We start from the raw sequence: 70757 nt of genomic DNA, 5'->3' as shown, positions 1-70757 counted from the left end.
TTTGTTAAAGGAAAAGAAGAAGATATGTTTTGATAACCACAAATTAAAGAAAAGGGGAAAAAACTAGCAAGGAAATGAAAGAAAGCAAAATACCTAGTTATTTTCCCAATAAACAAGCATGGAAAAAGATACTCTTAATGTGTGTCTTACTATCTACTTCCTGTACTTGCCTGTTCTCTCCTCCATGACGACCCAAATCTCTTGCTATATTCTCGCTGTCTCATCCTCCTGACTTTTCAATGCTTGCTTGTGAAAGCGGATAGGCAAAATCCCAGAGCACCAGAAGACAGGAGACCGTTGGTATGAGTTGAAACCTTTTGCTTCTATAACCTCACCTTTGAACTCTTCATCAGTCAGCCTCTTTTGGTGACTCTGCAAATACTCCAATAGGCCTTCGAGGGCCCCCGGGTCTGCCCGCGACACACAATCAAAAAGGAGAGAGCGGTTGAATATTTTCAGCACCTTTGGTGGATCCGTGCCTGAACCCTCATCACAGGATGTCTCAGTCTTACTATGAAGATACAGAAACATAAAATCTTATGTCTCACTTCTGTTGTGTATGCCAAACCGTGTATGCCATCTTTGGGTTCCCATTTCATGTGACAGATAGCTGCAGCATAAATTGAAAATTGTATTCCACAACACATTACAGAACGAGTTGGCTTGAGACAGACAAACCACCTAAAAGTGAAGTGACGACCAACACCCAGGACCAAAGCGCTCGCATAAATACCCTTACTGTGCAAGGGACAGGTAAAGCAGCCAGGAACAGGCAGCAGCCTAAATATTACCTCAACACTGATGGAAGGAACAACAACACCCTCTCTGTTGCATCAATGAATGGACTTAAGAGGGACTGCCTGGTATGTACATATGTGTGTGTGTGTGTGTGTGTGTGTGTGTGTGTGTGTGTGTGTGTGTGTGTGTGTGTGTGTGTGTGTGTGTGTGTGTGTGTGTGTGTGTGTGTGTGTGTGTGTGTGTGTGTGCGTGCATACTTCCACATGGGACACACCTCGGTCTACACAGTAGCAGTTATTTGAGGTTTTCGTTTTCATGAGTAGCATTTTCCAAGCTAAGATTGTTTTCAGAAGAAATTTCAAATATATTCACAGTTAAAACAGGAAATAAGGGTCCGATCCAAGAAGCCTAAAGAAACCCTGCTCTTGCTACAACCTGGATGCTCACATTGGCTGAAACCAAAATGATATTTAGTCCCACATCTCACCCTCTCAGGAGCTTCTTCCTGCGTCGTTTCTGATTGGTGTTGTTTCTGTAGGTACCATAGTCAAAGAGGGAGTCCATCGGTGCTTTCTTGGGGCCGGGCACAACAGGGGACTCATATATGGTAGACTCCAGTAGGTCCATAGGGCTGGAGATGCCCTTCTTAAATGCATCCTGGAATTTCATACGCAGGTTTTGCCTGCTGTCCCCAGGCTGGCCGGGCTGAGCCAGCTCTGCAGCCGCATCCTGAGGTGCATCCTGCGCCGACAGGGAGCCATCCTCGCTCTCAAACAGGTCAGAGAGCTGAGACAGAGGGAAGGCGGCATCGTTCTCTGGCTGTCCACCTGCTCCCTCCCCTGAATCTATGGAGATGGTAGGAATCATGGAAGGAACTGAAGAAAGGGTGTTCGCCTTGCTCAGAGCTACATGGCACCTTCTCAAAAGAGTGGCTGCAGAACGGCCCTGGGACAACAACAAAAAACACCAAGTGAGCCCAATTTTTATAGTAATTTAGTTTGAGTTTTGGCAAAATTTGAAAAAAGAAAAGGTAGCAATTCCAGTCTTATTAAACATGATAGAACATCAGCGATAATGTGAATGCCTAGGAAATGACCATAAACTCAACAACAGTCGGCCTACAGCGTTGCTCACAGTGGATCTATTTTCATCATCAAGCATTTCCAATTTTCTCTTAGCCCGTAGGAGACATTGCAAAGAGACAAAATAATATTTTATTAGGACCCTTGAGATATCTTGAGTTATTTTGAAGTGCTTATTTAGGCGTTAGAAATACTCATTTTCAGCTACAACTGGGTGAATAATAAGTGGGTGGTAGTGTTCATGGTTTTCTCTATGGCCAAACGGTGATGGAGAGCCATTTGTGAACTCCATTAAAACACTATAAAAGGAAACAATTTCACCAAAGTGAAATAGCACCTCAACAATAAAGAGTCAGAGAAGGTCCTGGGTATTTCCACTCGGAGTTTAAAGTAGAATTTAAAGCACATTTTTGACATTTAATGCAGATATACCTCATTCATCCCTTATATAACACTGAAGTGCTAAATTCCTCTTCAGGGGATTCTGGAAATGACTGAGGAGCATGTGGGTGTCCTACGGAAACAAGAAAGATTTACCATGACTTGAGAACTTCTCAGAGCAAACATTAAGATTAAAATCTCACATTACATAATAACTGATAGTGGTACACAGACAAAACCTTTGTTGGTCTGGAAAGACACATAAAGTTCTCTATCCTTCGTGATCTGAGCTCTCTGGAAACCCCAATAAAGGAAAGATGCCAAAACTAACCCTGCGTCTGTTAGTCTGTTAAGATGCCAGGTCATCGGGATATACCACATCAACTGTACACCTTTACACACACACACACACACACACGCACACGCGTGCACACACACTGTATATCATCATTGTGAAAATAACGGGATTCAATTAAATGATGCACGGTGACTGTACAACATTGTTTGATATGTGTGCTTCATGAGCTGTGGACTCTCTCTTACGATTAGCTAATGATGCTCACACATACATTCAGCTATGCTTGCCTGGTCTACAGAGTAAGGTAGCAACAAGTAGGCCTGGTGGACACAGGGTCCAGCTAAGATGACAGAGACATGACTCATAACCCTCTCTAACAAACGGGATTATCATGCCTTTACACTCCAATAGACATTTGATAGTTTAAAAAAAAAGACACAGGAACAATGAGTCTTCCCCGAGTAAACTACCTCTCTGTGCTGAAACAGACCAGCAATGACTGAATGAGTCATTCAGTTTTGTAAAAAGTGTGAACTTGTAAATTTGTGATTCTTACCGGATGAGGGAAAAATAAAAGGAGATGTCTGAAAGATTCGTATGTGCTGAAGTCACACAATGTCTATGAGAATGGTGAGGTACTTAAAATGGCTTGACAGTGTTTCCTCAGAGACGTGCCTGGTGACTTCCTCTTCTAATCTGAGATGTGACATTAACCAGACCACCAGAGGATGGAGGGTGTCCTTGGAAACAAACGGCTGTGGGAAATTGGATTTGGCCCAGAAATGTGATCGAATGTTAAATTTGAGGAATCTGAGATGGTCTTTGTCAATGAGAACAGTATAAACTGTAATACCAGTCAAAATTGTTTTCAGCCTCTTGTGGTGGTTGACGTGTGAAACAGTTATTCAGCTCCATCCCGTCGTTGTAGCCACTTTTCCCGAAACATTACACACATAAATTCCCAAAACTGTACATCCCTAAACACCTGAACAGGTTTTTCAGCAGACTGGTGAAGATATGTGATAAGAAAGGATAGGCTGTAAACAGTTACAAATACAAACCATCAAAAATAATGCAGTTGTACAACATGGGTTTTCCGTGTCAGGATTAGTACAGCGCGTCTTTCATAACTCCCAATTCACCTCCACTGATTCATTCACGGCAGTGATGAGAGCGAACAAAACGTTTCCTTCATCACACAAATGACATTAAAAGGCTTGTTTTGTACAGATTAGATTTGCCACTTACCTCGACCTGATCAACGACTATTCATCTCTGGAGGTGGACGGCTCTAAGGATTATTGTGGATGCCATAGGAAAAAAAAGTTTCTCGAAAATAAACTTTGTTCTACTTTGCTGAGTCTCCAGTTTAGCTGGCTCTCCCTGTGTGATGTCACTTTGGACGGACGCCTGCGGTGCCTTCGAACGACGGCCCCGTTTACCGCCCACCTCAACCGAGCCGAGGGTGGGACAAACCGGCCGCCTTATATCGCGGAACCGCGGGAAAATCCACATGAGTTTTGTGCAACTGGCTGGTGTGCAGTTGGTCAGATGACAAGTTTGTGGACGTGAAAGTAAAGTCTGACAAGCTTCAGTGAAAATTGTCCCTTTTCGGAGGCAGCGAAATGAAGGAGAACGGCGCCCCCAGGTGGACGCAGCAGGCCACTGGAGGCGCCGACTCAGCGCGAGCAAGAAAGAAAGATGCCTATAAGGACCATGTGGGACTTTGTGGACAATGAATTAGGGACTAATAAACACGTAATATATGTTGAAGCACAGTTTCAAAACAATAGTCATATTTTAGTGATGGATGGACACAGTTAAATGAGTTAAATGTACATATTTTTATTGGAAAGAAAGCTTCACATCAGTTCAAAATACAGGATATTTAAATATGTTGCACTCTACACACTTCCACATAATGTATGTGCTGCACAGTAACTTCCACAAGGAACAGTAGTACACCCACTTAGAAAGGTCAGGGTTTTGTCTGCATGTCAGCATCATCAAGCATGCACAATGTCCAATCTGCCCAATAAACCCAAAACAGCATCCTTCACACAATAGTGATAAAGAGTTAAAGAAAATACAGTCAATGTTATGTATGCACCTGAGAAGACGGTGGACAGAAGATAAAACCTCAAATTTCGTGATAAATTGTTTTTGAAATAAAAAAAATTAATTAAAACATATGAAACAGCTGCTTCTCCTTTCACACACACAAAGAGAAAGGATGTCTTCTCCTTCCTCTTTTTCTGTGTGTGAATGGTGTCATGCGAGCCTCCCTTGTGTGCACGTGCAGTCGGTTGTCCACCCAGGTCTCTGTGGTGACGGTGGTCGCCACTTGGACGCTGCCTGCCATTCCCCTCATCACATTTTATTTTTGTAAATCCTTTTTTTTTTTTACACGATGACGCTGGTCGCGTGGCTTGGGTCCTGGACTGTTCCAATGGCGTCTGGACACTGGTTGGCATCCTGCGCATCATATTCTTCATAAATTTTATAAGTCCATTATAATTCTGTTATCCTCTTTCAATGTTGTACTGTGTAAATTGCGTAAACACAACATCTATTGCACGCTGTCCGTCTTGGGAGAGAGATCCCTCCTCTGTTGCTCTCCCTGAGGTTTCTCCCTATTTTTTCTCCCTGTTAAGGTGTTTTTTTTTAGGGAGTTGTTCCTTATCCGATGAGAGGGTCTAAGGACAGGATGTTGTGTTGCTGTTAAGCCCACTGAGGCAAATTTGTAATTTGTGATATTGGGCTATACAAATAAAATTGATTTGATTTTGATTTGATTTGCTTAACATGGGCGAAGAAAGTTAAGTCTGAAGTTTGGTTAGATCTTATGAAGTCAAAAGGCAGAACAGGCTTTCAATGTCAGTAGAAATTTGGTTTAGATGGGTCTGCCTGGTTGAATCGAGGTAACATACAGTATAAAAATGTGTCAAGGCAGAAAAGTCAAGCTGTCTCGACTGTGCTCTGCACCACTAAATTAAGGCACAAGTAGGTGACCAACATTATAAGACACTTGTTGTACTTCCTCTGAAACAACACTTCTAACTTCAAGTGAAATGCTTTGCGTGCTTTTCGATACTCAGAAGACGTCACATGCTAAAGTTCGAATAAATAAGTCAAGAAGTCCTCAGTGTGGATGACTCCCGGCTATGGCTTGTACCCCATGCTATTCTCATTTACACACGCACAGCTAGCATCACCTCACCTAACTGGCTTACTTCTTTAAAAAAGCCACATTGGCTTTCCAGTGAAAACATATTTCAGAAAACAAAAAGATTTTGAAAGTGAACACTCAGTAATTACCCATGTTACTTACCTATTCTTTCTTATATCATAAATAAATATGAATGCAATCTCGCATATAAATTATTTTTTTTTGCTTCCAGAATATGATCACATCAGAGAAGAAGGCCATAACCCTTAAAAAGTGAATCTATGATACAACAGATTTTCAAGTATTTCAAGAGATAGATTTCAGATTTGTGTAATTACCAGTTAGCTTTATCAAATTCCCAGTAACTAACACCTAAATAGCTCCCACTAACAGGGAGTTTTAGGCCTGATGCTGGCTTCCCCAAAACATTAGTTGCCTAAGTGGTGTTTTGATTCTGTATACAACTCTGTTAGAAGGCATTTGTTATTAGAAAAAACAAAAAAGAAGTCTTATACTGTAATGTCCCTGTTGTAAAGAAACAAGAATCCATAAAGCGCGGAGCTACCAACTTTGAAGCTACATCTGCTATCAAGTGCTCGGCTGTGGGAATGGCGTATATGGAAATCAAGCAAAGGCACACAGGTGAATAAAAACGCACAATTTCACATGTAACAACAATGAATCAGGGATACTCCCGCAATAAGTTACTGACGGAGCTGAGGGTAACTGTGTTGAGATTGATACTGGGTGTAAATTACCGTTTAAACAAGGCGCATCACGGGAGGAATGGGAAGCAAGCCGAGGTCACACTGTGTAGTCAAGCTCAGCATTCATCTTAGTATACATGTCATAGATAGCGTCAACTGTAGCAGAGAAATTGACAAGGAATTTTCTGACTTTCTCTAAGCATTCCTCCTCCTTGACCTCCCGTCCTTTGGACAGGGCCTTCAGGAAGTCTGACTTGTAGGGAGCAGCAAAAACAGCCGCCTATAGAGACAAATACAAGCATTATGTTCAATATTTGTGAGTTTGCACCCAGTACCACGATTAAATATTCTGCTCTTGTTGTTGCATTTCTAAATTGAGAACAAAGACTGCACCACCAAACTTTTAACATACCTATTGGTCATCTAACTTGTCAACAAAGACGTGATGCCTAACAACTCCTCACCTGAAAGAGCTTCTGAACCAGCCAGCCATGGTACCTCCGCAGAGCCATCTCATAAGCTTTGGTGGCATTGACTCGGATAAGGTTGGGATTTTGCTCGTCCTTCTCTCCATCCACCAGACTCTGGAGTAAGATTTGGATAAACCGTAGACCCCTGGTTGATGAAAATTAAGAAAAAAGTTTGAAAGACACCATACCTTGTTCAGAAGAACACACATATCACTACAAGGAACCAAATCCCAACCGGACATCTCCCACCTCTTCAGCCACATAAGTGCCAGGGTGGCTCCAACCTTGGGCCACTGTGCTCCATACATTTCCTTCTCCCCTTCCAGAATCTGCTGCAGTGTCTTGAACCTACTCGGGTTGCTGTCATAAACTGCCTTGATTTTCTAAAGGTGACAACAACAACAACACAATATAACTTAATATTATAATGTGAAAGACTTTTGCAGTGCGGTGCCGATTTGCACTTAGTCACACGAAAGTGTTGCTTTACTTACTGTGATGTTTCCTGATATATCAGCCTTGATAGGAGCAAATACCGTAGACCCGAGGCAGTCTGAGGACAGATGTTTAAACACAATGTTAATCTGAAAGCTGCAAGGAAAATCCTACTTACAGTACTGTGTACCATTTGCCAAAACTATTTATGAGAGAATTTCAGCAATCTTTACAATGCCATAAAGCTCTTTAGCATGGTGACCAATTTTCACAAGCAGTGAAATTTAATATACGGAAAATTACCATGACAGGTCTTTTTTTTTATTTGTGGGAAGCATAAGCAAATACTGTCATTTTCATGTCAAACACATTAGAGAATAAAGAAGATACACATGCAAATTAGGCGAGACCAACTGAAACTCACAATCAGTCTGTGAATCTCACAGTAACAAAAATACTTTAATTATTAAACTAGCTAGACAGTCTGGGAGGTTGTTTTTTTTAAAGATCCACTAGAACTCATTAAAATTTCAGTAACTCTAACTTTCCCAACAAGTGCATTGCAGCTCACAGAGCTACTACTTCATTGGGAGAGTGTCCCTTTAAATACCAGTCTTCGCTTTTTCCCAATTTGGCATACAAGGATTGGCAATGGCATACTTATTAATGGCCGTTCAGTTTTAGTATTTAGTGATGCGGTCATGGGTGACAACGGACATGTTGTGTCTCGAGTACTCATGGTGGAGTGGACACACTGAGCACATCTGACAGATTTCAGACCCTGTGTAAAGTAGCAGAAACCGGTCACGACAAAGTGTTGGCTTTTGTGCTGATTTGGCGGCAACATATCAAGTTTCAGTCAACCTCATCTGGTGGTGCAATGGCTGCCCCTTTATAATGTTTACAGTGCATGCCCCTACTATTTACAGGTAAACGACCTGCACAATGGCCCTTTTTCTGTCTTATTCTCTGCTGTTTTTACACATGTGCCAAGCACACACACGTTGAACCATTGATAAAAACAAGCAGTGCATCTAGAAACTCCAGGCAACATAGTGTTAAACAAATACAGATTCCTGTCAAACACCAAATGTGTGCCTTTTTTTTTACACTAAAATTAGTAGCTAACCCCTGAGCAAGAATAATTGGTGTGTTCCTACATCCACACTATACTTGAGTACTTAAAGGCAACACTGGGAACAAAGGGAAATATAGGTTTATATCGCGATCAAACTTGTTTGCTCCCCAGGGTTTCACGTGGCAGATTCAATAGCGGACCTTTGCCATATTAATACAGAATGAAGCCACACAAAGATGCCCTGGTGCACAATGCCACCCGTGAATGGGCAAGGGGAACTCAACACCGTACTAATCAATTTTCACAACTTAAAATCCAGGGCAGTGAATTAAATTATGCATGCAATAGGATTGTGGACTGCTTGATGAAGAGAAATACGATCCAAAAAAAGATTATCATTTGTAGAGACAATATACTTTAATGAGGCTTGACAAAGGTTTTAGACAAATCATCTCACGTAGGTCATCACAGCCGAACAGATCACGTGTAAAGCAACAAAAAACAAAACAAAACAAAAAACAGCTATAATGTAAAAGTCGACGAAGTGACAGCACACCATTCTCATGTTAAAGCCTGCGTCCATTTCCTTTGGTTATCGCAGCGTAGGAATTAGATGAATTAGTCGAATTCATTGTATCAGTCGGAGCTAAACCCAGCCTGTAGCACAGTCCATCATATTACCTTACAGAGCAGATCTTGAGCTGTACAATAGCAAGTTTATAACTCAATCGCCGGTGATCACGCTCAGTTCATGACCACTAAAGTAATAATTTTAGTATTTAGAAGATTTCCCCTTCCTCCATACACGTAAACATCTGGGGAGGGAGGTCGCTTTCGCTATCATTTGATCATTTCTGAAAACGCGAAGAACTTCCGCTCACTAAATGTCACGGGTTAATCTCCTATTTACAACATATTGGTGGTGGTGGTGGGAGAAGAAAATGTTATGCCGGACAAACAATCCACTCACCGAAGAAGGGCGGTAGGTACGACACAGCCTCCAGAAATGGTCGCGTTTCCACTTGCCTGTCAGCAGGAAGCTGTCTGAACTGGTGCTCGATGAGGAGAGCCATCTTGTGCCTAGTACGCTGCTTTCTGCCTCTGAAATATTGGCGACGACCGCCACCGCCAAAGCAAGATTATACTGACTCCCGGAAAAAAAGACAGCGCTTCTGCCCGAATGTGTGTGCGCCATAACCACCCACATACGCATGTACGCGTAAATACACACGCACGCCACACGCGTGCGCGCACGCACTGGCTACGTTGCATGTCACCTACATTGAGACCGCGCAGTCAAGGGTTTATTGCGAGGTTTATGAAAGCGCAGATGAACGGGTCGGCACCTCATGGCATTCTCATGCTGTTTCTACATTTACTTTTACTTTTACATGATGCTATTGTTTTTTATAAGCCTGCTACCTGCATATATTTTGAAACTTTTTTTAACGCAGCCGCCAACGGCAACACACCAAAAAAGCATAAAAAAGTAGGAAATAGTAACAAAATAAAACAAGTTTCGAAAGAAATATATTTGTTCTTAGGAATCTGGATGTACGGAGGTATTGTGGAGTTAGAAAACAACGAGACAGGAGACGTGAGAGTAGACGTAGTCGAGGTAGTTTACTAGCTCCAACTTTTCATGTCATACATTCGACAACGACACTGAACTCTGAACCGGAAGTGCATTATCTCTCAGGTGAATGTCTCTAGTTATATAGATGTGGGTCACCACACAGGCCCCCCCCAGAATTCACCTACACAAAACAATGCAAAACAGCAAAAGCGCAAGTCATGAACATAAAAATAGACTCTACAACAGAACAGTCAATGACATAGTGCAAAGTCACGGGGAAAACAGGTGACGAGTCGGGGGGCGGACCCTGCGGCCATAACGGCTGCGCTTCACAGGAGGGGAAACGGATGGGGCCAAAACCCGGGCCATAGGCGGGGCCGAAGCAGGAACAGAGGCAGGTGCCGGGGCCGACCTAGGAGGGCGTCCCCGCCGCGGGGGTAGGGCCAATTGCATTGGCTCCCCAATGTCCAAGTGAGCGGGCTTGAGACGGTCTATAGCGACCCGCTCCGGCCTGCCCCCCATGTCCACCACAAAGTTCTTATCCCCCGCCTCCAGGACGCGGAAGGGCCCGTCGTATGGGGGCTGCAGCGGGGACCGATGGCTGTCGTGCCTAATGAAGACGTACCTCGCCGATGGCAGATCCTTGGGGACGTAGGACCGGGGGAGGCAGTGTTGAGACATCGGAACGGGAGCGAAGGCACCGGCAGCGCTCCGGGACGCACTGAGGTGAGAGGCGGCCGACCAGGGAGCCGTAGCATCCGGAAGAAACTCCCCCGGAACTCGCAGGGGCTGGCCATACACCAGCTCAGCGGAGGAGGTCTGGAGGTCTTCCTTCGGGGCCGAACGCAGGCCGAGCATGACCCATGGGAGCCGGTCCATCCAGTCGCAGCCAGTGAGGCTTGCCCGCAGAGCGGCTTTCATGTCCCGATGGAACCGCTCACAAAGTCCGTTGCTCTGCGGGTTGTACGCCGTAGTGCGGTGGATCTTCATCCCCAGGAGCTCAGCGACCGCCGTCCAGAGCTCCGAGGTAAACTGGGAGCCCCGGTCGCTCGTGATGTCACCCGGTGTGCCGAAACGGGCCACCCAGCAGCCGATGAACGCCCGTTCTACCTCTGCTGCCGTCGTGGAGGACAAGGGAATAGCCTCTGGCCACCTGGTGGCCCTGTCCACAATAGTGAGGAGGAACGTATAACCACGGGGGGGGGGGGGGCAGGGGACCCACCAGGTCAACATTGACGTGGTCAAACCGCCTCTCTGGAACCACAAACGGCACCAAAGGGGCCTTGGTATGGCGGTGCACCTTGGCGCGTTGGCACGCCACACACGAGCCGGCCCAGGCTCTAACATCCTTACGGAGCCCAGGCCAAACAAACTTGACGCTCACCAGCTTGGTCGAGGCCTTCACTCCCGGGTGGGAAAGGCCGTGGACGGTGTCGAAAACTCGGCGCCGCCAGGAAGTAGGCACCAGGGGGCGCGGTTGACCGGTTGAGATGTCACAGAGGAGGGTGGTGTTGGCCGCGTCGAACGTCACGTCCTCCAGCCGTAGCGCCGTAGGGGTCGACCGGTAGTCTTGAATGGTCGCGTCCTTGGCTTGGTCCGCTGCCATAGCGGCGTAGTCGAGTCCCAAGTGAACGGCGTTAACAACCGCCCGTGAAAGGCAGTCGGCGACGGAGTTATCCTTGCCCGACACGTGTTGTATGTCCGTGGTAAACTCGGAAACCGCCGCGAGATGGCGCTGCTGACGCCCAGACCACGGTTCTGAGGTTTTGGCCATACAGAACGTCAGCGGTTTGTGGTCCACGAAAGCGGTGAACTGTCGGCCCTCCAATAGGAACCTAAAGTGTCTGGTTGCGAGGAAGAGACCCAGTAGTTCCCTATCAAAGGTGCTGTATTTGCGCTCGCTCTCACGGAGTTGTTTACTGAAGAACGCCAACGGCTGCCAGCCCCCCCCCCCAACCCACTGCTCACACACGGCCCCCACGGCGTAGTCGGAGGCATCCGTTGTAAGGGCTATGGGGGCGAAAGGCGACGGGTGAGCTAGCAGCGCAGCGTTGGCCAGCGCGGTCTTGGCGGCCACAAAAGCCTCGTCCATCCCCGAGGACCAGTCCAGCTCGTCCTTAGACTTCTTACCCCGCAGGGCCTCAAACAGGGAACGCATGATGTGGGCGGCACGGGGCAGGAAACGGTTATAAAAGTTCACCATGCCCAGGAATTCCTGCAGCGACTGTACAGTGCGGGGGCGGGGGAACATGGTGACAGCCTCAACCCTGGCAGGGAGGGGAACGGCCCCCTGTGGAGTGATGTGGTGCCCGAGGAAGGTGATGGACGACTCCCCGAACTGACACTTGGCTGGGTTGATGATGAGGCCGTGTTCGCTGAGCCTGTCAAACAGCTGTCTGAGGTGCGTCATGTGTTCCTCCGCCGACGCGCTGGCCACGAGGATGTCGTCTAAGTACACAAACAAAAATGGCATGTCGCGGAGCACAGAATCCATAAGGCGCTGAAACGTCTGCGCCGCCCCTTTAAGGCCGAAAGGCATACGTAAAAACTCAAAGAGCCCAAAGGGTGTGATGACAGCCGTTTTTGGGACATCCAGTGGGTGGACCGGCACTTGGTGATACCCCTGCACTAAGTCGATTTTGGAATAGATGGCAGCGCCCGCCAGGTGGGTAGAGAAATCGTGTATGTGCGGTATGGGGTACCGGTCGGGGGTCGTGGCATTGTTTAGGCGACGGTAGTCCCCGCACGGGCGCCAACCCCCGTTGGCCTTAGTAACCATGTGAAGAGGGGAAGCCCACGGGCTGTCAGAACGGCGGACAATGCCGAGGCGCTCCATAGTCGAAAACTCCTCCCTGGCTATTGCGAGTTTGGCCGAGTCGAGGCGTCGGGCCCGGGCGTAAACTGGGGGGCCCACTGTGGTGATATGATGTTCCACGCCGTGCTTGGCCACCGCCGAGGAGAAGGTGGGTGTGGTGAGCTCGGGGAAATTTGCGAGCAGGCGTTGGTATGGATCCCCGGTGGAGAGTGTGTTAGCGAGGCACAGCGCTCCAGCGCCCCCAATCGTGCAGGGGTATGACGCAAAAGAGACGGCATCAATCACGCGACAGTTTTTAACATCCACCAGCAGGTTGAAAGCACAGAGGAAATCCGCACCTAGGAGCGGGGTGGATACAGCAGCCATCACAAAGTCCCAGCCGAAACGTCGGCCGCCAAAACACACGTCCACATGTCTGATACCGTACGTCCGAATGGACGTGCCGTTGGCGGCGTCCATCTGGGGGCCGTGACTGTCGGTCATCGTGTCCACAGCTTGTGCTGGTAGTATGCTGCGTTGAGCGCCAGTCAACCAGCAGCCGCCGGCCCGACAAGGAGTCTCTGATGAACAACAGCTTGCAGTCACGGCCGGCGCCCATAGCCGTTAACGAGCGCCGGCCTTGGCTTTTCCCTGAACCCTGTAACTGCAGGGTTTGCGACACCGTTTTGCTTTTGCCCCAAACCTGGCATGGTAATAACAGAGCCTGTCGTCAGGTTGGCGGCGGGCTGTCACCGCAGCCGCGGTGTCCATATAGTCGTACACAGGTGGTGGTGGGGCGGTCTGGTGGGGTAGCAGGGCGTGCACAAACTGTTGCCGGTTGGCCAGGAAAACCCTGTCTGCTTCAGCAGCCAGAGAACGGTAGTCCTTGGAGGCGGCGAGAGGAGAACTGGCCAGTGCTGTGCGTACAGGTGCGGGGAGCTGCCTCAGAAAAATGTGTGTGAAAAGAAAGGCCGGATCAGCCGATCCCAGCACAGACAGCATTTTTTCCATTAACTCAGACGGTTTGCCGTCGCCGAGGCCATTCGGGGACAGTAAACGGTCTGCCTTCTCCAGCTCCGACAGTTCAAATAGTTTCAGGAGGAATGTCTTTATAGCATCGTACTTGCCAGCAGCTGGCGGAGCTTCCAACAGTGTCATTGCTCGCGCCGTTGTCGATGCGTCTAACGCCGCCACTACGTGGAAGTACTGCGTTGCATCCTGCGTTATCCCTCTCAGCTGGAACTGGGCTTCCACATGTTGAAACCACGGCCGTGGATTATGCTGCCAAAAGTCGGGTAGCTTCACAGTAGCGGTGTAAATGCTAGCGTTAGCAATAGCCATGTTGTTAGCACCGGCGTCGTCGTTGTCAGACATACTCGTATTAGTAGTTCGATCACGTCGGGGTTACCAATGTGGAGTTAGAAAACAACGAGACAGGAGACGTGAGAGTAGACGTAGTCGAGGTAGTTTACTAGCTCCAACTTTTCATGTCATACATTCGACAACGACACTGAACTCTGAACCGGAAGCGGAAGTGCATTATCTCTCAGGTGAATGTCTCTAGTTATATAGATGTGGGTCACCACAGTATGAACATTTACAGAAGTACATATGCGATGGGTGTATGGGACAAAGCTTACTAGTACACTTCTATATATAGGAGCAAAACTAGGAACGCCGGGCAAATTGGTGTCCCTCTTTGACAAATTGTATTCATCAAATAAGATAATATTTAAAAGTTACGTAATTGTTTACTGTAATCAAGGGGTATTTATGTCCATGCATAAAGATAATAAAAGTGATCATATAAAGTTAGTTAAATCAAGTATTCAAAGTAATGATTCTTATGGTTCCAGTTGGGAGGCCATTTGTCATCACCAACAACCCCTAAATTTATGCACACTAAATTGGTAAGTCTGAATTCTTTTTCTTTTTTGCCCTGGTAATTGTCATACATTTGCACAAATAAAGTGCAAGTGTGTGTAATACCAAATTATGGTAGGCTATTTGTTTATATAAAACAGAATTTCGGCCCTGTGATGGCCTGGCGGCCTATCCAGGGTGTGTCTGCCCGCCTGCCGCCCAGTGACCGCTGGCCTGGGATAATCTCCAGCATCCCCGCGACCCTGAGGGCAGGATAAGCGGTTTGGATAACGGATGGAATGGATGGATGAAATAATACATAATCTATTTTTTCAATTTTCAAATCTTGTCTGATTGGACTAAACATACTGTAACGTGCATGAATAAGTAGACACGTTGGTTCTTGGCTAACGGATCGGACCCTTTAGTCGACTGGTTAACGTTGTCGCTTGCGGAGTAGGAGATACGGATTCGCGTCCCGGCTGTGGCGGTTCCCGCGGCTGTGTACCGAAGTCGTTACAATATGTTCTTTACTACACTGCTCAAAAAAATAAAGGGAACACATAAGCAATGCAATGTAGCTCCAAGTCAATCACACTTTTGAGATATCAACCTGTCCAGTTAGGAAGCAACACTGATTTGTGAATCAATTTCACCTGTTGGTAAATTGTCTAATTTCCACCAGGTGGAAATTAGACAATTTGCAAGACAACCCCTATAAAAGGAATGGATTTGCCGATGGTGGCCACAGACCATTTGCCTGTCCTCATCTTTTCTGGCCGATCTTTGGTTAGTTTTTCATTTTGCTAGTGCCCTCACCACTAGAGGTGGCATGAGGCGGTATCTGCAACCTACAGAAGTTGCTCAGGTAGTGCAGCTCATCCAGGATGGCACATCAATGCGTGCTGTGGCAAGAAGATTTGATGTGTCTCCCAGCACAGTGTCCAGAGCATGGAGAAGGTACCAGGAGACAGGCCAGTACACCAGGAGACGTGGAGGGGGCCGCAGGAGGACAACAACCCCACAGCAGGACCGCTATCTGGTCCTTTGTGCAAGGAGGAACAGGAGGAGCACTGCCGGAGCCCTACAAAACGACCTTCAACAGGCCACTAATGTGCAGGTTTCTGCTCAAACAGTGAGAAACAGAATGCATGAGGATGGTATGAGGGCCCGACGTCCACAATTGGGGCCTGTGCTCACAGCCCAACACCGTGCAGCCCGATTGACCTTTGCCAGAGAACGTCTTGGTTGGCAGATTCGCCATTGGCGCCCTGTGCTCTTCACAGATGAGAGCAGGTTCACACTGAACACATGTGACAGATGTGAGAGAGTCTGGAGACGCTGTGGAGAACATTCTGCTGCCTGCAACATCCTCCAGCATGACCGGTTTGGCGGTGGGTCAGTGATGGTCTGGGGAGGCATATCCTTGGAGGGCCGCACAGACCTCTACGTGCTAGCCAGAGGTACCATGACTGCCATTAGGTACCGGGATGAGATCCTCAGACCCATTGTCAGACCATATGCTGGTGCAGTGGGCCCTGGGTTCCTGCTCATGCATGAAAATGCTCGTCCTCATGTGGCCAGAGTGTGTCAGCAGTTCCTGTATGTCGAGGGCATTGCTGCTATGGACTGGCCTGCACGTTCCCCAGACCTGAATCCAATCGAGCACCTCTGGGACATCATGTCTCGTACCATCCGCCAACGCGATGTCGCACCACAGACTGTCCAGGAGTTGACCGATGCCTTGATCCAGGTCTGGGAGGAGATCCCTCAGGAGACCATCCGTCGTCTCATCAGGAGCATGCCCAGACGTTGTAGGGAGTGCATACAGGCACGTGGAGGCCACACACACTACTGAGCCTCATTTTGAATCGTCTTGAAGAATTTCCACAGAAGTTGGATTAGCCTATGTTCTCATTTTCCACTTTGATTTTGAGTATGATTCTGAATCCAGACCTTAATGGGCTAATGATTTTGATTTCCATTGATCATTCTTAGGTTATTTTGCTCTAAACACATTCCTCTGTCTAATAAATAAAGATTTTCAGCTGAAATATTTCATTCATCGAGGTCTATATTGTGTTTTTAGGTGTTCCCTTTATTTTTTTGAGCAGTATATTAGCAGACATACAGACGGGTGAAAAATGAAAGCAGAAACCGACATATAAAGTTCCAGGGAGGCCCATCCCCGAACCGGTGGGGGTCTGCAAAACCTCACTAAATCCCGGTAGATAACGGCTGTGGCGCATCGCCTGCGCCATAAATTGTCGAGAACGCTCCCAGGTGGGTGGGGGCTCTCTGCGGGGGTGGGGAGGGCATGGCGAAGGTGTGAAGGATTCTAATTATCATCGGAATTGCAGTGAATCCTGGCATGGCTGGCCTCACTCAGACATTCATTGGATGAAACCACAGACATTTAAAATGAAAACTCACTCGTGATTGGATGATAGATCTATCGCTATTGGTTACATCCTGGGTCAATTATAATACAGGCTTGGTCGTTGTTATTGTAAGTCAAGTCAGTTATATTTGTATAGCCAAATATCACAAATTACAGTTGCGTCAGGGGGCTTTGCAGCAATACAACATCCTGTCCTTAGACCCTCGCATCGGATAAGGAACAACGCCCTAAAATAAATAAATGAATAATATGAACAGGGAGGAAAAAAATAGGGAGAAATCTCAGGGAGAGCAACAGAGGAGGGATCTCTCTCCCGAGACGGACAGCAACGTGCAATGAATGTTGTGTTTACACAATTTACAAAATACAACATTGAAAGAGGCTAACAGAATTATAATGGAATTATAAAACACATGAAGAATATAATGAGGAGAATGTCAAGCAGAGTTCAGACGCCACCGGAACAGTCCAGGACCCGAGCCACGCGACCAGCATCACCATGCAGACAACAAAACAAAACAAAACGAGGGGGGAAAAAGCACATAGTCACACATCTGAGTGAGGGAAGGATATAACGTTGAAACAGGATCCATTCATCCATTATCCAAACCGCTTATCCTGTGGCGCGGCGGTCTAGTCCGTTGCCTACCAACACGAGGCTCGGCGGTTTGAATCCCCGCGTTACCTCCGGTTTTGTCGGGCATCCCTCCAGACACAATTGGCCGTGTCTGCGGGTGGGAAGTCGGATGTGGGTATGTGTCCTGGTCGCTGCACTAGCACCTCCTCTAGTTGGTCGGTCGGTCGGTCGGTCGGGGCGTGATCCTCCCATGCGCTATGTCCCCCTAGCGAAACTCCTCACTGTCAGAAGCGGCTGGTGACTCCACATGTGTCGGAGGAGGCCTGTGGTAGTCTGCAACCCTTCTCGGCAGGGAGCGACCGCGACGGCTCGGAAGAGTATGCTAATTGGCTGGATACATCCATCCACCATTATCCAAACCGGTTATCCTGCTCTCAGGATTAGGAGATTAGGAGAGAGAGAGAGTGTGGGTGGGTGTGGGTACGACAGGATGCCGAGAGAGGAGGTGTGGTATTGTATGAGGAAGTCAGGAGCTGCAGAGAAGTAGGAGTGGTGCAGGATATGTATGAGGGAAGTGTGATAATGGTGAGGTGTGTGGTTGGAATGACAGATGGGTTCAAGGTGGAGGTCGGATTACATCAAGGATCGGCTCTGAGCCCTTTCTTGCTTGCAATGGTGATGGACAGGTTGACGGACGAGATCAGGCAGGAGTCTCCATGGACGATGATGTTCGCAGATGACATTGTGATCTGTAGCAAGAGTAGGGTGCAGGTTGAGGAGAGCCTGGAGAGGTGGAGGTATGCACTGGAGAGAAGAGGAATGGAAGTCAGTAGGAGCAAGACGGAATACCTATGCGTGAATGAGAGGGAGGAGAGTTGAATGGCGTGAATGCAAGTGGAGGTGACGAAGGCGTATGAGTTTAGATACTAGGGGTCAACTGCCCAAAGTAATGGGAAGTGCAGAAGAGAGGTGAAGAAGAGAGTGCAGGCAGGGTGGAGTGGGTGAAGAGTGTCAGGAGTGATTTGTGACTGAAGGGTACCAGCAAGAGTTAAAGGGAAGGTTTACAAGATGGTTGTGAGACCAGCTATGCCATAGTTTGGAGGTGGTGGCACTGACGAAAAGACAGGAGGCGGAGCTGGAGGTGGCAGAGTCTAAGATGCTAAGATTTTCACTGGGAGTAACGAAGGACAGGATTAGGAACGAGGACATTAGAGGGACAGCTCAGGTTGGACGGTTCGGAGACAAAGCGAGAGAGGCAAGATTGAGATGTCTTGGACATGTGCGGAGCTGCCAGGAAAGAGGAAAAGAGGAAGGCCAAAGAGGAGGTTTATGGGTGTGGTGAGGGAGGACATGCAGGTGGCTGGTGTGACAGAGGAAGATGCAGAGGACAGGAAGAGATGGAAATCCGCTTGTGGCGACCCCTAACGGGAGCAGCCGAAAGTAGCAGCAGCAGTAGTAGTAGTAGTAGTATGGGCTGCATTACAATCAATGATATGAATATCAGTTTATTGGTGGGGAAAGGAAACATTTATGAGGAACACGTTGAAAAGTAAAAGCTTTATTGAAACCAATCCTCTTTTAAAAAACCGAATGTAAAGGGACATTTAAAAACAAAACAAACATACAAAAAAGAAGGAAATGTTTAGTTTGCACTGCGGGTACTGTGAAACAGCAGAGCGGCTCCACACCATTGCCCCCCCCCCCTCCTCTTTCCGTCTCCTTCTCTGGGCCTGCACACAATACGTCTTTGTCCTTCTGTGCTGCTGGAGTGGGTGTGGGTGTGGTGTTGGTGGTTTAAGGGGACACTGCTGCGCTGAACTCCGGCAATTACATCATCATCACCATCACTGCAACGGACAGGTCACGTTGCTGTGATGTCGTGCCTTTGACACGGGGGAAATATCAAAGCCAATCTAATATAACCGCAACCTAACCTTACCTTGACACTTACCCTAACCTTAACCTAGAAATGTTTGCATCTCAAACAGCCAGCTTTAGTGCAATGAATGTGGTTTTAACCTGTTAAAACGTATTCTCTAGGAACTTCACTCAGTGGCTTTTGGGATTGTTTATAATTCAGTTGCTTATCGTATAATTGCTTTCATCATTCCCTTACAGAGTGTAAAGCTGATGTTGGAAAAATGAAACATGTAGGTGAAACATTTTGGGTTTTCCATCTGAAGCTTGAGCTCTGGATAAGCCTATATATATATCTGGACAAGACAGAACTGATGTTCCTCCCGGGGAAAGGTTGCCCACACCAAGACCTGGCCATCACCATTGACAACACCGTGGTGACGCCAAATCGGACTGTGAGGAATCTGGGTGTGATCCTGGACGACCAACTGTCGTTTGCTGAAAACGTTGCATCGGTTGCTCGCTCCTGCAGATTTCTGCTCTATAACATCAGGAGGAATCGCCCATTCCTCACTGACGAGACGGCACAGGTGCTCATCCAGGCTCTGGTCATCTCCTGGCTGGACTACGGCAACTTCGTCCTTGCCGGCGCCCCGGCGTCGGCCATCAGACCTCTGGAGCTTGTTCAGAAAGCTGCAGCTCGTCTGGTGTTCAACCGCCCTAAGTTCTCCCACACAACTCCCCTTCTCATGTCCCTACACTGGCTCCCAGCAGCTGCTCGCATCCAGTTTAAGACTCCGGTGCTAGCCTACAGGGCAGTGAAAGGAACAGCTCCTTCCTATCTCCAGGCCATGGTCAAGCCCTACACCCCCGCCCGACCATTTCGCTCTGCTGCCTCGGGGCGCCTGGTTGCCCCGTCGCTCAGAAGCCCCTGCTGCCGATCGACCCGGTCACGGCTCTTTTCTGTCCTGGCCCCACAGTGGTGGAATGAACTCCCCACTGATGTCAGGACAGTGGAGTCGCTGCCCATCTTTCGGCGCAGGTTGAAAACTCACCTCTTTAAGAACTACTACCCTGTTACTTGCTCTTAGCACTTATTGTATTCACTCATTTAAAAAAAATCTTTCTTGCACTTTTACTTTAGCACTGGTTTTGCTCTTAGATGCTTGTTTATATGCACTTATGACCTATGATGACTAGTAGTTGTCCTGATTTCCTACGTTAAATGCACTTATTGTAAGTCGCTTTGGATAAAAGCGTGGGCTAAATGACTGTAATGTAATGTAATGTAACGTTTTAACTTTATGTTCCGAGGTAATTTCACGCTTACTACAAAACAGCTTTTGTTTGCTTCTTCATCCTGCACTGAATCTGAATTGCTGGAGTCAAAGAAAAGAAGTATGCTTTGGTCATCTGCTGCTTCATCTGGAAAACCCGTGCAGAAGATACATTAGTGAAGCGTCAAATATCTGTATTCACAGAATCAGTGAACCATCAGAACAATGCTTAAAACGAATTATTTGAGTAACCATAACAGTGAAAAGCAGCCAAATTCTCAACTAGCCAACATATAACTTGACGTAATGTGAAATTGTGCCGCCTACAGTTGTCTGAATTATCAGTCAGTGGGTGTATTTCTTCAATTGCGTCAATCTCTCCGGTCAAGGGCGTCCGAGTAGCGTAGCGGTCTATTCCGTTGCCTACCAACACAGGGATCGCCGGTTCGAATCCCCGTGTTACCTCCAGCTTGGTCGGGCGTCCCTACAGACGCAACTGGCCATGTCTACAGGTTGGAAGATGTGTCCTGGTCGCTGCACTAGCGCCTCCTCTGGTCGGCCTGTTGGGGGGGGGCTGTGGGGGATAGCGTGATCCTCCCACACGCTACATCCCCCTGGCAAAACTCCTCACTGTCAGGTGAAAAGAAGTGGCTGGCGACTCCACATGTATTGGAGGAGGGATGTGGTGGTCTATAAATAAAACAAAAACAAAACAAAACAACACAAAAAAATCTCTCCAGCCAAGGTCTCGTCGAGATCTTCAAACATCGACGGTGCATAACTCCCGCCGGTGTGGTCTTGACTGGATGACAGCAGGTCCTGTACAGCATTCTAGCCCGTTTCGTTTCGTTTTGTTTCTTTATTTACGCATATAAAAATTAAATTAAAAAATGATACAATATATAATTTGAGGAGAATTGCCCATAAACCCCTCCAGGGGCTTGAAAAGTGGCATTCTCCATGCAGCACACCACAGGAAACAATTACAACAATGCGGTATGCACAATTTATATATATCTAGCAATTTATCCAGACATAGCAAGAGACGGAGACACATTCAACACAGCACTCAACAACAATGCATCCCATAAACACCCATGTTACACAAGTACAATGAATCAGTCATAGTCACAAGACACTCACACGCGCACGCACGCACGCACACACCAAGAACACTCATTCATGATACATGCAAGTATACACAAACACTGTCATTAACAGACTAAGAACATACACTCATTGGGGTCCGCGGTGGTGTAGCGGTCTAAGCATCGACACAAAGCCGATGCTTATGTAGCCCGTGGAATTAGATACCACACAGGACACAATTACTTCCGGGGTTCTTGTAGCTTTAATTTTATTGTTTGAACCTTCGAATGCAGATCGTTTTACGGAGTGCATAAATTCCTGTGTCTTTCGAGCAAACAGCTCATAAATGTTCACAGATGTGGCAAGTTTAACAGAAAAGATTTTAAAAGGAAAATAAATACAACATACAACATACAGTGCAAAATACGGCAGTGGACTATGTATGTTAAACAGGGTTTAACAAAGACATGTGGAACTTCCTGAAGATCGCGCAACTTCTCACTCTGTCAGTTACCTTGTCATGCCTGCAATGGCGAACAGTGGTCGACGGCTCGCGCCCAAAATCACCGAACATCAACTCCAGTAGCGTTGCGGAGTCAGAGCACCGTCACACCGCAATCTTCAGGTGCTCCACACAAGAAAAAAAGAAAGAATACCCAAGATGCACTTGGATAACTTGCACGAAGTTACAATAAAAGTCCGCAACACTGCCACTTACTGGTCAAAACATGCAATGACAACCAAAACTATAAAAATACACTCACAATCTGCTTCATAATTTAACTACATCAAATGACATTTTGCATGGCTTGACAGTGTAACAATTACATATATTAACAGTTAAACTATACTAAATTTAAGTGGAAAATCATTTAACATATTTAACAGATTTACCACCCGGCTACATACTCCCCTGCAAATATAGTCAACGGCCTCGGTGACTACGAAACATGAACTGACTCAAATACTCCCTGCAAGGCCTTTTCAAAGAGAGCAGCACCCAGGCTTGTCAAAACCTTAGAGACCATGTCTGTGCTGACTGAGACTGCATTACAGGCCGACTTTGGCAGATGAAATGGGTTCGAATGAGATCCAGCCATTTCCCGCTTGCTTTTCCTAATGGCAGGTTTAGGTGCATAGGTTCTACGTCCTGCTCCACCAGCATCATCTGTTAGTGCGGGCCTGTCCCTGTTTTCAATAATGGGCAAGTCACTGTCGCTAACGTCTGGATGCACATCATTAACACATTCTGTTTCTGTGCTACAATTTCTCATATCTGAATAACCTTCCTCAGGTCCTTCACCGTCACTCTCATCTGTGGGTGCTGTCACATGTAAACTAACACTTTCTGCTGCAAGAGGCAGGTTAGGTACTTGCACAAGCCGGCGAGGGATGACTTCCTCAACAATAACAAAATCAGCCTCAGGTGACTCAGGCTCATCCTCAGCTACAGGCTGTGTAGTGGTCTGTAACCTAGTTCTAGTTCTTGGTTTGGGAACTGGTTTTGCACAAGGTCGCAACTCTGACCTATGAACTCTTTTAATGGGACCTCCCTCAAAAGGTTCAACAGTGTGTGTGGTACCCTGGATGTCAACTACCTTGTAGACTGTTGAGGTCCATGTGTCCTGAATCTTATGTCTACCTGGGGGTCTGTGACGTAGGAAAACCAACTGACCAATGTCCACAGGAGGACAATACACCTTCTCATTTTGCAGTGAGATCCTCTCAGCTGCCTTCTGCTCTAAGTACTCTCTGGCTCTCTCGTGTACCTGCCGGAGTCTCTCCTGATGAACAGACAACCAATCCTGTTTCCTGTCTGACACACACTCACGCCCTAATAAAGCATCTACTGGGAGATGTGGCTGTACCCCGAAAAGCAAATAATAAGGCGAGTACCCTGTGGTGGAATGAGGAGTGACATTATAGGCATATACTACTTCAGACAGATGCTCTGGCCAACGCTTTTTTCTCTCTGGTGTGAGTGTCCTTAACAAGTCATGGAGTGTGCGATTGTATCTTTCACACTGACCGTTTCCCTGTGGCCTGTAGGGAGTTGTCCGTGTCTTTTTAACCCCATAGAGTTTGCACAGCTCTGCTATAATTTCACTCTCGAAATTTCGACCTTGGTCTGAGTGCAGTCTCTCTGGGACCCCATATTTCATGAACCACTCCCTGAGCAAAACTTTAGCTGTAGTGTCAGCCTTCTGGTCTTTGGTAGCATACGCTTGTGTGAACTTTGTAAACTCATCGGTCACAACAAGGACATTTTCACGGCCATCTGAAGCTGCCTCCAACACTGTAAAATCAACAGCCACCACTTCTAGAGGTCGGGAGGCCAGGAATGCCTGAACTGGAGCATGGATTTTTGGCTGAGGCATCTTGGTCAAAATGCACCGCTCGCAGTTTTTAACCCAGCTTTCAACATCCTCGCATAGCCCTACCCAAAAACACCTCCCTCTTAGCAAGTTTACAGTGCGCTCTATGCCCTGATGTCCCATGTTGTTATGTACATTTTCTAGAACTTGGTCCCTCAAACAACTAGGCACGAGTAACTGCCACACTTCTCCATGACGTGGGTCTGTGATAACCCTGTACAACAACCCTTCTCGTTGTTGTATGCATCTCCATTGTTTCAACAATCTTTTCACTTGACTAGACAGGGCTGCTCTCTCTCTGGGACATGGCCTCCTCCCCCGATCCCAAAATGCCCTAAACTCTTTTAGGGTGGGGTCACCGGCTTGAAAACCTACCAGCTCCTCTCTGGTATAACCTGGCAGTGTGGGGGTGTTGCCCTGTTTAGTACCTGTCTCACCAGACCTCGACTCCCCAGCACGGATCTGTCTCACTTTGTAACACTCCAGACCTCTAGAGACAAGACCAGGATCCAGAACTGTTCCTCGCTCAATCAGGTTACACACAGTGATACAGTCGTCAAAATCCGAGTCAGGGTCTGTTTCAGGCTCCCCTGCAAACTCCTGCCTAGAGAGAGCATCTGCGGCGGCATTACTGCAACCAGGACGGTACTTAACCTCGAAATCAAAAACAGACAGTTGCGCTACCCACCTCTGCTCTATAGCACCTAACTTGGCTGTCTTGAGGTGGCAGAGGGGATTGTTATCAGTCAGGACAACAAACTTTGAACCAAGCAAGTAACACCTGAATTTTTCAGCAACTGCCCATTTTAAGGCAAGCAGCTCCAACTTCATGCTACTATAATTTCGGTCATTCTTCTCAGCCTGGCGTAGTCTGCGGCTAGAATATGCTAGGACACGTCTGGTGTCACCTTGCTGCTGACACAATACAGCGCCTAATCCATGCTGACTAGCATCTGTCTCAACTACAAATGGTTGTGTGAAGTCGGCAAAACCCAAAATGGGAGCAGAGGTAAGTTTTTCCTTTAACTGCTCAAAGGAAGAGTCACACTCTGGTGTCCACATATTACAAAACTGGTGACCTACTTTCCCTGTTTTTTTCACACCTGAACATTTGTTGACTAGGTCATGCAGTGGCCCGGCAATCTGTGAGAAGCCTCGAATGAATCTCCTGTAGTAACAACAGAAACCCAAGAACGACTGCAGCTCTTTGGCAGTGGTTGGGACCTTCCAGTTCTTAACAGCAGAGACCTTGGAGGGGTTAGTTCCTATACCTTCTGCTGACACCTGATGACCCAAAAACTTTACTGACTGTTGTAGAAAAGCACACTTCTGCAACTTCACCTTAAGGCCCGTCTCTGCCAGTCTCTTAAACACAGTCTCAAGTCTCTCCAAATGCTGCTCAAATGTCTCTGAAAAAACCAAGATGTCATCTAGGTAGACCAGGAGTATCTGAAAAATGAGATCATTCATAGTAACTTGCATAAGTCTCTGAAATGTAGCTGGACCGTTACAAACACCAAAAGGCATTCTCACGTACTCATACAGACCAAACGGTGTAGTAAATGCAGTCTTAGTCCGATCTCTCTCATGCATAGCTACCTGGTGGTATCCGCTCGCCAGATCTATGGTCGAAAAGAACTTTGCCCCTCTCAGCGCATCAAAACTCTCATCAATTCTCGGGAGCGGGAATGCATCACGTCTTGTCTTTGAGTTGAGTTTCCTGTAATCGACACATAGCCTCAGACTACCATCTGCCTTTCTCACTAGTACTATGGGCGAAGCATAAGCACTAGAGCTTTCTTGAATGACCCCTTTTTTAAGCAGCTTGCCAATATGTTCCCTGACTTCACTGTACTGTGTGGGTGGGATTCGTCTGTATGGCTGTGTTACAGGTATGTCATCTGTCAGATCGATCTCATGTTGTACTTTGTCAGTGTGGCCTAGATCTTCATCTTCTGTTGCAAACACAAAAGAGTCCTTCTCCAGTAACAAAGTCAGCTGTGCTTGCTGTTCTGGGCTACCACAAAAATTGAGCTTGCCGAGAATTTCCTGCACATCTGTCGGTGTTTCGGGGTGTTCACTGATACTCACTTGTTCAGTGTCTGCTGAGATTCTCTGGAACTGTACCTCACAAAGCTCATCACTTTTCACACAGTCTACCTGAGTCAAAACCCCTAGCCTAGTCCGTGGCCCTAGCCAGATATCTTCATCAGACATGTTCATGACTCGGACTGGAAAAATGTGATTGCCCGATGAAACCAAAGTAGGCACAACAACCAAACTTCCAGGAACGGGGACAACCACAGACTCCAGCAACAAAACAGAACCATCCTCACTCACGGTCCTGAGTCCCCTAGCCATAACTGTAGCAGCAGATGAAGCAGGTATATGGACTACATCCTTACCAGCTACCCTAGCGAAAGAGAGTCTGTCTGTTGCATGTACTGCATGAAGATGATTAAAAGCCTCTCTCCAGTTTGAGTCAAACCTCTCCTGCAGTGTGGTGTCAAACTCAGTGTGTACTAGCTCTCTGCATTTTTTGACAATGTTCATCCCTATTAGACCTGGAACAGAGGAAGAGTGTTCAGAATCTTTAACTATCAGAAAACGTCGCTCTGGGATAGTCAGACCCATGGCTTCTACATCAAGCTCCACATAGCCCATATAGGGTATGTCTAATCCATTAGCTGCAGTGATCTTTAACCACTCAAATGCCGGGTGAATGTCTTCGCCTTTCACTGACAGGTGTTCCTTGAAAAAACTCTCAGAAATTGTACTGACCTGGCTACCAGTGTCAAGTAAGCAGGACACTGTAACACCTCGTAGTTTCACCTCAACAGTTTTACATTCTCCGACTGCACGCTCTAAGATCCTGCTTCTGTCTGGAGTCTCTTTTGGTGAGCCAGCTTCCTCCCCTCGAGTTGTGTGGCTCATGACAACTGAGGGTGCGAGTTTTCCTGCACTACATAAGAACTAGGTGTTGCGTCCCCTTGACCCCTCTGGCCTGTGAGCATTTTCTTGCAATGTGACCTATGCCTCTACACTTGAAACAGATAGGCTGACCATCTGGTGTGAACTTTGGCTGGGGTCTAGGTTGTGGCTTGGGCTCTAGGAATGTCTGTTGAGTGCTGCGCTTACTCAGTTCACCTACAGCAAAGGCTAGATCAGCAAGTGTTTTGCCTAACTCTGCTAGCTGTTTTTCCTGATGGGCTACTGCTCTCCGAACATCATTTAATGCAGTACCTTGGTCATTGTTTGTTTTAATAATAGAGCACTGGGTTTCTGGAACCTCTGATGTAACTTGGTTGCTCTTTATGACCCTGGGACGATGAGACCTGCTGTCCTCCATCTCCCACAGGAGGGCCTCGTTCCTCACATCTAGAAGACTGCTCTCTGGTTTGTCCCTAACCATTTTCCTGAGTTCACGCCTGAGTGCTGCTTCTCTTAAACCCTCAATAAACCGGTCTCTGAGCACAGTTTTCTCATTAGGTATTACATCTGTGGACTGTTTCACTACAGAGCTCAAAATCTGGGATAGTGCATGGGAGTAGTCACGGAGGTCTTCTCCATCAGTTTGGTTACGGTTGTAAAAGGTCTGCAAAAGCTGTGTGGAACTGCGCTTTTCCCCAAATGCATTGCTCAGGTAAGAGTATAATTCACTGGGCCCCACTGACTGACCCCTCATGCATAGTCGCACCTCTTCCAATGCAGGGCCACGCAATAGAGATAGTATATAGTCACATTGTTCTTCTGTTGTTTGCTCTCTGTATCTTAAAACCCTTTCAACCTCTTCAATAAACTCTTCGACAGATCTCCTGTCTGTACCACACTCCCCACTAAATGCTTGGATCTGGCGTTCTCTTGGAACGTAGATGTATGAACGTGTGGGTGCACTGTTATCACTTGCTCTCTGAGCCCTTGCTTCACCATTTAACCTGGTGAGCTCATCTCGCAGTCTGGCGAGCTCTTGCATGGTGGTCTGCATTTCTTTTGCAGCACCTTCACCTATACTCGTTATGCCACCTGAGGTGTGGCCATTATCATTACGTGAACTCCCTTCATCACCAGAATCACTAGACATAATGATATATTAATCTTTACTCAGTCCAGTATAAATGAGGATATTTAGTTCAAAACCTGGTTCAAGGATACTACAAGGACAGTCTTTAACTTGGAGCCTTGCTGAATCTTGGTCTTTGTAGCTGAAGTTAGCACTGGAGTCCTCTGCGCTGGTACGGCTGAGTCGTGTGACACAGGAAGCACCAGAACCTCGTAGAGCCCCTCACGTCGTCTCTCGCTGGTCACCACCTCCACAGCAGGATGGCTTCAGACTCAACACCAACGGACGTCACCAGCAATCTTCACCACTGCCGTATTTTTTTAAGTAAAAATAAGCCACTCTGTTGCCAATTTAAAAAAAATGTTTTAGCTACACCCCACTCCTGGTACCAAAATTATGTAGCCCGTGGAATTAGATACCACATAGGACACAATTACTTCCGGGGTTCTTGTAGCTTTAATTTTATTGTTTGAACCTTCGAATGCAGATCGTTTTACGGAGTGCATAAATTCCTGTGTCTTTCGAGCAAACAGCTCATAAATGTTCACAGATGTGGCAAGTTTAACAGAAAAGATTTTAAAAGGAAAATAAATACAACATACAACATACGGTGCAAAATACGGCAGTGGACTATGTATGTTAAACAGGGTTTAACAAAGACATGTGGAACTTCCTGAAGATCGCGCAACTTCTCACTCTGTCAGTTACCTTGTCATGCCTGCAATGGCAAACAGTGGTCGACGGCTCGCGCCCAAAATCACCGAACATCAACTCCAGTAGCGTTGCGGAGTCAGAGCACCGTCACACCGCAATCTTCAGGTGCTCCACACAAGAAAAAAAGAAAGAATACCCAAGATGCACTTGGATAACTTGCACGGAGTTACAATAAAAGTCCGCAACACTGCCACTTACTGGTCAAAACATGCAATGACAACCAAAACTATAAAAATACACTCACAATCTGCTTCACAATTTAACTACATCAAATGACATTTTACATGGCTTGACAGTGTAAAAATTACATATATTAACAGTTAAACTATACTAAATTTAAGTGGAAAATCATTTAACAGATTTACCACCCGGCTACACTTAGACCCCAGCGCGAACCCCAGTGCAGCGCGAACCTCAACCCCCCGGTCTCGTCAGATCCGACTATGGCCGGACTCGATGAAGCAGCAATCATTGGCAACGCTGTTTTCGGGAGGGGGGCGGAGTCGGCTTGTGTTCGTCACCTGAATGCGTCTGTGTCGGAAAAAGCAGCTGTTCGGCCTGGATTCGCCTTGTCACGAAAGTGGGGAGGCGTCGCCTTCGAGACTACCGGCCGGAGAGATGCACTTGGCGAACGCATGCAGTACGAGGGTGGGTTTTTGAATTAAAATAGGGATCGATTGGCCACTAAATGGCAGAAAAAGGGAAAAATCAGAAATAAAAAAATTTAGAACATACACTCATTTTCATAAGACAAGAAAGATAAAGGAGAAAATAGCTTTATTTATATAGCACTTTTCTAAAACAATGTTACAAAATGCTTTACAAATATAGAAAACCAGACAAGGCAAAAATAAGCGTAAGACCAAACTGTTGTAAAATCTTTCATAAAAAGAAAAGTTTTAAGACGAGATTTAAAAGAAGCTAGAGACCTGGGTCGTCTTAGTTCAACAGGAAGAGAGGTCCATAGTGTGGGGGCTATATAACTATTAGTCATATAGGAGCAAAACCAATTCAACGCTGTACAAGAAATGCCAACCCAGTTCGCCAACCTATCGAGTAAGCTGGTATGATCGATGGTGTCAAAGGCAGCGCGGTTAACTCTAGTAGAATAAGAATAGAGTATTCACCTTTATCAGCATGCATAAGAATGTCGTTGGACACTCTTAGTAAGCGTAATGCAGTCTCAGTACTATGCTTGTGATGAAAGCCGGATTGAAATTTATCGAAAATGTTATGACCCTCAGTCAGCTGCAGGATTTGGTCTGCACCATTTTTTTCAAGGATTTTGGGTAAAAAAAAAAAAAAAAGAAAGTTTGGAAATTGGTCTATATTCTCTACCCTTGCCGGGTCAAGAGAGGGTTTTTTTGAGGAGGGGCTGAACACAGGCAATTGTAAAGTTTCCAGGTACAGACCCAGATGTGAGTGAACAGTTGATGATCAAGAGCAGGCTGGGACCTAAGCCAGGGAGGATGGATTTTAAACATTTTTTGTTGGAACTACATCACAGAGACTGGAGGAGGGACGCATAAGGGCTAGAGAATTTATAAGGAACTGCAGAGAAATGGGAACAAATTCTAACATTAAAATCAGGCTGAAATGGGTGGGGGGGGCAGGGGGTAAAACAGAACCTTTGACCATCGATCTTGTCAACAAATAAAGATGAGAAATGTTCACTATCATTAGCAGAACAGGCGGAAATGGTAGGAAGAGAGGGATACACAAGCTGATTGATCGTGCTAAACAGAAACCCGGGGTTATGTTTATTACGCTCAGCTAAGTCAGAGAAGTAAGCAGCTCTCGAATCTTTGATAGTTTGATTCAAATTTGATAGTGGGTGAACTACAAGAGTAGATTTTTTTTCCATCTGTGTTCGGCTTTCCTATATTCCCTTCTTTTTTGACGGATGTTTTCATTGATCCAAGGGGTTACTGGGACAGCCCTGGAAGTATATGAAGCCGAAAAATCAAAGGCAGGTGTACACAAATCATTAAACCAACTAACTTGGTCATTAATATTGGCTAAGTGAGGAGGGCAGCTGGCCAGACTGGAAAAGTAACTAGAAAACATGGCTGCTGACTACTTATTAAAGATGCAAGAGTAAATTATATGTTTCTGAGGTATTGCAGTAGGTCGTAAAGAAGCATCAAAAGGTAATACATTTATAGTCAGAGACTAAATCAATCTTATTCAGGGAATTAAGAGACATGTTCAGGGTGAAAACTAAATCAATGGTGTGTCCACAGTTATGTGTCAGGCCAGTAGCATGCTGCACAAGGTTAAAAGATTTAGAAATGTTTAAAAAAAACTATGACAAAAGAGTTCAATATCAATATGGATGTTAAAATCACCAACTGTAATGGCCCTATCAAATTTTAGAACAAGAGACGGTAATCAAAGACGGTTAAATCAGGTCATCTGGATACAACGTTTACTGACAGATACTTTTCGTCACTCATCTAAGTGACCTCTTCAGTCTAAACTGACTGCAGGTATCCCCCAAGAGAGGACAATACCTCGCAGAATTCATTAAGAAAACCTGTAGATGAATTGGGGGGGGGGTCGACAAATGATTACATAGCAAATTGGGTTATCACACACAATTTTAAAAGTTAAGCTTTCAAAACTGTTAAAAGAACCAAAAGTGAAAGAAATACAAGTGTAATGGTTCTTAAAAGCAGCTACCCCCACCACGACCTGTTAACCTGGGTGCAGCCAGAAAATTATAGTTGGGTGGGCAGAGCTCCACTAGAGGGGAGCACTCCCCAGGTTTAAGCCAGGTCTCAGTAAGAAATAGAAAGTCAAGGTTGAGGGAAGTAATTAAATCATTGAGAATGAAAGATTTATTTGACATTGACTGGGCATTTAGAAGAGCACAACAATTGGAATAAGGGGCTTAGTTGAACTGGAATCACTACAGCAGACTATAATCAAATTATCTGGCCTGACAGTTGAAGACACATAATGCAAATGGTAGTGGGTATTAAATCGTGGCCTAAGCCTAACAGGAATATTGTAAGAGCAATGGGACGAGAAAGAACTCACCTTTGGAAGAACCGGATTACACGGGGCAACAGTTGATAACGAATTGGCGACATCATGTTTTATGCAACAAAAGTTTTCGTTTTTTTAATCTACAACTATAAAAGTAACTGCGGGGACTGTGTGGAGTGTAAATAGTCATTCATGAATACAGGACTGCACGGCGTAATGAAAATTGGCCGCTAGCATGCGGCTGCCCAGCTTGTTGGGGTGGACACCGTCTCTTTTAAAAAAGGAAAAGCATTCCCAAAACAAATCAAAATTGTCAATAAAGCCAAAATTATGAGCTCTGCAGGTGGAATGGAGCCAAGTGTGGAGCCTGGGGGTTCTGCTGAAGCGCCCTACTCCATGGGCCGCTGTGGGAATAGGACCGGAAATAAAAACAGATTTTCCAGAAGAACTTAAAAAGTTAAAAAGGTTGTTAAAATCCTTTTTAGTGGGGCGCCCGGGTGGCGTGGCGGTCTATTTCGTTGACTACCAACACGGGGATCACCGGATCCAATCCCCGTGTTACTTACGTCTTGGTCGGGCGTCCCTACAGACACAATTGGCCGTGTCTGCGGGTGGGAAGCCGGATGTGGGTGTGTGTGCTGGTCACTGCACTAGCCCCAAACACAAATGGCCTTTCGCAAAACCCCTCCCCCTTGTCCAATCATACCTTAGCAACCGTCACTAAGTGAAGAAGGTTCGTCAAGCTTTTGCGCTTGTTGCAAGATGGTGAAAAGGTGTGCCAACGGCATTTGTAAATCCGACACCAGGTACCCCCAAAGTTTGGAAGGGGGTGTCATTTTTCCCCTTTCTAAAACCGAAGACTCAAGAGGAAAGATGCCGGCAGTGGATCAAACAGTGTGGGAAGCCCCATTCCCAGCTAAATACCACCAAGATTAACGAACATACATACGTCTGCTCCAAGGTAAGTAACGTTGAGTTAATGTTAGTGCTAGCTAATCAGCTAGCTGGCTAATGTTGTCATTGTCTAGCAAGCTAGCTGGCTATGTTAGATGTGAGAACACCCACAAAACTGGATTTAAAAGTTATGGTTACTATTACTAGTATTATTACAACTAATATTGTATAACTAGTAACGGTATCACCGTTACCAGCAAACTAACGTTACCCTCTGCGAATCAAGTGCAACTGGACTTGGTATATATCCGTGAAAACGTTTCGCCTCTCATCCAAGAGGCTTCCTCAGTTCGTGCCTTTCTAACTAGACCAAGCTAGTCTGACTGGCTGGTGATGAGACTCGGAATTTATCCTCTTTGAAGTCGTTGTCAGAGCTATAGATGTCCATGGCTCTTTGTGTCCCGATGTTTGGTCGTTATCGGAGCTATTGATTTGCATTTGTTTAGCCGCGACGGTCGTTGGAGCCGTTGGTGACTGTTTCGTGTTCTCATGAATGACGCAGGGTTAGTATTCATAACCTGGTTATTAACCAACACGACGAGGATGCAATAAGACGACATACGTGTAGCTGGTATCCAGCACTATCGCTTCGCGGGCGCTCACCCGGTAACCTGTATAACTGCGTGTTCCTCAGTACGGTGTCTGCAGTGGCTCAATAAACATCATCAATAACAAAGTCACTGATCTACATCCCCCTTTCTTAGCTCATGCTCATACCATAACAAAACCATGTTGTCAATTATCAATACTTGCTGAATAACATATTGTAGCGAATTCAGGGGACAACGCAACCACAGGAACTGCCGCGGCCGGGAAGCGAACCCGTATCGCCCGCACCGCAGGAGACATCGCTAACCGCTCGACTAAAGGGTCTGACCCGCCAGCCAGCGGCCAGCGTGTCTACTTATCCATGCACGTCACATTGCCCCCTCTTTCGGGAAGCGCGTCTCCGCGCTTAAGCATATAAGCTCCTTCACGCCTGAGGGCGTATACGCTTCCGATGGCCTTACGGTCGCTCCATCCCACTTCTGACACCAATGCAGCGAATTCAGGGAACAACGCAACCACAGGAACTGCCGCGGCCGGGAAGAGAACCCGTATCGCCCGCACCGCAGGAGGCATCACTAACCGCTCGACTAAATGGTCACACCCGCCAACCAACGGCCAGCGTGTCTACTTATCCATGCACGTTACAATATATTGAACAAACCTTTAAATAACATACATTAAATAACTGTTCAATAATCACAGAGTGAGAATTATCAAATTCAAAGAAAACAATTTTCCCTTAATGAATAATATGAAAATAGTTGTCTTAGCAAAGCATATAGTTATACACCAGATTGCGTTTTTTTTTTGGTGTATCTGGTGTATGGTGTATGCTGTACAATGCAATGAGGATTGCACTGACCTATACATAGGAGAAACCAAACAACCACTACACAAACGGAAACTGGAAAAACCATCCCTCAACAGAGGAGGTCTGCGACACCACCTATCTCCCACTTACAATGCCGTCCTTTCATCTCTACCCAGGAGACTCAAGAAGCCTTGCCTCCAAGAGCAACAGTCGGTCACTAACGGCTCCAACGACTCTCATGACCACTGAATAATGAAGTCGAAACTAACACCCCCAACGACCGTCGCTGATAAACAAATGCAAATCAATAGCTCCGATGGCGACGGGACATCGGAGCACAGGGGAGCCACGCATATCAATAGCTCCGATACAATAGACATTGTAGACCCTTTTGAGTCCACAGCCCCTGGTTGCCGTTTTGCTATTACCCTCATAGATTACTTTAGCAAGTGGCCTGAGGTTGCATTCACGTCCCAAGTTACTTCTGCATCACTTCCTGTCTACAGTGTTCAGCAGGGAAGGAAACCCAAAAGAGTTCATCTCAGACAATGGTAGTCAGCTGATTTCACAGGAAATGGAATCCTTTCTCAAGGACAGGGGGATTGCACACAAACGCTCCTCACTCTACTACCCCCAGGCCAATGGGGAAATTGAGAGATTTAATCGATGTCTGAGGATAGTCTACTGACTGCGAAAATAGAAGGAAAGGAGTGGACAGCATCAACCAGAGACTTTCTCCAGGTCTACAGGGCAACCAGGCACGCCACCACTCAATGCTCCCATGCAGAGCTGTTGCACGGACGTCAGATGCACACCAAACTCTATGTGACAGGCCTCCACAAACCACAGCCTGTCACATCCCTGCAAGCACAAAACACAACACAAACAGTGAAAGAGAAGCAGAAGAAGATGAAGGAGTACGCAGACAAGCAAAGAGGGGCAAAAGCAGTGCACTTTCCTCCTGGGTCTTGGGTCAGAGTTAGGAGACCAGGTATACTACTAAAGAGACAGTCAAAGTACTCTCACCCTCTTCAGGTGCATGAGCAAAGAGGCTAGTGCACTTACAGACTGTCTGATGGGCGCACCTGGAATGCATCCTATCTCTTGCCAGCCCTATCCCTTCAGGGTCATGCGGACCCTGGGCAGGCCTTTCCTCCCAAGGGGCCTGACATAGACTGTAGCCGAGTCCAGCCTGACCCACTACATGCTCAGCCCCCTCTGTGAGAGGTCAGGATCAGGAGACCACCCGTTTGGGCACAGGACTATGTTATGTGAGGACGGTAAACTAAAACAAGAGTAGCCTATATTTGGTATGAAACTGTTATTTCGAGACTGTTATTTCTTATAGACCTAGTATTGTCTGCATGAGACTGTTATTTCAAAATTGTTATTTTCTTAATGACCTAGTATTGTCTGCATGAGACTGTTATTTTGTAACTGTTATTTGTTTTATGGTCAAGGCATTCTGTTGTTATTGTAAGACTGTTCATAGATTATACAGTTCAGCATAAGCACCGCAGTGATGTAAATGTTATCTTTTGCAAAAGGGATATGTGATGTCTTGAGTTGATGCAGTTGGAGGACAGTAGGGGAAGCTAGAGGACAAGGTAGGATGTAAGTGACCGTAAGAGGGGAGAAGGAGTGGGACGTGGGTTGTTCAAGTAAAGAAGCGTATGCTAACAGATGTGTGTCTTGGAGTGGTCCCTTAGCGTCACCACACAAGGCTATTCAAATCGCGCCCCAATGTGAGCGGATAAAGATGCATGTGGGCCGACAACAGTAAAATGGACGGGGTGAGACGCAAGCATCACCATGGATACTCAAAGAGGAGCACCAGAGGACAGCAGCGGCAGTTCAACAAGCAGAGAAACAGTGAGTTTAAGTAAGGAAATTGCTCACGACGCAATCGAATGCATGATAATACTGAAACATGCCCTGCACGCAATAGGAAGTGCAGGAAGTGTAACAAAATGGGTACTTCCTGATTGCTCGAAATATGCGCTTTGAGGGGCTGTTGCAGCTAGAAAAGCGCTATAAAAATGCAACATGATTGATTGATTGACATTTCGAAATTGTGTGCAAAGCAAAAATGGTTAAAGAAGTTACAGCAGAGCCTAATATGGAAATGGAAAACCAAGGAGCATTTTTTTCTGTGGTCAGTAACTAAACAGTCAGACTCAAAAGAAATGTGGCATGTTGAGCTCCCAGTGAATGGCCATAATATAAAGTTTAAAACTGACACTGGTGCAGAGATTATGGCAATGTCTCAGAATATTTACCAGAGCTTGCCACAGCTCTCCCAGGTGGAGACTGCAAGAACTGACATATGTAGCCCGGATGGCAGAATCAATTGCATGGGAAATTTTCTAGCCACAAGTGAGCGCAAGGGACAGTGGTACACATTCTGGATCTATGTAATTAAAGGGCCTTATGCAAACAACCTTTTGAGCAGAAGTGTAGCATGCAAGATGGGTTTAGTCCTGAGAGTTGATGAGATCAACACAGACTTGTTTGGTGACAGGGCTACTGAACTGTGAACCTGTTAAGACAGAACTGAAGTCAGATGCAAAACCCTGTAGCTTAGCCACTCCACGCAGAGTGCCCTTTCCCATCCTACCTAAAGTGGAGGAGGAACTGAAACGCATGCAGTCACTGGGACTTATCGAAGAGGTCATGGAGCCCACTGACTGGTGTTCACCTATGGTGCCTGTGATCAAATAGGCAGGTAAAATGAGAATATGCATGGACTTAAAGAGACTCAGTGAGGCAGTGAAGCAGGAGAGGTTCATCTTGCCGACCTTGGAGGACATAGCCCCCAAGCTGGTTGGAGTGAGGGTCTTCTCTACGTTGGACGCCTCCAGTGGATTCTGGCAAATTCCACTGGAAGCCAACTGAAAAAACTGACCACATTCATCACACCAGTAGGAAGGTTCTGTTTCCGCCATCTGCCATTCGAAATTACATCAGCTCCCGAGATCTTCCAGCAGGAGATGAGCGCACTCCCGAAGAACCACGATGGCACTGTTGCCGTGATGGATGACATGCTAGTCTATGGACAGAATGAGGAGGAACACAACCGCCGCCCGAGGGCAGTGCTACAGACCATCAAAGACTCAGGTTTAAAGCTGAACAAGGAAAAGTACCACTTTGGAAAATCAGAGATACCGTACTTTGGACACATCATCGGACAGGACGGGATAAAGCCTGACACCAGCAAAGTGAAAGCCGTATCTGAGATGCCAAGTCCTACGAACATCAATGAGCTACGCCAAGTGCTAGGACTCATCAATTACCTGCACAAATTCTTGCCTGGCCTGTCAGCCACACTGCACCCAATCACAGAGCTGTTAAAGAAGGAGGCTGCTTGGATCTGGGGTGAGCTCCAAGAGCAGGCGTTCGTCAGGGTCAAGGCTATGTTAGTATCAGCATCAGTACTGGCATACTATGATGCCAGCAAACCGACAGTCGTCAGTGCTGACGCGAGCAGCTACGGTCTAGGAGCCACACTACTACAAGCACAGAAAGGTGAGCTTAGGCTTGTCACCTTTTGTTCACACACATTAACAGACGCTGAGAAAAGATACGCTCAAATCGAAAAGGAGTGCCTGGTAGGAGTGTGGGTGTGTGAGTGTTCTTCTTGCTACTTGCAAGGTATGGACAGTTTGGTTCCATTGATCAACATGAACTGGATAAAGCACCCTCAGGTGTCAGCATTTGCTGATGTGCCTCATGTGCTTCAATGAGAAGGCCGTGCACGCTCCAGGTAAGCAACTGATAGTGACTAACACACAGTAGAAACCCACTGAGAGAAGAGACGATGCCTGCCACAGAGGAGGATGTTAAGGAATTTGTGGAATCTGTGGTGACAAGCAGACCGATGTCAGCACACAGACTGGATGACATCAGAGAGGTTAAACATAGTGATACAGATCTCCAGGTGGTCATTAGTTTCATTAGGATAGGCTGGCCACAGAAAATGTCACAGTTTCCATCACTACAGGGATTCTACATGGCGAGAGCACATCTGAGTCAGATGGCCTCGTACTGTACCAAGACAGGATCATCATCCCAGCCACACAAAGAGCAGAAATACTGCAACAAATACATTAGGGTCACCAGGGGCGGACAAATTACAGGGAAAGAGCCAGGATGTCAGTCTGATGGCCAGCCATAAGTACGGACATTGCAAAGATAGTAAATACATGCACATTTTGTGTGGAGCGTAGACCAGCACAGAAAAGAGAGCCACTCAAAACAACCCCCTTACCTATGGGTCCATGGCAAAAGGTTGCAGCTGACCTGTGTGAGCTTGAGGGCAGGAAATACCTCATTGTAGTGGACTATTATTCCAGAGACATTGAAATAGCCCACCTATCTACTACCACAAGTCAACAAGTCATCACACGACTAAAGTCCAGGTTTGTGAGATCGGGCATCCCCTTTGAGCTGGTGAGTGATAATGCTATGCAGTTCACATCAACTGAATTCCAGGAGTTCAGAAAGCAATATGGTTTTACCCATAACACCTCGAGTCCTAGTTATCCTCAAGCGAATGGAGCCGATGGGAGAGCTGTACAAACAGCCAAGCGCATTCTCAAGCAATCAGATCATCATCTTGCTCTGATGTGTTGTTGTGCAACCCCCATCAGTGCAACCGGAGCGAGTCCAGTGCAGCTCATGACTGGACAAAAGACAACACTCCCTATGCTGGATGAGAAGCTGCCGCCTAAGCACATCAGCCATGAACAAGTGTTTCAGAGGGACAGCAAAGCTAAAGAAGCCTACCAGTTCTTCTATAGCTCACAAAGATATGCAACTAGCTGAACTGAAGTGTTAAGTAATGGATTTTACAAATCTATACAACATTTGAATTTGATATTTACTGTTCATCTTTAGACCCCTAGTTTGCATGGATATTTATTGTTCATTTTTACAAACCTATACAAATGTAGAGTCCACAAAGGTATGCCACTGTTCTTACATTCATGCACTTTTGCAGTTGTGTAGCTGAACTGAAGTGTTTAGCTGCAGTGGATGCTTGCATGCGTGCTTTGCAGCCAGTATCATTTATTATGCTTTTGTCACTTGGTGTTTTCTAAGATACTGGCTAAATGTGAAAATGAGTACTTTGAATGACATGGGTACATGCGTCATATGTAGCTTCCCAAGTCACACTCTTTTTTTTCTTTTTAACTTGTAGTTTTGCCGTGTTTTTTTTTTCCAGGCTGGCTCAAGGCATCAGGTCACATTTTTTTTCATTGATTGACAATTCATCTCCCACTAATACATCAAAAACAGCCCTGAAAGTTGTCAACCATTTTGAAGTTTACAGATTTGTGCAAGTCATCTCAGTTTGTCTTCCATTTCTATAAATCAGTGCATCCATCCATTCATCCATCCATTATCCAAGCCACTTATCCCAGTTGAGGTCGCAGGATGCTGGAGCATATCCCAGCAGTTATTGGGCGGCAGGTGGGGAGACACCTGGACAGGCTGCCAGTCCATCACAGGGCCGACACATTTATACCTAGGGACAATTTAGTATGGTCAATTCACCTGACCAACATGTCTGTGTGTGTGACCAGGACAATTGTGCAGACACGGCCAATTGTGTCTGTAGGGACGCCCTACCAAGCCGGAGGCAACATGGGGATTTAAATCGGCGATCCCCATGTTAGTAGACAAGGGAATAGACTGCTGTGCTACCCAGATGCCCATGATGCGTTTTCTAGACAGCGGCATAACAGGAAAATCCAGAGGCTTCAAACTGAAATCGAAACACTCAAATAAAACAGCTTCAAAATACAGAAAGAGTGAGTTATTGACAGTGTATACAGGGTATACATGTATACCCTGCATTCATATTTTTGCTGTTGCAAGAGGAAAAGTTTTGCTATTGTTAAAAGAACTTTTACATTATGTATACTACCCCACACACACAAGTGGTTTGGATAATGGATATACACACACACACACACACACACATACACACACACACACACACACACACACACACACACACACACACACACACACGTATATTTAACTTTGTTAAAAGAAACACTCAGCAGTAGGAAAAGTGCTCAGCAAATAAGGAGCAAAATAATCCAGTGATTCGAGTAAATTCTTTGAGACAGTACAAGCCTGTTTCATGCCATAAGCAATCATCCTGGATTATATATATATACTTAGCACAAAAAGTAGGGAAATTTGTGTTTGGTAGATCATTTCTTTGTTGTAACAACGCTTCTTGGCAATAAATCTTATACCGTTGGAAAGCCTGTTTATTTCCCTTTTCAATGGTGCCACATTTGTGAGGAACATGCATTTGTGGGATGAGCAGCAGAGCTGTGTATGTGGGTTGCACCCACTAAAAATGTGCCTAATCTTCTCTGCCAATGCCAAACAGGTTATTTTGCTGTTGCTATTGACTCTTGTTTTGAGCTTCTGGTACCCCAGGTGCTGACAATCAGCTGCCTGATATAAGATTTATTGCCAAGAAGCATTGTTACCATAAAGAAATAATCCACCAAACACACATTTCCTTACTTTTTTGCTAAGTTTATAGATATATATAAACCTCTTTCTGTCGTCCTCCATAAATGTTCTTTTCTTTCATAAAGGATATTTTGTCGATAAAAGTAAGTAAAAATATAGAAGTAAGTAAATAAAAAGTTCTGGAACATCTAACATAATGGACTGTTTAGACTTTAATATCCTCGGTTATCAGAGACTATCAAATAGATATGATTGAATTTGTACTTTTTACAATAAACTTGGACACTTGAATTTCACAGTTCAATAAATCAGACTTTGAATTTATTTAGAAATATATGACATTTGATTAAAATGTCAAACTTGGGCTTAATGATAAGACTATAAATAACATGGAAGATGTGGTCAATGGCTTCAACAGATTATTTGTAAATGTAGGCCCAAAACTGGCAACAAAAAAAAAAGAAAAGAAAAGAAAAGAAAAGAAATCAATAATGCACAAACAATCACAGAGGGGAATGATAGTGATTATGGGGGCAGAAATCCAAATTTCATTTTCCTTAGAGCGGTAGATGAGAAGGAAATTGTGGACACTGTAAACAAATGCGAGAACAAAAAACCTACTGACTGGAATGATATTGATATGACAATAGTTAAGAAAGTAATCGAATGTACTGCAAAACCACTAATCCACATTTAAACATGTCCTTTCAATCTGGTAAAGTTCCAAGCAAAATGAAAATCGCAAAAGTCATACCCTTTTATAAAACCAGAGATAGACACCAATTTACAAACTACAGACCGATTTCATTATTGTCACAATTCTCCAAAATATTGGAAAAACCATTTCCTGCTAGACTAAACACATTCATTGAGAAGCACAACTGCTGACTGAGAGCCAGTACGGGTTTTGACCAAACAGCCCGACATCTCCGGTGCTCATTTAAATAATTGAAGAAGTATAGACCTAAAAAAGTTTGTTGTGGGAATATTTATAGATCTAAAAAAGCTTTTGACTCGAGCGATCACAATAAATAAATAAATAGACAAATTGGAAAGGTATTGTATCAGAGGGGTGGTGCAGAGAAGCTATTTAAGTAACAGGCAGCAGTTTGTAAAGATAGGTGAACATAAATCATCATGCATGGATATTACTTGTGGTGTAGCCCAGGGGTCGGTTTTCGGTCCAAAACTGTTCATTCTGTACTTAAATGATATATGCAACATATCAAAAATAGTGACTTTTTTTTTAATTTGCGGATGACACTGATATATTTTGTTCTGGTGAGAATTTACAGCTTTTGGAGGTGACCACAATAGAAATGGAAAAGTTAAAACTGTGATTTGACAAAAATAAATTATCCTTAAATCTGGACAAAACAAATGTTATGTTGTTTGGAAATTATAAAATAAACATCAAAGTAAAAGTAGTGATTGACAATGTCCAACTAGAAAGAGTATATGAAAATGAATGTCTAGGTGGGATACTAGACCACAAAATCTGCTGGAAACCTCACATAACATATTATGTGCGAGCAAAGCTGGCAAGGAGCATTGCAGTCATGGAAAAAGCAAGACACATTCTGGATCATAAATCATTGCACACTCTGTATTGTTCCTTAATTTTAACATATCTGATCTACTGTGCGTAGGTATGGGGCAACACATACAAAACCAACCTACAACCATTATGTATACTTCAAAAAAGTGTCACGCCCCGTCTGGATAGTTAAGTTATCTTTTTGTTTCGCCCAGTGTTCTTTGTCTTGTACGTCCTGTTTTATTTTGATACTCACCTCTTGTCTCGTTTCAGGTCCTTTACTTCCTGCCCTCATGTGTCGCCCTCCTGTGTGGTTTCCTGCCCTGCCCTAATGTGTTGCACCTGTGTCTCACTGTGTCCCCTCCTCCAGAGTATATAGTCTTGGTGTTCCCTTCCTTCTGTGCCATTTCGTCTTGTTCCTTGTGACAGCGTTACAGCATTTTTTTCCTTGTGTGAGTTTCTTAAGCCCTATAGTTTCCTGACCTGTTTTGTTTTGGGTTTTTTTGCCTTTTTGACCTCGCCTTTCGCCTGCCGATTTGGATACTGTTGCCTTGTTATCTGATCCCCTGTGTACCAACCTCATTCTGATTAAAAGGGCTGATTTTTGTGAACTGAGTCTGCGTTTTGAGTCCAAGCCTGTGGTTCAGCACGGACACACAAAAAAGCCATAAGGATAGTCAACAATGTAGGATATCGTGGACACACCTACACGCTATTTTTAAAGCCTAGTGCCTTGAAGTTCAGGGATTTAGTAGGATTTAACACAGCGCAAACAATGTTCAAAGCAAGAAACAATCTACTACTGAGTAATATACAAAAAATATTCTCAGATAGAGAAGGGGACCATAATTTGAGAGAGAAATTAAACTTCAAGAAATTGTGTTTGAACAACTTTGAAGAGCATGGGCATTTCAATATGTGGGGTAAGATTGTGGAACAGTCTGAGCATGGAACTCAAACAGTACAAACATTACGCAGTTCAAGAAGAAGTACAAAGGACAAAGATTTGTGTTAACTGTCTAAGTTTTATTTATCGCTAAACATTTCTTATTACACTTATTTCATTTTTCTTTTTATGACAAAGAGTAGATTTTTTGGGTTGTTCGCAGCACTGGGATCTGTTTATTCTTGGTGCATGACATTAGGATGCGTTTTTCTTTTTTTCCCCTTTCTTCTTTCTCTCGTGTGTTTTTGATGTATTTTTTCTCTTATTGTTCACATTAGTTGAGTTTGTATTGTGCAGCACAACTTGCATTGAAATTGAACTACACAGTACAGTGAGAATTGAGTTTGAAATGTATAGTAGCTGAAGTAACTTAAGAGTAGGTGAGAAGGGATAGGAAAAATATGTGTATACTTCCTCCTACACGTTGTCTAACACGAAACATTCTGATGCATACGGAGAATTGTTCGCTGAGTTTGATGTGTAGATTTGTTTATTACTTCAGATTATTTACAGTGGTTTATCTGTATGTTATATATCCTGCTTATTTACATGTTCAGAATAAATAATCATTCATTCCAACTTGGGCTTGAAAATTAAAAAAAATCTACTCATTAATAAAACGGCAAGAATTTGTACATTTGATGCAGAAGTTAAATTTATCACAAGTGTAACCACGTGTTTTAGTTGTGACAACATTTTAAACCGTCAGTAAATTCCCAACAATCCTGAAAATATGCAGTGTGGTTGCACTGTACTCTATGGATTCATATCTCCTAAACATTTATAACACAAATGTGTTGTAATTGATCAGAATAATAGTTTTGTTTCAATTTGTTTCAATTTTTTCCAACCCTCAATTTATATGACTTTCTTAGAATGGCATTTGAGTTTTGACCCCTGCCATCTTCCGTAGTGCGAAATTTACCAGGAAGTGGTGGGTGGTTACTACGGGTAACCAGAGGAACTGAGAGTTGATATTTACAACTTAAATTCGTTGAATGGAGAGCAATTAGGTTAGCATTTGAACCAGCACCATTTATCGAAGGAGTAACACGTCGAAGGTTAGTAGTTGTTTTTATTCAGACAATTATAAAAGTCGTTAGCAGGCCTATCGACGTCCACCGTTAAGCCTCAGACGAGAGATAGATAGATAGATAGATAGATAGATAGATAGATAGATAGATAGATAGATAGATAGATAGCCATTTGTTTATATAGCTAGATTTGTTTATTGGTGTTTTGATTTTCCTCAGCAACATCTACTACTAATAAATGTTGTAAAATGAACACACTCGCACACACAAAGGTTGAGGATACCAAGTATATTTCCCTGATACGCGCTTTCTCTCCGTTATTTATGTTGAGAATGGCACACATGAGAGGGGGTGTGGGTGGCAGGAGCAGGAGAGGAGCATGAGCATGAGTAGCTGGGGAGATCCGCGTGAAGGGCCTGGCGCTTTGCTGGCCCGCCGCCACACACCGCTGTACCCAGTCCCCTCCACCGGTCCGCCATCCCGCGAAGACGCCGCGACGCGGATGCGCCACAGACAGAAGGGGGCTTCGCGAAACAGGCCGCGGCTTTCCGACGGCGGAGAGAGACGGGCTACGGGGCGAGCCCGACCGACTCAGTTGTCCGGTAGTGCTTTTGCAGCCATCAGTTGCACAAGTCCGAACCATTGCACCTAGATTGAAAATGATGAAATAATATAGCTAACTGTAAATTGAGAGAAATTCCAAAGGTTGGTAGAAAATGTAATAAAGGCACAAGGTTAGCGAGTAAACTCATGTGAACGATAAGTCTCGATCAGCACAATAAGCCCTGTTTCACAGCAAAACTCAGGCAGCTTCGTCAGGCCAAAGAGGACGCTTACATGAGTGGAGATAGGATCTGGTACAACCAAGCCAGAAATACACTCACAAAGGAGATCAGAGGGGCAAAAAGGCGCTACTCTGAAAATTTGAAAAACAGGTTTTCTGCCAATGACCCAGCATCAGTCTGGAGAGGTTTGATAGGTTTTACCAACTACAGGACACCATCCCCCCACACTGCAGGGAACCATCAACTGGCTGACGATATAAATGGGTTTTACTGCAGGTTTGATAAGTGAACTTTCACATCCCTCACCCTCTCCAGCCACAACACACACCCAGCTGTACCCCCTGCCCCCCCCCCCGCACTCAGGATCTGTGTTGAGGATGTGTGCTAGCTCTTCTTTTCAGACCAGGAAGGCACGGAGCCTGGATGGTGCATCACCCTCCTGTCTGAAAGTCTGTGCTGACCAGCTGGCCCCCAGTTTCACACTGATCTTCAGTAGATCACTAGAGCTATATGAAGTCCCCTCCTGCTTCAAGAGCTCCACTATCAACCCAGTCCCCAAGAAACTCCGTATCACAGGATTGAATCACTAAAGGCCCGTTGCCTTAATATCTGTGGTCATGAAATCCTTCAAGAGACTGGTGTTGGCTCACCTGAAGGAAATCACAGGCCCCCTGCTTGACCCCCTGCAGTTTGCCTACTGAGCAAACAGGTCAGTAGAGGATGCAGTCAACATGGGATTGCACTACATCTTCCAACACTTCAGCTCCCCAGGGACACACACGCAAGGGTGCTGTTTGTGGACTTCAGCTCAGGGTTCAACACCATCATCCCAGATATCCTCTACTCCAAACGCACCCAGCTCACTGTACCAGCTCCCATCTGCCAGTGGATTAGAAACTTCCTGACAGACAGGAGACAGCTGGTGAGGCTGGGAAAAATCATATCCAGTACCCAGACAATCAGCACTGGTGCCCCCCAGGGATGTGTGCTCTCCCTTCTACTCTTCTCCCTCTACACAAATGACTGCACCTCAGGAGACCCATCTGTTAAACTCCTGAAGTCTGCGGAAGACACAACCATCATTGGCCTTATCTGAGGTGGTAACGAGTCTGCACATAGACAGGAAGTTGAACAGGTGACGATGGTGCAGCCATAACAACCTGGAGCTCAAAACTGTGGCGATAACAGTGGACTTCAGGAGGCGCCCCCCCCCAACACTGCCCTTCCCCTCACCATACTCAACCGCATGGTGTCTACAGTGAAAACCTACAGATTTCTGGGCTCCACAGTCTCCCAGGACCTGAGGTGGGCATCCAACATAAACACAATCATCAAAAAGGCCCAATGGAGGATGTACTTTCTCTGCCAAATCAGGAAGTTCAACCTGCCTCAGTAACTGCTGATTCAGCTCTACACTGCAATAATCCAGTCTGTCCACTGCACATCCATCACTGTCTGGTATGGATTCGGCCACCAAACAGGACAGGGACAGACTGCAACGGGCATTTAATCCTGCAGAGAAAATCACTGATGCCAACCTGCCATCTATTCAGGACTTCTACATCTCCAGAGTCAAGAAACAGGCAGGCAACGTCACTGCAGACCCATCACACCCTGGTCACAATCTGTTCCAACTCCTCCCCTCTGCTAGGCTAACAGAGCACTGTACACCACAACAGCCATCTATAACAGTTTCTTTCTGCGGGCTGTCATTCAAATAAACGCTTAACGCTGTCAAATAAATCCAACCATTTTGTATATACAGGTATACAGTAGTTACAAACAGCTGACTTACAAACGTCCATACTTACGAACCGACCTCTGTAAAACCTATTATTTTTAAAAATCGAGTTACACACAATGGTTCATACTAATGAATGGACAGACTACATTGCGTGACACTCAAAACACTGTGCCTTTTAGGTGGTTCGTCGGTCCAAGGGAGAACAACACTACACTGTCATCGCCATTTTAAGTCTGATCACATAAACATTGTTGTGTGCATTGTGTTTTTGACTTAAATTTTTTGTGTGTTTACCCTCGTAATCATGGCTTCAAAGTGTAAATCTGATGCAAGCGATGGTGATGCATAGAAGAAAAGGAAAACGATCATGATTGAAACAAAAGTGGAAATATTAAAGGTAGCACGGTGGCATAGTGGTTAGCGCAGTTGCCTCACAGCAAGAAGATCCTGGGTTCGAACCCAGGGAACCCTTGGAACCTCTTATCTCTGTTATTTATGTTCTTATCAATTCTCTTGTTCTTTATCAATTCTTATCAAGAGGAACCTCTTAATAAGAACAAGAGGTTCTTAACCTCTTGGATAAGAAGGGTTTTGGATAATGAGCAGATTGAATAATGGATGAATGGACAAGAGGTTCTATCCAAAAAATTACCAAAAGAAAACTGGTGGTTTCCAATCACTAACTCCACTCAAGAAGATCCCAGGCAGTTGCTGAAAAAAGTTCCAGAACATTTCACTGGATTTTCAGAATAAAGGCCCTTTGAAAATATCCATCCATCCATTTTCCAAGCCGCTTATCCTAATTAGGGTTGTAGGATGCTGGAGCCTATCCCAGCAGACATTGGGGAAACACCCTGGACAGGCCGCCAGCCCTTCACACGGCAGACACATTCACAACTAGGGACAATTTAGTAAGTCCCATTCACCTGACCTACATGTCTTTGGACTGTGGGAGGAAACTGGAGCACTCGGAGGAAACCCACGCAGACATGGGGCGAACATACAAACACCACACAAAGGATGACCTGGGATGACCCCCAAGGTTGGACAATCCCGGGGCTCGAATCCAGGACCCTCTTATTTTGAGGCAACAGCGCTAACCACTGGGCCACCATGCCACCGAGAAATTACATTAAGAAAGTTAATTAACCAGTGTCATCCATCCATTATCCAAGCCACCCATCCCAATCGGGGTCACGGGATGCTTTACCTTTGAAAATATTAAGCACTAAAACAAGATGTCCTACAATGAATTGTTCTGGAACTTTTTGTGCAGCTAGTTCAAATCGTCTAGAATGTCAGAAGTGGAATTAGTGATTGGAAATAGACAGTTTTCTTTTAGTTATTTTTCTGAATAGAACAGCTTGTTTTAGTGCTTAATATTTTTAAAGGGTCATTATTCTGAAATTCCTCAATGACTCGTTCTTGCAAGTTTTTTGTTCAGCTACCTGGTGTCTTGTAGAATGTGTCTGAACTGGAATTAGTGATTTGAAGCAGGCAGTTTTCTTTTAGTTATTTTCTGAGTAGTGTCTTGTTTTAGTGCTTAATATTTTCAAAGGGCCTTTACTCTGAAATTCCATAGTGAAATGTTCTGGAACTTTTGTGCAACTACTTGGGGGGCTCTAGAATATGTCTGAAGTGTAATAAGTGATTGGAAACAGACAGTTTTGCTTAAATAATTTTCTGAGTAGAATGTCTTGTTTTAGTGCATAATACAGTTAAAAGGCTTTTATTCTGAAGTGAAACAATCTCATTACCGTAATAACACACTTGTATGTGCAGGAGGAAATAACATGGCGGCTGGCTTGACCGCAGAGATTCCTTTCCTGTGTTGGTGTCACGTTAATTGCTTAAATGTCTAATCTGCTTGTGTACCCAGGTCGTTATTTGATGAGTTCAGAATGGCTCTACCAACCCTCTCTGCACATGTGCCCAGTCGTGCCCGTGTTCTGGGGAGACAGATGGCCCGGCAGCGGGAACAGGAGGCTCGTTGGCGGCAACAGTGGGAGCTGCATTCTAAATACTTCAGGGAGCAGAACTTGCGGAGTCACAAACAAGCAGTGTGGAGTTCCCAGCAGTCTTACCAACAGAGGTGATGCAAATAAACTTGAACTGTGTATGCACTGCATAGAGCTTGCTAAAACTGAGTGACAATAAACCTCTTAAAAATAGACACATATGTCTCTGGGCCATCCTTGCTGTAATAAACCAAAAAAATCCTATTTGTGTTTTCTTACACCCTACCACTTCAGCGCTTGAAGGACACGAAAGAAGGGAGCTAATGTCTGTTTTTCTGTCTGTTCTGACAGTATGTCAGCATACCATAAAGAGAGAGTGGAGGAAGAGAAGAGGATGAGCTTGGAGCAGCGCAGGAAACGGCTCCAGGCTATGCTTGAAGAAGAGCAGGACCAGTTTGTGGCCGAGCTCCAGGCAGTAGCACCTGACAGGAGTACGTTGGTGAGTCAGCTTGTGCAGAAGACTGAGGAGCTCCGTTCTGCAAGAGAAGAGAGAAGAAAAAAGGTAGCCACGTTAAATTCACTGTATAATTATGTTGCTGCAGCAGGTTGATCTTCTCTTTTATTTCATGTTTGTTATCTCTCTTCTGTTCTCCGTAGCTTGTGCAAGAGCTGCTAAAGGAGCACTGGAGGGAAAACAACCCTGAGTTGCAAAAGGTAGCTCACCTAAGTGTAAACTATTAATGTAAATGCAATGAGTTGCCTAAGCTGCTGTTGCAAAGTCTGAGTGTTGAGGTGAAGCGGTAAATGTCCTTAGCTGTCAAGGCTCAAAGGAATCTGGTAACAGCCTGATACATCGGAAGAAGGCTACAAGTAGGGAAAACAGACACTTACCGTCAAGACCTGCATTTGATCTGGAAAGCAAGAGGGCTTGTGATGCAGATATTCCATGACTTTCTGTTAACCTGAGTCGCGGATTGACTCAACAGTATAAACTATTCTGGTATACCTTCCGCTTAAGTCAGGCTCATCAGTATCTTTGTCTCGTCTTTGTCACAACGCCTTTGTCACAAATCTATCAACAGGTCAAGTCAGCATTACATAAAGATCGTGTTGTCAAACAATGGCAAGAGCAGACTTCTGAGAAAAAAAAGGTTGGTAATTTAGTATAGCCACAGTAAAAGTTGTTAAGATGACAATAGTGTTTGAATAACCTTTAAAGGATAGACAAGTGTTTTTGACTTTAAAGAAAGAAGTAATAGCCCTGCAATCATCAGCTGTATTAACTCCTACCAGGGCTGCAACATGGCACATTGGACTCACTTGTCAAAAACATTGGTATTGTCCTTTAATTCAAGGAGTAATTATTTATGTAATGAATTAATAGTTAACCAAACAGTGGTCATTTCTTCTGTAAGTACAGTATCAAGTCTGAAATGTACTTAGACTGTTTTTTTACAACATGATTCATTATTGAGAAAGTGTAGACTCTGAAGTTGCCCATCCCTGAAAACCTGCAGCGTGAAGCCGCAGAGCAGGAGGAGAAGAAACGTTTTGAAAAGGAATATGAAAGGACTCGAAAAGAGGCTCTGGAAAAGATGAAGCAGGCAGAGGAGAAAAAGAAAGCAGAGGGGCAGAAGCGAGTAGAGGAACTTTGTAAGCAGATGGAAGAACTGAGGCTGAAGGAGAAAGAGGTGTGAAAATATTGGGCAAATTATGTCTGCTGTAGAAAATAGTATGGGACTCCAGTTTTTTAAAGTAGGTCTCTCCCCGTTGAAGGCGAGTCGTTTAAAGAAGGAGCAAGAGGCGTTGCTTGCTCAGCGCTGGGAGCTGGAGAAGATAGAAGAGGAAAGGAGAAAGTTGGAGGAAAGAAGAAAGAAGTCTGAGATGGCGTACGTGAGGCCAGCAGCTTGAGATATGTGTTGAGAAATTAGGTAAATAAATTTCCTGATGGTTAAGCTGTGTGTTCATTTAGCTTGTGTCCCTCAGACGTTTCTTGGTACGTCAGTACCGGGCTCAGCTGAAGAAGAGAGCCCAGCAAGTTCAGGAAGAGCTTGTGAGTACATCTATTCCATTGGTACAGTATGGCTTATTATACTACTCAAATTGAATCAGTATCTATGACTTTACCGCTGCCTGAAATTTACCTTCCAGGAGGCAGACCGCAAGATCCTGGCAACTTTGCTGGGAGGAGAAGAAGAGAACAGGAGGTTAGAGAGTGTAAGGAGGGAAAGGGCTGTAGCTGATGCTGCTTGGATGAAACATGTGATCGACGAACAACTTCAGTTAGAAAGACAGAGAGAGGCAGAGTTTGACATTCTGTATAGGTAAGGGCTAATACTCAGTAAGTTCTGACCTTAGGGCAGGGACATTTGTTTACCTTCAGATACTAACCCTTATGTTTCCATTCAGAGAAGAAGCCCAACGTGTGTGGGAGAAACGAGAGGCAGAATGGGAAAAGGAGAGAAGAGCCAGAGAGCAGCTCATGCATGAGGTGAATTGGCCTGGAGAGATGAGGGACTCAGGACCTGCCAAAAATACTGTTGGAACCTCATTTGAAAGAAAGCCAGAAAGATATGATTGTTGAATAACAGCTCTCATCTGGGTTTCTGTAAAAGGTTCTTGTGGGGAGACAGCAGCAGCTGGAGCTCAAGATACAGCAGAACCACAAGGCTCAGGAGGATTCCCTGAGGAGGCGAGAAGAGCTGATCCAGGAGCTGGAGTTGGAAAAAGAGGCCAGACGCCTGGAGAGGGAGCAAGAAGAAGGCCAGAGAACAGCACGAATGCAAGAGATGAATGCTCAGGTTGGCACATGGCCTCTTTTCATCTCCTCACGGTTAGCTGAGTATTGCAGTAGTTCTCAGTGTTTGTACCATTGTACACCCAAGCAGGAGATTTTTCATGCACCAAAATATTAACTGTTCGTTGAAAGAAAAAAAAGTATGACAATTGATGCTACAATAGAAATAGCTGTTAGTCAAGATCAGGCAACCCTGATCTCATTCCGCACCCATTGAGAAGCACAGAATTATATATTTATTCCATACAAGGTCCCTGCTGGGCTGAGAAGTCAAACAGTACTTAGTATATTGTTATGTATATATATATATATATATATATATATATATATATATATATATATATATATATATATATATACACTGTAGGTGGAACAGCAGCGCCAAGAACTTCAGGAGGAGCAACACAGGATAGAGCAAGAGGAGGAGGACATGAGGGAGGCCCTTCGAATCCAGGAGGAGGAGCTGAGACTGGAGACACAGAGGATGACTGAGCAGGGTTATCAGGAGAAGGTACAAGAAAAGAAAAAAAAGCATTCACGATTTTCTTTTTTCAAACTTTCCAGCACCTGCCCGCCAGCGGGCAGAGCCACAACTACAGAAAATTTTCAGATTCTTTCTTTTGCCAGTAGAGTGCTTTGTAAAGTGGAGAATAGTTAAATTATGATTTATTTTTTTTCCGTTCAAGTATTTTGAAAGTCGCAAAGATTCAGACAGCCATAGAAACACCAATTCACACTAAAGAATACAGATTGAAAGCACCATAAAGTGCGGAAAAAACCCCATTAAAATTGACTAGAAGATAACAGTGACAGTGCTCTAAACAAACAATTGACTTATTTATTGAATCTCATTCAGGATTTTATGTAATATTAGATGGTATACAAAATATTCTTGTTACATGCAGTTTCAGGGTACTATTAATGATCTAAAAAGGGTTGAGAATTGTTTAATAGTTGAGAGGAACACAACGTCAGCATCTTTATTGTTGACAGGTTGCAACATTTAATATGGTTAAGGAAAACATTAAAAAATCAAATGCTTATTTTCATAGACTCTGATCATTAAGAGTCAGTACATGGGCACATTTGAAAGCTGTAGCTAAGTGTTTTAGCTGATATTTGTAAGCACTGTGGGTAGTCAAAATGAATGCAAATTGTGCTTTGAGCAATTTTTCTTTGTATTATCCACCAAAAATGCTATTTAGGCAGCTTCTTTGACAAAAAAGTGAAGTTTAAAAAAAAGTCTTAAGTTTATGTCAGTAAATGTTTGTATTCCATGATCCTTACATGTCTGTGAATATGTGACAGACTATGGCAGCTCCATTTTCTTTGATTGTACATGCTGGATGTTTCCTTTTCAGATCCACAGCAGACCCCGATCAGCCTGGATGTGAGGACTCTGCAAGACTGAAATTCTCACTTAATTTTTTTATACATGTAATTAGCTTGACTATCTAAGGAGTTTCATCATTCAATCAGGTTCCCGGGCCTTGTTTATGCCAAGTTGATACTTATTTAAAAATATTTGTCTATAATTAGAGAGACTAGTGATTTTTTTTTTAGCAATCCTAGAGCTGGAACTAGAGTTGCTTTTTTTTTTTTTTTACTATTCATTCTTTGTGATCAGTTTTTAGTAAATCTGATAAAATCATCACCAGTCCAAGTTTTCTGTCATTGTAACAAGACAACATAGTGAACATGAGACTAGTGAAATACAACAAGCAAGCAACGGCAGGTTATAATTATAAATTAAGTTTATTTACAAAATAATTATTTTTCCCCAATGCAGCTGTATCTGCATGACATACATCTCTGGACTCCATTTAAGAACAGAGAGGAACATTTCCTTGATGAGTATTCAAGTTTGACAATGAACTCTGAACCACATGGCAAGGATGAAAGTTTGGTTGCACAATTTTACAGGAGATATCTACAGTTCTATCCCATAAGTTGCACATTAAATACAAATCTAGCAGCAACAGAACAGAGCACAAAACATAGGACAAATGATTATTAGCTCTAAATATGAGTACGCCACCAACACTGCTATAGCACACAAGACTGCATATTACAGTGCAGTGTCTAGCCTCTTAGAAAAACACAAAACCATAACTTAATACAATATCTTGCTGGTGTAGAACAAAATATGCCCCTGAACAAGTGTTATTTGCATTCACTGACTTTACTAATAGGCATACATTAATAAATAGCTGCAATTAATGCATTGCAAAGTTTTACACTTGAACAGTGGAGAAACCATATAAATAGCTTTTCTATGCAACAAACTAGGGCTACAAAATGTGCACTCATGGAATTCCCAACATTTAATGGGAGTTTATTAAAATGATCAGATTCTTTTGAAAAGACTAATCTTAGGTTGCTAATGCTTACACAGTGCAATAAACAAGGGGGCTCCTTTAGCTTCAAGTGTGTTAGCAATAGCGATTCATGGCATGGCTTGTTCATGGCTTTCCCAGCATCCGTGTCTGGCTTTGGCCTTTGATCATGTTAATCGTCATCATCTGATGAGAATACTGTACACTTAGTCACAGAGCATTAACTTTAATTCCTTTCTTTCTGAATGGGAGGTATTTACATTATCCACTGACAAAGTTGAATATTAACAGTGGGAGACTAACATGAGTTCAACAAACAATTGCTTTTCAGAGATCACCCAGTCAGTTCATGATGTCCAAACGGTTATTTGACTTGACAACTGTTGTAAACGTATTACTTTAGTTTAGAACCAATGGCAGTCTTGGAACAAACTGTAGAGTTTGTTGCATGAGTGCAAATTCAAGCAGATGACTCTTTCTGTCGATGACATTCAATCAATGTCCAATGCTGGCTTTTAATGTTATTACATATTTCGTATACCATCCTTAAATAAAAAAAAATGCATGCATATAACCACAAATATTGATTTACAAAAAGACAACAGAAAATTGTTAAAAAAAAAAACCAAACAAACATAAGAACAAAACTGAGATGTAATTGGCCTTAAGTGCTGTTGCTGATGGCAAGGACAGTTAGTTGTTGTTCTCCTTTGTAGTGATGGTGACAAGTTGCTTGGCTGCCTTGGCGATGTCATAAGCACACTGGATGACCTGCTGGGTGACCAGCTGCATGTCCGGCCCCGGGGTCCCCTCTGAGGGCACTGCCTTCCTGCATTCACTCTGAAGCCGGTAGGCACTAGAGGTCAACAATCGCAGGGAGCCCCTCACAGTCTCTGAGCGTGGCTTCTACGGATGAAATGTTTGGGAAAAAACAAAAAGACAAGAACAAAATGGGAGTTAATGAAAAAGCCAGTTTAAAAGTCAGCTGTCGGTCATCTGTACCCTGTGACGGGTAATGGGTTAAACCAAGGGCCTCTGAAACCGCATGTATTATTTACTGGCCACAATCTACCTCTGTTTATGTCTTCCATAATCTCACTCCTTTTTTCCCCGCTGATTTTTTTTTATTTTTATTTTTTTACTATTATTAATCCCTGTGGGGCAATTCTTTTTCTGCATTTAACCCATCCTAGCTGCGTAGCTAGGGGCTGTGGGCAGCCGCCGTGCAGCACCCAGGGACCAACTCCAGTTCGTCTTGCCATGCCTCAGTCAGGGGCACACACAGGAAGCAGTATTAACCTTAACATGCATATCTTTTCCAACTGGAGAAAATAAATGACAGAGTAGATTACCCACTCACATTTGATTAAACAGCTAAAAGGCTAACACTGGTTGTGTTACTGGTTAGAATGTTAAAAAAAAAACAACATATATTGACATGATACTGGGGAGCAATATTTCAAGAAAGACACTTTCAAAATGTTAAAAAGAAGAATTGGTTAACTGATCGATTCACTTCAAACAACAAGAAAAGTTTTTTGTTTTTTACCTTGGGAAAGAGGGCTGCCATTTCTGTTACAGCCACATGTATTCGTTCTGAGCACGGTATAAAACTATGGACAGAACAGAAGCGTAAATGGCACATTCGCATCATACTAATGCATTCTGCTTTAAGTTCTGGATGATAAAAAACTGTTGTTTCTGTTTGAATATCACAGGTTATCTTTGAAAACAAGCAAAAATACACTGCAAATGAGTTAATCACAAAACACAGTTATGTCTCTAGCCCACAACACACCATGCATTTCTGACTTCTTTCCCAGGTTAATACTCACTCAGTTATCTGTGCTACCAAACACAGCAGACTAATATTAGCAAACGACATACTAAGTCCTTATTATGAAATAACCCTTTGCATTCAAAAACTGTCAAGGAATGCCGAACGTTGAATATCTACAGCCAAAACACGATTAAGGACTCTAGTTTCACCAAATTCTATGAACAAAATGACCATAGTCGGTTAGCAGTGGCAGTGTCTGCAGTAAAAAAATAACAAAAACGGCAAGTGAGTATGGGAATGGATGCTTTTGCATACAAAACTCTCAATATTTTTTAGGCAAGCATTCACCAGCAAACCAGAGAAAATAAGCAAGTCGGTAAGACAGGAGAGGAGGGAGAGGTGAGATGGGGAAAGCATATACGAGGGAGAGAAGAAAAACTGTGCCTGGAAGGCAGGGACAGAGGCCAGAGTACCAGGAGGTAGGGTCGGGGGACCGGAGGCTGAGTGGCTGCAGGGGAGAGGGAGCCTTCTCAGCCCAAGGGACCAGAGTGCTGAAACATCCCAGGCTGTGCCTGAGCCGACGCACACCTTCACGCTCATACGGTCTGCTCATGGAAGTGAGGGACAGGGGCCACAAAACAACACCAAATGTGCACCACCGGAGCAGAGGATTGGAGGTAAGATGAGGGAGAAGAATGAAAGAAAAAAAGAGAAATACTAGGAAATAAAACCTGCCTGCCCATTACTACAAGAGAGGGAAATGGTAAATCAAAAGGTGTGCAAATGAGTTTAATCAAGAAGTAAGGCAATGAATGTAAGAAAGGATCTAAAACTTCCTTAGCGATCCTCATCTGCCCAGATCCTGACCTTTCGTGTTTGTTCTCCTGAGCAGCCCGCAGCAGCTCTTGGATATTCTTGGTGATCTGCTCAGTTTTGCGAATGACGTCCTCTGTGCTGGGAAGCGTGGGGTCCGACTCCAGCTCCACATCATCCAGCTCGGGGATAGAGCTGCCCTCGCCCAGCCAGCCACTGCTCCTCAGCCTGCCTCTCCTGCCCAAACTGCAGAGAAGAAATACAGAAGGTTTTGTCTTTACTGCCATGACTTAAGCCTGGTGAAAATAACTTCTACTTAACATAGCATATGAATAGAATGTCTTTCATGGCACCTTGACCTTGAACTCAAAGCAGAGCATCAACCTCGGGGGGGGGGGGGGGGAGCACTTACCCCGAGTCGTCCATTTCTGAATCATTGAATGTGTTGTCGTAGTCACTCTCTGGCATGCTGCTCTGTTTCTCCAACTTTAAAGCCTAAGAGAAACCAAAAGAGAAAAGTCTCATCATGAAGTGTTCCCCACCTCACCACTGTCAGCTAAATGGTAAAGGAAGGCTGAAACATAGTTTTAATGCAAAATGCTGAGTTTATAGAGATAAGCAAACATTGGGAATAATATTTAATTAAACATTTGCTGTAAATGGCCAACTTCAGTTGGTAGAACTACCAACAACAAAAAAATGTTAGAAAATGAAAGATGCGAACCTATACAATTAAAAACAATGTAGCTCACAACTTTGCATGAAACAAGCAAATAAAGCAATGAAGCAAGAATTCAGTCATAAGCTTTAAAATTTGGTTATCAGGGTTAGTAAAAAGAGTTACCAGGGTTCAAATATTTTATACCCTTACTATGCTCTTATTGCTTCAGATTACCCGCCTGAAATTAATTTGGACTGCCTGAAAATCCTGACGGAGTAATCACACTGGGTCAATACAACGTCATGCTATGTTTCGTGCATGAAAACTATTAACATTCCCGGGAGAAGGCTCGAATCAACAGATGACAACGGAAAATAAACAGACAACTATCAGGTGGGGTTGAAGAAAAGGAGCAAAGCGCTGCAGCTTCATCCAATTTTTGATGCCAGGATTAATAAAGTTAGCATGATGCTCGAGTAGAGACATTTATAAAAACAAGCTGGAATTACATCAGAACCACGAGGCTTTCACTATATCCCTAGTCCAAGCTAGCCAGAGGACCACCCATGATAGTCATTATTTGAGGATAAAGACTCTGAGCTCAGATGAAATAGGAATAAGCCAAATTTACAACAGTCTAAAGGACAAACGGCCAATGACAGAGCCATTTGGGGTATTGTGCTGAATAGGACTGACTTGTCCTGTCAGAAAATGAGCCTGTACCTCAAAGATCAGACGTAGTGTTGCAATTCCAAAGTGGGAGCAGAGAGAGAGAAGCGTGCTCAAGCCTCCCATCTTAAAACCATACATAGTACATACGTACCCTTTTCAACAGTCCAAAGGTGCTCAAACAAATTGGTCCTCTTGTATGCAGCACAAAATGCAATGCATTCTAAACAAATGTGCATCGAAACAATACTCATTTTCTCTTTGTTTTGCATCTACGACAAGAGAAAAGTCAATCTGTTTTTTCAATGTCTTTCTAGTCAGGGAGCACCAAAGCCCTGGATGATGACCCGGTGTGTGTGGCTGTTAGAAGAGGAAATGAGAGCATGCTGGGAGAGCTCGCTGTGGATGATGGCCAAGAACTGGTTCCAGATTCTGAGAAGGATCTCTTAGTAGAAAAGAGGGAGGAGGGAAAAAGGCTCAATATATTTTTTCCATTCGGGAAAAAAATAATTTCAACCAATTTAGGACATATAACCATCTTCAAAAGGAAAATATCCTATATGTAAGCAACCATTTTTTACAGTAGCAGTTTAGTATTGTGTTCAAAGAATGTAACAAACTCTTTAAGATAATTGATAATCCTCTAAGACAATGACTGATTCAGAGTTCCTAAGACAGTTTTTATCTAAATTAGGTTTTATATAGGCCTCTCAGGGACATAAAACAAGCATTTACATTGTTTTATGCCTCACCACAGCAGATGCACCTCATTACTCAACCTTAAGGTCCAAGACAATTTTGCATTTGAAAAACCATACAAGTCATATGCGTAGCAGTCACAATGATGCTGATGCAGGTAGGTGTCAGATGGCAAAGGCAGCTCATGGAGGGGTTGGTTGGGTCATGCAGTAAAGCAGGGAAGGGGGAAGCAGGGGACAGAGAGATGATGGAGGAGGAAGAGGAAGTAATGGCATGGAGCTCTCAGAGTGCTCGCTGCATCTCGCGAAGAACAGACCAAGTGTGAGCGGAGGGTTGGGGGGTGGGGTGTACTTAACCTTTTGAGTACTTTCATCCTTCGACCAAGACAGTGTAGATGGAAATGAGGGGAGGGATGAAGAAGTGGTCACAAAAGCGCCCCTTTCCGTCTAGAGACAAGGTTCAAATCACATTTCAAGGATGGAGGGTGAGAATAATGACAAGGTGCTCCCTGGAAACTCTGGGAGCTTACCAAGGTGAGATGATGCTCACAACAGGGCTTTCAATATAAAAATAATTTCTGAACAAACGAGAGCAGATTCTGTACAGTACTACTGCACAATTGTGGTGATGACGTTTATATGTAGACCTGATCAATTATCAGTATGTCTGAAGGTGAACTCATTCTTCCAGCACCCTGGTTGACCATCCACATTCATCTCTTTTGTGATGAACACAGCAACACTGGACTAATGGGCTTGCAAAGTGACCTTAGCTACTAAACCATTAGCAAACATAATTGCATAAATGCTGCTCAAACAAGTGTGTTGTATTACAACATGCCATTGAATGTTTTCATTTCCAGTGATAAGATTTAGCTAACAATATTGCAATGTTGCAAACTAATCATGATGAAGGTGTGACATCAAGAGGAGATGATCTGTGGACTTGTGAGAACATTCACAGCTAGTGAGAGAACAGATAGTTAAAAGTTAATATTTCACAGTAATACAACTCTCTGTAATAATTGGACACTGCTTGATGGAGAACAAGCATTAATTGTGGAATATGACATTTTTCAAATGCAATACACAATGTTTGATACAACACAGGTGTGGAGGTGTGATGTGTCTCACACTACCTGACTTACATGAAATTGCATCTTCATAGCTATAGTGCTGTTGTAATAGTGATGCAAGTATGAATAGTGAACAGTGAGTCATGGTGAAAATGAGTGATATTAGAGTGAGATGGGAAAATGCATCTAACCAATTAAAGCCTCTCTGCCATGTCTTAATTGGATACATCATAAACAAAACATAGATAAAATACCTCAACAATATATGTGAAGCAACGCTATGGTTCTAGGGTTCTATGGTACTCGGCGAGGATCTACAGCATTTTAGTAGTGTATGATTCTTGATATAAAGTTCTATTGTTACTTTCAAATTATGCTTATGGATTGTGCTCCTTTACTTTCTGAACTCCTTAATTCTTCACTTGTACGTGCATATCAAAGAAACGTGTCAGTAGAAAGCTATGAAACTCAATCATTGTTAGACTGATCCCTCAAGACTTTGTTTCATGGAACCAAATGTATGAAACGAGACCTAATCATAAAGTACTTAATATGTGAACAGAACCAAAACCATGAAACAAATAATCCTGTTAGTTTTCTCATGCAGTACAAAAACACAGAGCATTTGTGTCATTGCTTTAATGCTTAATCAAAAAGGCATACAGTGCAACCTTTCACAGTGAATCATAATCAAAACAACAGTTTGGTTTTGGCCTATCTGATTAAGTTTAGTCTGACAAACAAGCAACATTCCAAGAGACACCACATTTATGGAGAATGGTCCTATGAGTGTCTAGCGTTCGATTTGGACAATATGGGACATGACGAACTCTGTGTCCTACATGCATGGCAGTGCATGTTCTGATTACTTTGTTTTGGGGGCCGAATAGCATTTTTCTAAAGAAAGGAAACAAATAAATGGAAAAGGCAGGTGTGCAGACAGGGTGATGAGACATGAGGAAAAGGCCTTGGAAATGGCAAAGGAAGGCAGGGTGCAGGTCTTACTTACATGAGGTGGGAAGGGTTGCAGGGTGGGGACACCCTCCTCTGGGTAGGGTGTTTCCCCCTTAGGGAGATAGGGCTTCAGACCTGAGCCAGTCTCATACATAGACATGGGCCGGCTGGCCCGCGCAGACTGACGGCGTTTCAGAGCTGAGGGACTGGAGGGGTCAGGGTAGTCTGAACCGCTGGGGACCTGATAGATAGTGGTTGGGACCTGCCGCCTGAGAGAGGTGTTCTCGCTTTGCAGAGATTGCAGCTGGAAGAGACGGGTCAGCAATACACTGAAAGGCGCTCTCAGCAAAGCAAGCTTCCTTCTCTGACCTATTTCTAGCTTTACGGCATGCTCTTATCAGTTTTTCTCCCACGAATTTCTAAATGTTCACATTAGGGTTTGATGGTCTAAGACCATAAGTATACTACCCATCATAGAATGCTACTAATCATCTAACTTGGCTTGGGTTGAGAGAGTCTATAATGGAATTACACAAAATTAAATTGAACGAAAAAATTAAAAATGAGCACCTATCCAAAAAATGAACAGTATTTTCAAATGATAAAGGGTTCAAAGAATATAAATGAACACCAACAACTCTCTCTCCAAGCTAGAAACCTGCAAACAAATGCTCTTCTAAGTCACTAAGAGGCAAATCCTGGATTGTCTTCACTGACAACAAATTGGTATATAAATTATGGCTCATAGAAAATTTGTTACCCTGCTAAATGATATTCCCTTGTGTCAAAATGTATGAACTGTAACAAACCAAGATTAGAATTAACCAAGTATTGTGATCAAGTTCCGTCGTCGTTTTATTTGTTTTAGAGTTCATCGTCAGTGGAACAGCTGAAGGATTTGTCTCTTGATGATTAGGAGTTATCACTCTCTTAATAGGTGAGATTAGTTCATGTGACCAAACCTACACTGAACTTTCCAGATTCACAGGTATGTCGTGTTTGAATTCTACCTAAGGGTGGACTTTCTCTTATGTTAAAATGCAATGCAAGTGCTATGCAAAGCAAGCAGTAAGGGAAGCGAAAGGTTAGAGCACAGGCAAGCAACACAGTTACAGTCTTAAAGATGTAACTTTTTGAAAGATGGACAGGGTAGGGAAGGAATAAGACGACATTTGGAGCGATTCAAATCATCAGCAACATAAAGAATTTTTTAGAGGCATTAGATAGCGTTGAAACAGAGATATCAACCCTATGTGATTCAACTGGCTGTGTTCCAATGGATAAATGGAGAGGGTCTGCTGCTCAGTAGGAGGGTAGGTCTCCTCTATAACTGCCAATTCACTTTGGTCACTGATCCTCCACCATAGGGTTGGTAAAGCAAAAGTACTCATTAAGGCTCATCAGCTCCGGGGGTACAGAAGCAGTGCTAATGAAGTGACAAAGGGTAAGTGCTTTTAAAAATGATATGCCTACAATTCCTTAATTCCACTTGTACCTGAAAACCACTGTGCTTTGGAAAAGTGATAAGTAAATGAGCTCACAGACTACAGCTGAGGCTGTTGTACAGGAGGAAACAGAATTGTCATAAATTGATGTTCTGAATGAGTCTCTCATTACATAATAATAAATGGTGCACTTGCGAGCACTTGCTGGATTTTTTAGCCTAACTTTCGATTTGTGGATGTCAACCTGCTGGATGTGGTCTGTAATGATCATCTCTTTAGTCATCAGATAAGACAATGCCAACCCGCACAGTCAAATCACACACTGTGTCAACAGGAGTGAAACCCATAAAATATTACAGAGACAATTTACGTTTCTTCCAGCCAGCTAAATCCAAGTCATTTTAACAATAAGGGAAAAATGAAAACAAAACTTTTACCTCGCTTACAGTTTTATCATTTAAATAATGATAATAAATAAACCAAGTAGCTCTGAGGCATTTACAATATGAAATGACGGCAGCCTCTCGTTCCCAAGGACTAAAGGGAGATTGACGTGTATGAGGTTTAACAACTATGGGTTACTAGATTGATGTATACATTTATGCATAATTAGATATAACAGTATTGAAAGGAAAAATAAAAATCCTAACAAGTTAAATAATGAAACATTTTTCATGAGTAGAAAAGAAATAAAGCCCACAGTTAATTTTACTTCAACTCAGCCATTTCTATTCTAAGTTGAACAAAACAGGTGGACTGGCAGTGATGTTTACAAAAACAAGAAAAACAGAGCCATGTGCTCGGAGGACTGTATTATTTCATATCTTAGTGAACAGCTGAGAACCAGCCATCCAAAGACTTTATACATGGTGAACAACAAATGATGAGGCAAGGTTCACACAAACAATTTATATTAGTCACTATACAGAACTAAGGGAAGAAACACAACTGTTATTTCATGCAAATTATTTCAACATGCTTGTTAGTAACACAAGAGCATGTTATCCATTTTACTTACTGTATAGACTAGGGAATGAAAATATTTCTCCAACAGCAATTGGAGCAACAATGCATTTTGAGATGGGGGGGGGTCTTCAGCCACCATTCAAACTTTGAAATGTAACATGCGGGCCAAATCAGAGGGTGGACCGGCAGGGTATCACAGCAGCCTCGCCGTGCAGCAGAGCATTCCCGTTGAGGTGGCTAGGCCTTCATTACAACCCCACAGGCTGAGCTTCCCAAACAGAGGGAGCGTTGCATTGGAAAGGAGGAGAACTCTGCTGACCGCTGTGGCCCCGACCCCTCAGTCCAACCCCTGGTGTTAGTGATCTTATTGGTGCAGATCGGCGGATACCTTTTTCTGCATCAGCCTCAACTCATCGCTCAGGTTGCTGTTGACTTTCATGAGTTGCTGGATCTTGGCTTCAGATGCAGAGAGTGCATTTTTCACCTCCAAATACTCCTGCATTGTGATGGGTCCATCTGACAGGTCAGAGTCCAGACTCTGTTTGTAAAGACAGATACAAAACAGGCACCTGACCTTAGAAATGTGAATGACTTTTCAACAACTTCTAGTGAATGTCTATTTTGATGGTGCACGTGAAGGCTATTTTCGAAACGAAAGGCGTCGTTTTTGTTTTTTTGGGGTCATTGTATAAAAGGCACTGCTTTTACCTTTGTCCTATCTCCTTTGCTTGAAGGCAGCTCTTGATCTGTATCCTCATCAGAAGCTACACTATCGTAGTCAGGCTGGTCATTGTCCTGGCCATCACTTCCATGTCTAACACCCACACTTTTCAGTATAAGTTCAACATTATCTGGAATCAAAGATAGCCACGGTGGAATGCTTAGCTTATTGTATACTTGGTAAGCATGCAGATGCCCTGAAAATAATGCAAATATTAGATACAAACCTTTGGGAATGCCTATTGAATTCCCTTGCTGTCTGCGTTTGGCATCACTCAGTATATCGATGACAAGGGTTGCAAATTCATGTGCATTGAATCTTGCAAGTTTTTGCCGACCCTAATTGAAGAACAAAAGAACCAAAAAATGTATTGTGAACTCAATTCACAAAATAAATGTTTGGTGATCTGAGTGAAAGTGCAAACAATGAGAGAGGACTGATTTTGTCAACAAAAACTGAACGAATAATGTTCAGTTTGACAGACAAACTTCAACGAGCTGGATTGAACTTGCCTGGTTTCGTGTTGATGAGTACTCTGGATTCACAGGAAGGAAAGGAACCACAGTCGTCTCTGTCACCAGGGTGCTGTGATTCTGCGTAGCCAACCATACTACAGAGGAAAGGACAGGCAATCAAATGTTTGTCCCTGGCTGGAGTCCCATTTGGTCGTTTTTAATTATTAGTGGGAAGTAATGACAGTGTTTCAGAAACATTGTAAAACACAACCCATCTCCTAATGGATTAATGCCTTACCTGCATCTGTCTCTCTTCTGTCCACCTCATCATACACATCCATGGCCAGCTCCTCAAATAAATGGTTGCTGAGCTGTTTTCAAAAATTAGGGGTTCAGACATGGTCAAGCTTGAGTTAGCATGACTAAGATTAATCAATTCAAAAAAGAAAGAAGATAAATTGAGAATAAAATAGGTGGTTAAACAGCACAGTACTTACAGACTGTAGTTTCTTCTTTGCTGCCTTTGCCAGTTCTGATAAATCTAAGCTGCTGCAAACAAAATAAGACCCCCATAAGGATATGCATACATAAAGATAAGGACATTGTAATGCTTGCTTTATTTTACTTTATACTTACATGTTTCTTATCCATCAAAAGACAGCGATAAAAAAGACAAAATGTCTCAACGTGATTTAAGAAGAGCAGTGCTTGGGTGTTACAACTGTACAGATACTAAAAGCTGACATCGGGGCTACATTTTAACCACCTTCAACAATAACAGAGCAGTTGTGTTAGAGAATTACTTTAGTCTGTCTGTTTCCTCCCGCACGGATAATGGATGCTAGAGCGAGCACAAAAGCATGTCAGAACAAGCCCAATAGAAAGAACACAACCAGAGAATGCAGTACAGCTTCACTTAAACTTTGTTGGGGGGTTAAGTTAAAGCTGTCCACTTTAAAGGTAGAACAAGTAGGATTGTCAGTTGCAGTGTGTAAACACAACATTTAAAGTCCCCCCCCCCCGGCTCAACGACACCAGAAGCCCCCCCCCCTCCCGACCACAGCTGCCAAAAAACATCCCAGTGTACAGGCCAACTCTGCATCACTCTTCATCCCCATCCTCTCCTTCAGTGCTCATCAGCGAGTGAAAGGTAACCCCAGATTCACTCTTGTTTTGGAACGAGCTTTGTCCACTTTGTGTTTTGCTTCGCTATATTTGCGTCTTTTCAGCACTGTGTCCGCCATTGTCATAGCTTCCTCTTGGATGCGCGTTTACGATCTTGATCTGGCACCTGGTCACTACATTTTTTAGAGAGTTCCGCTGCCCAAAGGTTTAAGCCCAGAAATGTCCCTTACACAGCAAAATAAGAAAATACACACAGAGGACAGGGTCTCTGCGAATACAGACACCACCACACACGTCTAAGCAGGTCATAAGTGATGATTGACAGGGATTTTTTTTTTGAGTCTATACATTGATTTTTAGGAAAATCCTACTCGTTCTACCTTTAAGCACCATAATTCCCAGAGTGACTTCTTGACACTGACTTAGATCATGATATGCTACACATGGTGTCTTCTTACCTGTCAGCCATTTGAGGAACTATGAAGTGCTGGCCATTTTTATGATCTAAAAAGGAACCAAGGGTCATGACATGATCATGATAAAAAAATACTCTGGTGTTTGTTTTAAACTACCTGGGGTACAGGAAGGGTGGGACTCACCACTATTTTCAGCAATTGTTATTTACAGCAAAGTATTCCAAGACAAGTCTCAAGTATTCTGTAATTGTTAGAACTTTTCATCACTCTTTATATTGTCCTGCAGTGCAAAAAAATCCAGCCATCTGGTATTCCATGCAGGTAAAAAAAAACACAGAAAATAATACTGGACACATTTCTTAAGTTTAGGACCTTTCCAGTTGCTTTCTCCTCACTTACCTGGCTTTCTTCCACACAGATAGAATGCCAGTCGATCAGTTAGTTCATACTGAATCTCCACCAGTCTATCAGCCAGTTCATGGTGACCAGCTTGCCTAAGAGAATGTACATCAAAATGCATAATGATGAAATTAACACTTCAAGTGAAAAAATAAACCCATTATGTCTTACATTAATATGACTGAACATTTGCTTGAAAAAATAAAATGAGGCTAACCTTGCATAGTCAATGGGAGTTTTACCACTGCTGTCAGGGGCTCCAGGATCTGCCCCATAAACAGTTAGTAGCTCAGCCTGAGATACTTGGCCTGCTTTTGCAGCCACATGCAGAGGGGTGTTTCCCTTTTCCTTGTGGAAAGGTAAATAAACAAAGCAAAACATTAAAATGAAAAATCAACAGAAAAGCCGATCTAAGGACCAAAATGCCGGTTGTAAAAATAGTTGGTGAGCCTTACTGGGTGAAAAAAGTTAGCTTGGGCTCCAAGGGACAGAAGCCTCAAACATGTCTCAAGATTCCCAGTACGCACACTTGAGTGAAGTTGCTAAAAGTGGGGGGGGGGGGGGAGATAATAATAATAAATAAATAAAACAATTATCTCTGTCTGTATATTTGAAATATTGGACTGCATGTAGAATGCTCTTTAAACATTTTATGCAGAGCAGCCTGTCTCCTCACCTTGCTTAAATCCTTGGCTGTGAGACTGTCATCCTCTCGGCAAGGCATACGATGGACAAATGCTAGCATTTGATATTTGGCCTTTATAAACTCTGTTTTGTTTGGGCTTTTTGTACGACATAATGCACAGAGGAACAAAATGGAGAAAAAAAGGGACAGAGAGCACGGGTTAACACTTACAGGTCTACAGTCAGTTCTGTGTTTGTTAATTTGTCTGGTTGAAGGAAGTCATGGCTATTTCCAAATAATTGTGACTCACTGCAGTTTATCCTGAGGGTTGGCCTTGCGTTTCCCACTCATTACAGAAGCTGGATCCAGTAGAGAGTGTTCCCAGATTGAATTTGCACCATTGCTGTATAACATCTGAACCATCTAAGTGAAATAACAAAAAAAGCAAATGTCCCAAAGTATCACACTGATTTCCTACAATGTGCTGATTGGCTGTGCAGTAAACTTTTGCTTTAAACCTGCGCTGCTGCCTTTCTAGACCATTGATAACAAGCATTACCACTTGTCACCTCTTGAGAGGGTCTTGGGCCAGCCTTATTGTGCTTTTCAAAACCTTCAGCACCACACTACATTATTACTCTCAAAGTCTGGAAGTATCTCTGCTTGTGTAAGATGGTAAATGACCAAAAAAATATTGTAATTTGATACAAGCAGGCAACACTGCATGGCTGGACAGCAACGCTAACGCTTTTACAATGTCGTTGATTAGTGACCAGCATGTTAGGTGCAACAAAATTTTAGCACAGGAACAACTGACTGTCTACTGTGGGGCTCTTACTTGTAGCTGTGTAGGGGGCCATGGTGTGTGCGTAAGGTGACGAACTTGGGAGCTGTGTCTGCCCAAACTCCGATGAACACTACAGCACTCGTCACAGATCAACACACCCCTGTTCACTGAGGCCCAGCGAGGTTCTGAAAGGACAAGAAAACAGTTCAAAACTTATGACATTGGTAGCAATCCCTTTGATGAGTCATCCAGGGCAAATTAATCAGTCTAATTTCCATTTCTGTTGAAAGAGACAACCAAGTTTAGGAGGATATGCTTGATCAGCACTGGCAGAGCCAACGGGCTGTCAAACCTTTAGTTTCAAAATTACTCAGGTGTCAATCATTTGTCCTTGCATCTTTTCTTGGTTTCTTTTTTGTGACTAAGTTGCTTTTATTGTAAGAATAAACATCATCCTCTCCTAACCCGACTCTGGGACCAAAATGTCCTGACATATTTACAGAACATTTCAATATTTTCCAAGTACTCTAAAATGCTAGACAATTATTCAGCTTATTATTGGAACATGCCTATAGTAAGCTTTCATGATAAATAATCAATGGAAGGCATAAACAAAAAAAATATTAAACCTACATACTCTGTGATTTGTAATACCTGCAGTCACAACAGAATACTTTGAAAGTGTTTTTTGACCCCACTTCTCTACATTTGGCCTTGTGGTGAAGTCAAGCAGAGTATAAAGGGGAAGTGAAGACTTAACAGCTCTATATATGGGAGTTTTAAAGGTACCAGCAACCTCATTCTTCACGCTGAGAAATGCAAAAGCTTCTTTTGTCAAAACATCAAAAAGAAATACCAGATTAATGCCCTCAACACATTTTTCACTATGCATCCTAATAATGCAATACATGCTGTGGCAATAGAGCAAACTAATCAAGTAAAAGGCAATCTGTTTATTTATCACCTAAATAAAGAATAGGTTTTGTTAAACTAGACCTATTCAACACAGTTTGTTTGTGCCTTGCCCTTTTTTAATTAGACTCTTCAGGCAGCAAATGTCTACAAAAGGAGCAACACCACAGACAGAGTCACAAGAGATTCATTTAGCTCAAAATTTGACCCATTAATAGACCATCTGCCACAGTGAGATGAGGTACAGTGATGTTTGTGAAGACTCTTTCGCAACAGCTGAGGTGTGGGAGGAACAGCTGCCAGGACTGCTGGGACTGGTGCAGTTGATACTCTTGATACTGGTGCAGTTATGTGTGACCATCTTCCTGTCAACCAAGAACTGAGTACTGACAAGTTTGCCAAATGCCTCTTTCACCCGTTCCTCAACAAGTGTATCTAAAATTAATACCAAATCTAGAAACTAAAAATATTCATACCCAACAACTGGTAACAGAAGGGCACTCGAGGATAACTTGGGTGGCTTAACTAATCTAAGTGAAACAATCATGAACATAGAAGCGGTGACGAGGATTACATGAATATGTATTTAGTGTTGTCATATTGCTTGATTGCTGTAGTGCAAAAAATGGCTCAATCGTTTTGCTCAAGCTCAAGGGTTACGAGGTAAATGGTTCAATGTGGCACATTTAAAGCTCAACAATAGAAAAAATGCCTACATTCAACGCATCTAGTTGATTCAATCAGCATCCTGTTTTGCTTCCTGTGCTTGCTGAAAAACATCACGTCATTCTTGTATAAAAAGAAACATTTTGCAGAATGCCTCCAATACAGTGCAGCACTGAAATGCTAAGCTTTCACAGCTATCTTGTTTCTTCTGTGGTGCACACTACTTATATCATTCTATTCTCACTAACAACCAACGTTTAGCTTAGACAGAGGCGCAGGCGCCATTACACCGTTGGCAAATGTATCTACTAGACCCTGATCCTTTAGTGACCAATCACAGGTCACTAAAGTCACTCAGATTACCAGTTTACGAAAATTGTTAAATTTCGTCAAAGCACATTGAAAGATTAAGGTCGAAAATCTGAGATATGCCTCACAATAATTACCAACAAGGCAGATGTAATACGAGACTTAATAATAGTATCCCTGACAAATGTGCAGCAAGCAGCAGGAACCGAGAGCACTTGAAACTACTGTATCTGTCTTAACTCCATATTTGAATGAGCAAAGATACAGGCATCGGTTTGATTACAGGTGTTCGGTTGATCTAGGATCAATTTCCCGCAATGAGTCATTACACGTTTATCGTGTTCGTGAACACTTCTGTTTTTCTAACACGAACTTTGCCACGGACAATGAAAGCTAAACTGTCTGGAACGATGTGAAAGCAAGACAGTTAGCTGGCTGAGCTCTGATTACAGCCAGCGGGAACTTTTCCTCTGCAGTGTCAAAATAACATCATAAGAAAGTTTGCATTAACGTTTATTATATGCAAGCAAGCTCCGCCTCGCAACACGGATTTTTATTTCCCCTATTTTAAGCCAAGAGAGTTAAATCAAGCTTTAGCTAAATAAGATTGGGGTGGATGGCTGGATGGAGCGGTAACCTAGTCTCGAAACTTACCTGGAATACTGCAGTCAGCACAAACCTCACTATTTCGCAGGCGCTTAGACATCCTTTGCGTAAGAAGAAGAGGCTATTTAAAAGGTCTTGAAACGGACTGCTAATACGTCTGATCAGCTAATCATTGGTGTCTCTGTGGGTTCCTTTCGCGTTAGCCACAGCCAGCTAATGACTTAGCGATCTAAGCTACACAGCAACCTGCTCCTCTAAGTTGCTTGTCGACAAACCCTGTCGTTGTAGCTAACTTCGGTGTTATAACGATAAACGCCAGCGCGACTACTATGCAAACACCGCTCGCCAACAAGTTAGTTAATTTAGCAAGTAGCATCTGACAAGCTAACTCCGGTCTGTGTATCCTGTTGGCGGATCCAGTCCTCTCTCTGGCTCTTTGCAGCAGATAGCCACGCAGAGATACAGCGGAAACCCCTACGGCACTGGCGGCCGTTGTGGTTGGCTCATTGCACTACGTAACGCTTGAGCCCCGCAGGAACTACGTCATCAAGAACCCAATTTACGACATTTATGCTGCATTAACTCCCGCGTTACCTCCGGCTTGGTCGGGCGTCTCTACAGACAAAATTGGCGGGTGGGAAGCCGGATGTGAAGGGTAGGGTAATTGGCCAAGTACAATTGGGGAGAAAAACGGGGGAAATTATATATATATATATATATATATATATATATATATATATATATATATATATATATATATATATATATATATATATATATATATATATATATA

The 70757-nt window shown here is 43.9% G+C and overlaps 4 protein-coding genes across 11 annotated transcripts in view; 1 reads left to right on the top strand and 3 right to left on the bottom strand.

Annotated features, from left to right (window-relative positions):
- The window catches only part of trpv4 (transient receptor potential cation channel, subfamily V, member 4), a 16488-nt gene extending 12561 nt beyond the window's left edge, over nt 1-3927 (bottom strand). For both annotated transcript variants that reach the window (XM_056275550.1, XM_056275551.1), the window contains exons 1-4: nt 3748-3927; nt 2253-2334; nt 1226-1683; nt 336-511 (exon numbers count right to left, since the gene is read on the bottom strand). In XM_056275550.1, the coding sequence (XP_056131525.1) occupies nt 336-511; nt 1226-1683; nt 2253-2261 (643 nt within the window). In that variant the 5' untranslated portion in view covers nt 2262-2334; nt 3748-3927. The remainder of the gene's footprint in view (nt 1-335; nt 512-1225; nt 1684-2252; nt 2335-3747) is intronic.
- Nucleotides 3928-4330: 403 nt separating this feature from the next.
- On the bottom strand, nt 4331-9564 carry gltpa (glycolipid transfer protein a). 2 transcript variants are annotated; one of them, XM_056286892.1, is made up of 6 exons: nt 9329-9564; nt 7340-7398; nt 7095-7228; nt 6840-6990; nt 6427-6655; nt 4331-4974 (listed from the first exon to the last, which is right to left on the bottom strand). In XM_056286892.1, exons 1-5 carry the CDS (start codon nt 9429-9431, stop codon nt 6473-6475), a joined length of 630 nt encoding a protein of 209 aa, XP_056142867.1. In that variant the 5' UTR covers nt 9432-9564; the 3' UTR covers nt 4331-4974; nt 6427-6472. The 2 variants fall into 2 exon arrangements, with proteins under 2 accessions (XP_056142867.1, XP_056142859.1); XM_056286884.1 differs by having other exon boundaries at nt 4331-6655.
- Nucleotides 9565-35925: 26361 nt separating this feature from the next.
- Nucleotides 35926-53225, top strand: tchp (trichoplein, keratin filament binding). Of its 3 annotated transcripts, none has more exons than XM_056272871.1 (13): nt 35926-36118; nt 48670-48882; nt 49100-49310; nt 49406-49462; nt 49831-49899; nt 50266-50439; nt 50525-50637; nt 50735-50801; nt 50900-51072; nt 51158-51239; nt 51364-51549; nt 51913-52056; nt 52907-53225. In XM_056272871.1, the coding sequence occupies exons 2-13, from the start codon at nt 48692-48694 to the stop codon at nt 52937-52939; spliced, it is 1500 nt and encodes a 499-aa protein (XP_056128846.1). In that variant the 5' UTR covers nt 35926-36118; nt 48670-48691; the 3' UTR covers nt 52940-53225. The 3 variants fall into 3 exon arrangements, with proteins under 3 accessions (XP_056128846.1, XP_056128826.1, XP_056128836.1); XM_056272851.1 differs by having other exon boundaries at nt 35926-36128; XM_056272861.1 differs by lacking the exon at nt 35926-36118 and adding an exon at nt 44165-44288.
- Nucleotides 53226-53281: 56 nt separating this feature from the next.
- git2a (G protein-coupled receptor kinase interacting ArfGAP 2a) lies at nt 53282-70388 on the bottom strand. 4 transcript variants are annotated; one of them, XM_056272840.1, is made up of 21 exons: nt 70013-70388; nt 67523-67656; nt 66995-67107; nt 66736-66841; nt 66515-66601; nt 66277-66407; nt 66060-66154; nt 65703-65748; nt 64617-64668; nt 64418-64490; nt 64177-64274; nt 63891-64002; nt 63652-63794; nt 63332-63481; nt 60588-60836; nt 58860-58949; nt 56887-56969; nt 56529-56720; nt 56135-56266; nt 55431-55494; nt 53282-54787 (listed from the first exon to the last, which is right to left on the bottom strand). In XM_056272840.1, the coding sequence occupies exons 1-21, from the start codon at nt 70062-70064 to the stop codon at nt 54575-54577; spliced, it is 2415 nt and encodes an 804-aa protein (XP_056128815.1). In that variant the 5' UTR covers nt 70065-70388; the 3' UTR covers nt 53282-54574. The 4 variants fall into 4 exon arrangements, with proteins under 4 accessions (XP_056128815.1, XP_056128806.1, XP_056128794.1 ...); XM_056272831.1 differs by lacking the exon at nt 56135-56266; XM_056272819.1 differs by lacking the exons at nt 56135-56266; nt 60588-60836.
- Nucleotides 70389-70757: the final 369 nt, after the last annotated feature.

This window comes from Lampris incognitus, chromosome 1 (genome assembly GCF_029633865.1).
Source record: "Lampris incognitus isolate fLamInc1 chromosome 1, fLamInc1.hap2, whole genome shotgun sequence".
Taxonomy (NCBI): domain Eukaryota; kingdom Metazoa; phylum Chordata; class Actinopteri; order Lampriformes; family Lampridae; genus Lampris; species Lampris incognitus.
This window is presented reverse-complemented; position numbering and strand designations above follow the sequence as displayed.

Excerpts from the sequence above, each read along its gene's own strand:
- git2a (XM_056272840.1), bottom strand. The coding sequence starts at position 70,064 with ATGTCTAAGCGCCTGCGAAATAGTGAGGTTTGTGCTGACTGCAGTATT. Across the intron at positions 64,491-64,616 it reads CAAAGAAGAAACTACAGTCT|CTCAGCAACCATTTATTTGA; the intron begins GTAAGTACTGTG and ends TTTTGAAAACAG. Across the intron at positions 60,837-63,331 it reads TGAGGCTGATGCAGAAAAAG|CTGCAATCTCTGCAAAGCGA; the intron begins GTATCCGCCGAT and ends CGTCTCTTCCAG.
- tchp (XM_056272851.1), top strand. The coding sequence starts at position 36,010 with ATGTGGGCCGACAACAGTAAAATGGACGGGGTGAGACGCAAGCATCAC. Across the intron at positions 50,638-50,734 it reads AGAAAGAAGTCTGAGATGGC|ACGTTTCTTGGTACGTCAGT; the intron begins GTACGTGAGGCC and ends TGTGTCCCTCAG. Across the intron at positions 52,057-52,906 it reads AGCAGGGTTATCAGGAGAAG|ATCCACAGCAGACCCCGATC; the intron begins GTACAAGAAAAG and ends TTTCCTTTTCAG.
- gltpa (XM_056286884.1), bottom strand. The coding sequence starts at position 9,431 with ATGGCTCTCCTCATCGAGCACCAGTTCAGACAGCTTCCTGCTGACAGG. Across the intron at positions 6,991-7,094 it reads GCACTTATGTGGCTGAAGAG|GGGTCTACGGTTTATCCAAA; the intron begins GTGGGAGATGTC and ends TTCATCAACCAG. Across the intron at positions 6,656-6,839 it reads TGGTTCAGAAGCTCTTTCAG|GCGGCTGTTTTTGCTGCTCC; the intron begins GTGAGGAGTTGT and ends TTGTCTCTATAG.